This window comes from Pteropus medius, unplaced genomic scaffold (assembly GCF_902729225.1).
Source record: "Pteropus medius unplaced genomic scaffold, Ma_sr-lr_union100, whole genome shotgun sequence".
In the NCBI taxonomy this organism is placed as follows: domain Eukaryota; kingdom Metazoa; phylum Chordata; class Mammalia; order Chiroptera; family Pteropodidae; genus Pteropus; species Pteropus medius.
The window spans coordinates 349,857-421,945 of record NW_024351732.1 but is presented as its reverse complement, the minus strand read 5'-3'; the positions used below and the strand labels follow the sequence as shown (position 1 = coordinate 421,945).

Genomic DNA, 72,089 nt, shown 5'->3' with positions numbered 1-72,089 from the left:
CTATCCCCACCATGAAGAGGAATGACATAATATGACCTGTGTAACAGGATCGCTTTGGCTGCTCTGTTGAGAATAGGCTAGAAGACAGTAAGGATGGAAGTAGGGAGACAAGTTAGGAGACTATAGCAATGATCCAGTTGAGAGATGATGATTCAGACCAGAACGGAAGCAGTGCTTTTGTATTACAAAGTGGTCAGTTTCTGGATATCTTCTGAACGTTGAACAAACAACTTCCTCATGGAAAAACTTTAGCTTGAGCACCTGAGATAAGGAAGTATGTAAGAGTTTCCTAATTGGTTTCCCTATTTCTATCCTTGTCCCATTAGATTTATTCTCAGTAGCAGCCAGAGTGATCCTATTAAATGAGAATCAGATCATGTGACTCTTATGCCCCCAAACTTCCAATGGCTCATTTCATTCAGTTTGAGATGTCTGAGTTTGAGTATCTATTATACAATCAAATGAAGATGTTGAGTAGGCAGTTGGATACATAAGTCTGGATTATAAGAGAGAGGTCTGGGCTGTATACAGTTTGATAGTTATTGGCATATTAATGGTATTTAAAGCTATGAGATGAGATCACCAAAGGAGTGACTGTAGACAGAGCACAGAAGAGGACTAAGACCTCTTAGTTGCTTAATAAAAGACCTCTTAGTTGCTTAGGTGCTTAATAAAAATTGGTCAAATGAATGAATGAATTTGGGGCAGCGACTAGAATAAAGAAGTTGGTCTGCATCTGGGAAAACGGCATTCCAGGCAGAGAAAACAGCAAGTGTAAGTCCATGAGTTAAGAATGTATTCAACTCACTATGAGGAAGTTAGTGTGGCTGGCACTGAGTAAGTTGGGAGGCAGGGTGAGAAAATTAGATGAGGTGAGAGAGACAGTCAAGGACTTGAGGCCAAAGCAAGGACTTCAGTATTTATCCTGAATGGGTGGGAATCCATTGGAGAGTTCTAAAAAGTGACATAATTGGTTACCCAGAAAAGTTTCAGCAGAAAGAAAATGAATGCCTGCTTGTTTTAAAAAGCAGGAAAATATTTCAGGAAAGAGAAAACACCAACTCACCTGGTACATGGCTTTAAGAAGTCCAACAGCCATTCTTTCCTCCTCTTGGCTCTTCTCCTGGGATATGGCAGTGTCCTTATGACTGAGATGAGAAGAGAACATGAGAAAGTAGGCTTTCCTTGCAGCATCCAGAATCACCAGTCTAGAAGTCTGCAGCTTCTCTTTCCTCTCGTTAAGAGAGGAGCATCCTCTCTAATAGAGACAAAGCACAAATGGAGACTTGGGAATTTGTTCGCATACAATTTAATCCATGCCTAAACCACTTCCTGATTTATTAGTTTAACAACAGATTTTTCTAGATTTTACAAATGAAAACACGTAAGAAATCATTTCTATAAAGATATACAACTATAAATAACAGCAGCAAGATCAAATAAAGTTCTTCCTGACTACACAGTCCTTCTCATCTCCAATAGATTGGCGGTAGCACAGTCTCAATTCCTTCATATACTCACAGGTTCTTAAAAATAACAGTGTCAACCGTCGTTTTTCACATATCACACTCAGTGGCCGTGTATGAACACTGTCTAACACGGTCACCCTCTCCCACATACCCAAGCCTGAAATACTAGTGTATTACAACCGAGGGCCTCGCGCACGCGTCACAAAGAGGCTGAGGGTATGGAAACAAGGGGATAGAGAATACCTTCCCAGTCCTACTCACAGTCTCATGCTCTCTGGCACTAACCACTGATTTATTCGCACTCACAGTCACACAGACACGCTGTGTACAGGCGTTTCGGGTGACAGTTTTAACACGGTACCTAATCAACCTCCAATTCACACGTCAAGTCACACAGAGAGCGCGGAGACCCGCGTCTGGGTGACTCACAGGCCAACCCTCAGCCCACTCCCTACCTGTGGAACTGAACTGCGGTAAGATCCTGTCCCCGCCCGGAACGCTCCGGCTATCTCTACACGGGCCCACCTCCTGCCCTTAGAATCTGATGGAACCCAGCCCTCGCGGGCCCGGAAAGAAGATACGCAGCCTCCGGAGGACACAAAGGGGCCGCCCGCCCAGTGCTCGCGGGGTCTACTGGGAAATGTAGTCCAGAAGAGAAAACAACCGCGGTGCTGCAGGTCCAACTGCGCAAGGGCTAGAGGGTTAGTAACGTCACTCCTCGCCTTTTGCCGGGTCCTCCGGCCACGTTGGCCTCTCCCTGACCTTCCAGAAGGAGACCAGAAGTCTCGTTTTCTCCCAACTCCGAGCCTGGGTCCGCCACAGAGACTGAACCAAGCGTAACACTAGATGGTCTGGGATGGGAGCGCGCAGGCACAAGCGCTCAAGTCCACATCCTTTAACAATTGGGCTGAAGAATTTAGAGCGGCAGTTTAGCCGCAGGAGCAGGGGTCTGTGTGTGTGGGCTGACGCTAGTGCGCGCGTCCACACAAAGTGGGTGAAAGGCTAGTTCCTAGAATTGCTTAAGAGTACCCGAAAAAAAAGGTGGACCGGGAGAGCAGGGATTAGCGTGCGCAAACGCGTTATACTTCTTCCCAATCCCGACTCCAGGGCGTTCTTTCTCCCCAAATGGCTTACCTTTCAGGTGGGAGGGACGGGGTCATGGTAGAGAGCGTCCCGTTTGCATATGGTTCTTGTATTTGTCATTTGGTGGTGGTGGTGAGTGTGAATGTGTCCCCTCTCCCGGAAATGGCTCTTCTGTCAGATAATCTTCAAAGTTCCCTTACTCCCTCCCTACGTTCACATACAAATGCCACATCTCCAGAGGCTGTACCTGATCACACCTCCACCCTGGCACTCCATGGCTCCTTAATGTGACTCTATACCCCCTTAGAACAACTGTGTTTATATTTTAAGTTTTTTTAAAAAATCTTCTCCCTATAAGTTTCTCTGTCACCAGACTGTGATTTTGTGAGTTCTTACATAACTCTTTGATTCTGTCATCGTGGGTTTTAATGAGATTAACTATGTAAAACTGTGTTGGGGTGGGCACGTTACATTTCTGTGACCACGTATGAGTGTGTGTGCAACATTTGTAATGTTAACTCTGAGAATGTGCTATAATAGAAAAGGACAGACAGAGAGAGTAGAGTATGAGTGTGATATGATAGCAGTTTGTGTGACAGCTCATGAGGATTAGAATACATGAGGATTAGAATAATACCTATGAGTTTGTGTGGAATTCTTCCCTATGATGTCCGATTAAAAAGCACCTACTGTGTGCCAGATGCTCTTCGAGGTGCTGGGATAGACTCAGATAAATTTTTAAAATTTACAAACAATATTAGCGAGTGAAAGTGCAGCCTCAAGAGGCGTAATTTATGTCTAATTGAATAACAAATAGAAATCTGGATCCATGCAAGGAAAAGAAGAGCACCAAGGATGGTAACTACAGGGTAAACACATAAGACTTTTATTTAAATCTCACCAAAATATAAATTACAAAAATAAAAACAAAAAACAATGTAGTTCAGGGATATAGGCAGGTAAGTAGATAAACAAATTGTATGACAACAATGGCACAAGGGCCAGAAGAAGAGGAGTAGATGGAAAGAAACGTGTAAGCTTACTATATTCTACATGAAGTAATACAGCAATGAACACTGTGATAACCAAGCACTAAAGCAACCCTAAAGCAACCACTAAACTAACAGTTATAGTTAATAATCCAACAAGGGAGATAAAATGGAATCATAAAAATACTCAGTTAATCCAAAAGAAATCAGAGAAGGAAAAAAAATAACAGATGAGAAAGAAATTGCAGGATGGAAAGTTTATATCAATAATCAGATTAAATATAAGTGGTCTAAACATCCCAATTAAGAGGCACTGAGTATGAGAGTAGATTTTTTAAAAAGCACAACTAAACTATAGGCCACGTAGGAGAAATTCACCTTAAATATACCTATACCAATAGACTAAAAGTACAAGGATGAAAAAAGACACACCATGCTAAAGCTGTGTAAAGAAAGCTGGAATGACCTTGGATTTGGCAATGTATTATTAAATATGACACCAAAAGCATAAGCAACCACAGAAAAAATAAATTGGACTTCATCTAAATTAAAAAATGTGTGCATCAAATAACATTATCAAAAAAGTGAAAAAACCTACAGGATGGGTGAAAATAGTTTAAATCATATACCTAATAAGGGTTTAATAACCCGAATATATAAAGAACTAAAGCTCAACAACAAAGAAAAACAACCCATTGAAAATAAGCAAAGGAAGTGAATATATATTTCTCCAAAGATATGGAAATGGCTAATAAACACATAAAAAAGATGCTCAACATCATTAATAATTAGGGAAATGTAAGTAAAACTATAACAAACCATTTTAAGCCTACTAGGATGGGTATTTAAAAAATTGAAAATAAGTGTTGGCATAGATGTGCAGAACTTAGAATCCTGGTACAATGACAATGAGAATATGAAATGGTGCAGCTGCTATGGAAAACAGTTTGGCAATTCCTCAAAAACCGTAGCACAGAAATACCATATGACCCAGCAATTACACTCCTAGGTATATAGCCTAAGGAACTGAAAGCAGGAACTTGAATAGATACTTGTATTCTAATGTTTGCTGCAGTATTATTCAAAACAGCCAACAAGTGGAAACAACCCAAGAATCCATCAACAGATGAATGGACTTAAAAAAAAAAAAAAAAAGCGGTATATACATACGATTGAATATTATCCAGCCAGGAAAAGGAATAAAGTTTTGATACATGTTACAATTTGGATGAAACTTGAAAAAATTATACAAAGTGAAGTCATAAACCAAAGGACAAATATTATATTATTCTGCTTGTAATAAACATTTGGATTAGGCAAATTCATAGAGAAAGAAAATAGAGGCAACCAGGGGCTGGGGAAGGGAGGAACTGGGATTTATGGCTTAGTAGTTACAAAGTTCTGTTTGGGATGATGAAAATTTTTGGAATTAGGTAGTGGGAGTGATTGCACAACACTGTGAATGTAATTAATGACACTAAATTTACACTTAAATATTTTTAAAATGACTCCACCATCTTTCCATGCTGCCGTAATGGTATGCATGAACAGCCTGGCCAATGCACTCAAGAACATCAACAATGCTGAAAAGAGAGGCAAATGCCAGATTCTTGTTAGGCCGTGCTCCAAAGTCATCATCCAGTTTCTGACTGTAATGATGAAGCATGGTTACATTGGCGAATTTGAAATCATTGATGATCGCAGAGCTGGGAAAATTGTTATGAACTTCACAGGCAGGTTAAACAAGTGTGAAGTAATCAGCCACAGATTTGATATACAACTCAAAGATCTAGAAAAAAATGACAGAACAACCTGCTCCCATCCTGTCAGTTTGGTTTCAAATTGAAAGATAAAAACCATATGATCATATTGATAGATGCAGAAAAAGCGTTTGACAAAATCCAGCATCTATTTATGATAAAAACTCTCAGAAAAGTGGGAATAGAGGGAACATACCTCAACATAATAAAGACCATATATGACAAACCTACAGATAACATCATACTCAATGGAAAAGGCTAAAAGTATTTTCCTTAAGATCAGGAACAAGACAAGGATGCCCACTTTCACCAATCCTCTTCAACATTGTATTGGAAGTCATAGCCAGAGCAATAAGATAAGAAAGATATAAAAGGTATCCGAATTGGAAAGGAAGAAGTAAAACTCTTGTTATCTGCAGATGACATGATACCATATCATATAGAGAACCCTAAAGATTCTACCAAAAAAGTATTAGAACCGGTCAATGAATTCAGTAAAGTAGCAGGATACAAAATTAATATTCAGAAGTCAGTGGCATTTTTATACACCAATGATGAACTTTCAGAAGGAAAAATTAAGAAAACAATCCCATCTACAATTGCATCAAAAACAATAAAATACTTAGGAATCAACTTAACCAAGGAGGTAAAAGACATGTTCTCAGAAAATTATAAGTCATTGAAAAAAGAAATTGTAGATACAAATAAATGGAAGCATATGCCATGCTCATGGGCAGGAAGAATCAACATCATTAAAATGACCATACCACCCAAAGCAATCTATAGATTCAGTGCAATCCCTATCAAAACACCAATGGCATTTTTCAGAGAGCTAGAACGAATAATCCTAAAAATTTAAATGGAACCATAAAAGACCCCGAATAGCCATGGCAATCTTGAGAAAGAAGAACAAAGTTGGAGGTATCACACTACCTGACATCAAACTATACTATAAGTCTACAGTAACCAAAACAGCATGGTACTGGCAGAAAAACAGATACACTTATCAATGGAACAGAAGAGAGAACCTAGAAAATAATTCACACCTATACGTTCACTTAATACATGACAATGCAGGCAAGAATATACCTTGGAGTAAAGACAGTCCCTTCAATTAATGGTGCTAGGAAAATTGGACACAAACATGCAAAAAAAAAAAAAGAAAGAAAAGAAGGAAGAAAGAAAGACAGAAAGAAAGACAGAAAGAAAGACAGAAAGAAAGACAGAAAGAAAGAAAGAAAGAAAGAAAGAAAGAAAGAAAGAAAGAAAGAAAGAAAGAAAGAAAGAAAGAAAGAGGAAGAAAGAGAGGAGAGAGAAAGAAAGAAAGAAAGAAAGAAAGCAAAGGAAGGAAGGAAGGAAGGAAGGAAGGAAGGAAGGAAGGAAGGAAGGAAGGAAGGAAGGAAGGAAGGAAGAAAGAAAGAAAGAAAGAAAGAGACTGGACCACCTTCTTATACAAGAATAGACTCAAAATAGATTAAAGACTTAAATTTAAGACCTGAAACCATAAACCTTCCAAAAGAAAACATAGGCAGTAATCTCTCTGATATTGCTAACCGTTATTTCTTTTCGGGTATATCTCCTTGGGCAAGGGAAACAAATTAAAAAATAAACAAATGAGACTATATCAAACTAAAAAGTTTTTGTACAGCAAAGGAAACCATCAAGAAAATGAAAGATGCTACCCTGAACAAGCCCGATACCATCTGATCTTGGAAGCTAAGCAGGGTCGGGCCTGGTTAGTACTTGGATGGGAGACCATCTAGAAAGACCAGGTGCTGTAGGCATAAAAAATAAAAAAATAAGGGATTGTAAGCTGAAAAGGTCCTTGCAGTCTGTGAGGTTGACCGAGGGTTACCTCGCCTAAAAAAATAAAAATTTAAAAAAAAAAGAAAAGAAAGAAAAGAAAAGAAAGAAAATAGAGGCTATTTGAAAAGACTCTTGAAAAGACTATTTGAAAAGACTATTTGAAAAGAAAAGAAAGAAAAGACTATTTGAAAAGACTATTTGAAAAGAAAATAATTTTTAAAAAAATAAAAATTTTAAAAAAAAAGAAAAGAAAAGAGCAGTAATAGAGGGTTATTTAAAAGATTCCTTGAAAAGACTATTTGAAAATTTTTAAAATAAAATTAAAAAAAAAGAAAAGAAAGAGGCTGAAAAGAGAAAATAGGAGGCTATTTGAAAAGACTCTGAAAAGACTTTGAAAAGACTATTTGAAAAGAAAAGAAAGAAAAGACTATTTGAAAAGACTATTTGAAAAGAAAAGAAAGAAAAGAAAAGAAAGAAAATAGAGGCTATTTGAAAAGACTATTTGAAAAGAAAAGAAAGAAAATAGAGGCTATTTGAATAGAGGCTATATGAAAAGACAACTGACTAACAGAAGATATTTGCTTATGATACATCTGATAAGAGGTCAATATCCAAAATATAGAAAAAACTCATACAACTCAACAACAACAACAACAACAAATCTGATTTAAAAATGGGCAGAAGACAGACATTTCTCCAAAGAGGAAATACGGATGGCTAATCAACATATGAAAAGATGCTCAAGGTCTCTAATTATCAGAGAAATGCAAATTAAAACTACAATGAGATATCACCCCACACCTGTTAGAATGGCTATCATCAACAAGACAAATAATAACAAGTGTTGGAGAGGATATGGGGGAAAAGGAACCCTCATACACTGCTGGTGGGATTTCGAATTGGTACAGCCACTATGGAAAACAGTCTGGAGGTTTCTCAAAAAATTAAAAATTGATATACCTTTTGATCCAGCAATTGCACTTCTGGGTATTTATCCAAAGAAAATTAAAACAATAATTCATAAAGATCTGTGCACCCCTATGTTCATTGCAGCACAATTTACAATAGCCAAGATATATAAGCAACCTAAATGCCCATTAATAGATGGCTGGATAAAGAAGTTATGGTTCATATATACAATGGAATATTACTCAGCCATTAAAAATGAAATTCTACCATTTGCAGTGACATGCATGGACCTAGAAGTTATGCTGAGTGAAATAAGTCAGAGAAAGATAAATACCATATGATTTCACTTACTTGCGGAATCTAAGGAACAAAAAGAACAAACAAATTAAAAACAGTCTCACAAATATAGAAGACAATCTGGTGACAGCCAGAAGGGGAGGGAGTCAGGGGACTGGGAGAATGGAGTAAAGGGTTAAAGAAGTACAAATTAGTAGGTGATAGATGGTCATGGGAATGGGGAGCATGGCATAGGGAATGCAGTTAGCATTAATGTAATGGCTAGGTGGAGAGCCAGAGGAGAGAAAGAGCAATTAGGGGGATTATTTCATAAACTATATAAATGTCTAACCAATGTACTTGAAACAAATTAATAAAATTTTTAAAAAAATTATAGGATACCACTGAAGCAATATTCAGGGGGAAATTTATAGAACTAAATATCTACATTAGCAAAGAAGGTAGCTGTCAAACCAATGATTGCATCTTCTACTTTAAGAAACTAAACAAAGATCAAATTGAAGACTACACAAATGAAACAAAGATAACTTAAAGATCAGAGCAAAAATCAAGTGAAATAGAAAACAGGAAAATAAAGAAAAATAAATGGAATCAAAAGCTAGTTCTTTGAGATTAATAAAAATGATAAAACTAGCCAGACTAACTGATTAGGAAAGAAAGGGAGATATACTACCCATATCAAGAATTAGGTGACATCACTACTGATTCTACAAATATTAAAAGGATAACAAAATATATCATAGCAACTTAATCCAATGCATTAAACAACTAGATGAACTAGAAAGACTTCTTGACACAAACTGTCAAACTTTACTAAAAAAATGGTTAACCTGAGTAGTCCTATGTCTATAAAATAAATTGAATTTGCAATTAAAAATCTTCCTACCAAAAAAAAACCCACAAACAAACAAACAAAAAACCCAACCAGGCCCAGGTGACTTCACTGGCAAATTTTATTTAACATTTCTATTTAATTTTATTTTCTATTAAACATTTAAAATTATTTTAAGTTTAAGAAATAACAATTCTATACAAACTCTCCTAGAACATTGAAAAGAGAGAAATTCTTCCCAACTGATTTTGAGTTATCTAGACAAAAACAGTACCCTGAAAAAACTACAGAACAATATCTCTCATGAACATATGTGCAAAAAGTTCCTAATAAAAATATAGCAAATTGAATCCAATAGTAATAAAACTGATAATGCCAAGTGTGTTTATCCCAAGAATGTAAGATTTGAAGCCCAGTATAATTCACCATATTAACAAACTAAAAGAGAAAGACAATGTTATCATCTCAATAGATGAAGAAAAAGTATTTGACAAAATCCAACATCCATACCTAATATACTGATCAAAAACAGAAAAAAATCTTCCTCAATACAGTGAAGCCCATGTACCAAAAACTTTCAGCTAGCACTTCACTTGATAGTACAAAATTGAATGGTTTCACTCTAAGGTCAGGAACATAGAAAAAATATCCAGTGTCCCATCTTCTATTCAATCCTGTTCTGAAGGTTTAACCAGTGAAATCAGGAAAGAAAAGGAAATAACAGTATACAGATGTGATAGTGTAATGAAGAGTCTAATTCCATTTTTTGATGTTTGACTGCTTGTAGCATTTTTACAGTCAAATAAGAAGTTTATTTAAACAAGTTTCTTAACTTGAAGGGAAAACTATCTAGGATTCATTTACTTTACAGTAATTTATCTCTACTTAAAGACAGATTGCCTCTGTCTTTCATTTGTCTTTCATGTTTTTCATTTATCATTATTAAACCATGGGAATTTTATAACTTTTCTATATGTAGCTGTTATAGAAAAGTTTACTTTTCTATAACAGCTACATATAGAAACAGCTACATATAGAAAAGTTATAAAATAACAGCTACATATAGAAAAGTTATAAAATTCCCATGGTTTAATAATGATAAATGAAAAACATTAAAATTCTCCAATCAAACAAGGTATGCAAGAATTTTTGTTCTTTTTTTGTTAAACAAGGAGAGCAAAATAACTTATTGCAATATAAAGATAAGAGCTGAATGAGCATGCCACTGATGTAGAAAGTGGGTATTTTCACAGAACTATTATTTTTCCTTATCCTCTATTTGATGTTGATCAAAACATACCATTGGCTATTTAGTTCTTTTTAGAAATTCAATATGCTTGTGTATATACACCAGTTACTTTATGTACAATAAAGGAATGGGGAAGGGGGAAATGAAAGAATAGAGAAACTATATTGTTGCAGTCAGGATATGGTGAAAACAAATTGTGGTTTTCTAAGTGAGAATGTCTTCTTGGTCTAGAAGAACATAGTTCTGGGGTAAAGTAGCAGGTTTCTATTTTTAGTAGACTCCTCCCACCTGTTGCTGGAACACACCAATTGTATCTTCATCCTCCATTTCCAACTTTGCAGATGTGTATTTTTCATTGATTGACTGTCTATCAAATCTGAATCTAATCTGTCTCACTGACAAACCTTGCCATTCCCAGTATGCTTTCATTAGTTTATTAAGTGCTGTATGCCTCCTAATTTTAAACTGCACTCATCACAAAACCATCCTGCCCTGCCACTTCAAATTGATATCATTGTTCTCACTCTTGACTCTTTCTTTCGTCTTTTTGTCTGTCACTGTGGGCACCGGAGTTGCCTCAGCAGCCATTTCACAAAAGAGGTACCAGGTCCTCATACCGAATGAGCACACAATCAGCACCAGGGGTGGCAGATGCAGCTGCTCATAGCTTTTGAACCTCATTCCTTCTTCCCCTTGTATCTCGCATCTGGGCAAGTGCAGGTGCTCTATCATTTGGCATTAGCAGAAAATTTAAAACACATAAGCCTCTGCCATAAAAACTCCATGCCAATTTCTTGTCCTTGCTCTTGCAAGCCATTTGCAGACTTTCTTGGGAAATCTACCCTGCTATCCCTAGAAAAATTCATTGTGTGAGTAATTAAATTTTTCATACTCTTAGTGTGTGTGGTGTTATCAGTTTGAACATTCCAACCAAATTCTGGGTTGGAGGCCCAACACATACCTGCAGATTGGCAACAATAGATAGAAATTGCTACCACAGTCTTTTTTCACAGATGACATAATCATCTATGAAGAAAATCTGAGAGAATCTCCAAAACTCTATTAGAAACATCAATGATCATTTAGCAAGATAACACACTACAATATCAAAATACAAAAAGCAATTTTATTTCTATACACTGGCAATGAAAAATTGGAAACTGAAATTAAAAGACAACATTTACAAGAAGCATGACAAAGTAAGAGATGTCCTCAGCTCTCTCTCCTTGAAACAACAATAAGCTGAACATCTAAAACTCAACAAAAAACACCCAACCTGCACACAAGCACGTCTGAGCAAGAGCTCTACAAATAATAGCTAACACAGGTAAGAACAACAGAGAGTAGGGCTGTAGACTGGGAGAAGCAAAGAGCTGCCTGCCCAGACAGAGAGCCCTTGAAGGACGAGTACGGGAGAAGGTGCTGCAGGTTCCCTGAACAAATCTGCCTGGGAAAGAGCTATGAGCTCCAGGCTGCAGCAGTGCCCAAAGATTAGGGAAGAACACAGAGAAGTGGAGGTTGATTATAAGAAGACACAGAAGCAACAGTTGATTATTACCAGCCACAGATGCAAAACGGGAGGCTGAGCCCAAGCCCCCATCCCCCAAGCAAAAGAGACCGTCTCCCATTACCTACAAAACTGAACATCATAGAACTCCAGGGGAATTTGAGCTAATGCTACCAAAACTGTCGCTAACATTGATAGGGACTGAGACTGGTGGTAACAAGCATGATTGAATATTTATAAGGGAAAAAAAGGCATTATTAAGGCTTTATATAAAATAGGGATCCAAGAGGCTTATATGCCACCTACTAGAAATCAAAAGAAAAACACCTTTTGGCAACAGGATAAAGAGAGATCTTTATATAATAAATCATCTTTCTTGGAAAAAAGCAGAATACACTTCCATTAATGCCCAAGTGGAGAAATAGTCCCTAAACACCATGAACAACCAAGGTGACAAGTCGGTTCAGGAAGAAAGATAAAAATCTCCAGAAAATAAGCTCAAAAACATAGAAATATACATATAAAATGAAAGAAAATTCAGAATAGTAATTCTGAAAAAACTCATGAGATCCAAAATAATTCATACCAACAATTCCAAGAATTGAAAAAACAATTAGGTCAGCGGAATGAGTTTTATAGCAAGGAGATTGAAACCCTCAAAAGAACCAAACAGAACGTCTGGGGATGAAGAACACAATGAAAGTGATGAAGAATGAAATAGCAAGCTTGGGAAATAGACTCAACCAAATGAAGGAAAGGATCAGTGATATCGAAGACAGAAATCTAGAAATAAATCAGAAAGAAGAAGAGAGAAACCAAAGAATGAAAAATAATGAAAGAGAAATACAAAAACTAGTTGATACCATCAGGAGAGGAAACATAAGAATAATGGGCATTATCGAAGGCGAGGAAAAGAAGCAGGGACTAGAAAGCATTTTCAGACAAATAGTGGACGAGAATTTCCCAAATCTAAGGAATGAGCTGGAGCTAGGAATTCAAGAAGTCAACAGAACACCCAATTATCTCAACACAAAAAGGCCTTCTCCAAGACACGTTGTATTAAAACTATCAAATATTAATGACAAAGAAAGAATTCTCAGGGTAGCCAGAGAAAAGAAGATGGTATCCTACAAAGGAAAACCCATTAGATTATCGTTGGACTTCTCAGCACAAATCTTACAAGCCAGAAAGAAGTACAATCAAATATTCAAACTATTAAATGAAAGGAACTACCAGCCAAGAATAATGTATACGGTAAAGCATTCCTTTAGATATGATGGAGAAATAAAGACCTTACCAGACATACAAAAATTGAAGGAATTCTCCACTATGAGGCCTGCACTACAAGAAATATTGAAAAGGATCAGGTTACCTAAAACAAAATGGCAAAAAATACATAACTAAGGGTAAGGCAACTAGCAGGCAGATAGAAACAGAGGAGTGCAACCCTTGCTAAGAAAAGGGCATTTTAAGCTTAAACAATAAGAAGAGATTTGCTATTGCAAGGTAGTAATGAATGTTCAGCATACATAGGGACAAACTGAGACAACAATAACAGAAAAAGGGATGATTAGAAGATCCAAATTCGCAAAGGGAAACAGAATTAAGGCACATGCAGAAAAAAATGGACTACTACTCTCTATATAACTATCCTTTACATATTCATAATGGTAACCACACACAGAAGATTCAGAACTGAAGTATATAACATAAAAGAAGGACTAGAAGGAAAACCCACAAAACCCAACCAAAAGAAAAAAAAAGAAGGAAGCAATGGAAACACTGAGCGACAGGAAAGCAAAAAATAAAAAGGCTATGAGAAGACCTCATATTTTCAAAAAATCACTCTAAATGTAAATGGACTGAACTCACCAATAAAAAGGCACAGAGTTACAGAATGGATCAAAAAACAAAACCAACCCTATGCTGTTTCCAGGAGACACATCTCAGTTCCAAAGACAAATATAGACTCAAAGAGAAAGGGTGGAAAATGATATTTCAAGCAAATGGCATTCAGACAAAAGCGGCAGTAGCAGGACTTATATTAGATGAAAAAGACTTCAAAATATAAAACTTAAAGATATTGAGGGACATTTCATAATGATAAAGGGAATCATGCATCAAGAAGACATAGCACTTATTAATATCTATGTTTCCAATCAGAAATGTCCAAAATATATAAAACAACGGCAGAACTAAAGGGAGAATGAGACCAAAACAGTGTCTTAGTAGGACACCTAAATACCTCACTGTCAGATATGGACAGACCATCCATACAGAAAATCAATAAGGAAATAACATCCTTAAATGACACATTAGACCAATTGGACATAATTGACATTTACAGAGCCTTCCATCCCCCAAAAGTTTCTTCTCTAGTACACATGGAACATACTCAAAAATTGACCACATACTGGGACACAGAGATAGCCTCAACAAATATAAGAGGGTTGAAATCATACCAACCATATTCTCTGATCATAATGCTTTGAAACTAAAGATCAACTGTAAAAAAATGTGAGAAGAACCACAAATATATGGAGATTAAACAGCATGCTACTGAAGAATGATTAGGTCAGAGAAGAAATAAAAAGAGAGGTCAAGAGATAAATAGAAACAAATGATAATGGTAGTACAACATATCAAAAATTTAGGACATGGCAAAAGAAGTAATAAGAGGAAAGTTTATATCATTACAGGCCTATCTCCAAAAAACAAGAACGAGCCCAAATAAACAACCTAATGATTCATCTTAAAAAACTAGAAAAGGAAGCCTAAAATCATCAAAAGGTAAGAAAGAATCAAAATTAGAGAATTAAATGAAATTGAAAACAAAAAAATAAAAAATAATAGATGCAACGAAAACCTGGTTCTTTGAGAAGGTTAATAAAATTGACAAACCCCTGGCTAGACTCACTAAAGAAAAAAGAGAAAGGACACAAATGAACAAAATCAGGGATGAAAGAAGAGAAACTACAACAGACACTGCAGAAATACAAAGGATCATACAAGAATACTATGAAAAAGTATGTAACGCCAAATTTAGTAACCTAGAAGAGAGGACCAGTACTCAAAAAGATACAACCTTCCTAGAGTGAATCATGAAGAAATGGAAAATCTAAATAGACTGATCAGCAGTATGGGAATGCAAGAAATCATCAAAAACCTACCAAAAAGTTAAAGTCCATGACCAGATGGCTTCAACAGTGAATTCTACCTAACATTCAAAGAAGATTTAATACCTACTCTCCTCAAACTCTTCCAAAAAATCGAAGAGGAGGCAATACTTCCCTACTCATTTTATGAGGCCAGTATCACCCTGATACCAAAACCTGGTAAAGATAACACAAAAAAGAAAACTACAGACCAATATCTCTCATGAATACAGATGCAAAAATCCTAAATAAGATACAAGCAAACCGAATCCAGCAACATATTAAAAAGATTATACACCATGATCAAGTGGGCTTCATCCCAGGGGCACAGAAAAGGTTCAACATACACAAATTGCTTAATGTAATACACCACATAAACATATTAAAAATAAAAATCATATAATCATATCAATAGATGCAAAAAAAGCCTTTGACAGGATACAGCACCCATGTATGATAAAAACACTTAACAAAATTGGTATAGAAAGAAGGTATCTTAAAGGCCATATATGACAAACCCTCAGCCAACATTATACTTAATGGTGAAAAACTAAAAACCTTCCCTCTAAGATCAGGAAAAGGACAAAACTGTCCACTATCGCCACTGTTATTCAATACAACATTGGCGGTCCTAGTGAGTGCAATCAGGCAAGATATAAAAGGCATCCAAAAAGGAAACGAAGAAGTCAAACTGTCATTTGCTGATGACATAATTCTTTATATAGAAAACCCTAAATACTCCACAAGAACAATACTAGAAACAATAAGCAAATACAGTAAAGTCTCTGGATATAAAATAAATGCTCAAAAATCCATAGCGTTCCCATACTGTAATAACGAAGTGTCAGAAAAAGAAGTGGAAAAAATAATTCCTTTTGCAATTACAACAAAAAGAATAAAATACCTAGGAATAAATCTAATGAAATGTGACGTACCTATGTGATGAAAATTATAAGACCCTGTTAAAAGAAATTGAAATAGATATAAAGAAATGGAAGATATTCCGTGTTCTTGGATTGGAAGAATCAACATAGATAAAATGACCTTATTACCTAAAGCATTATACAGATTTAATACAATCCCCATCAAAATCCCATTGGCATTTTTTAAATAAATAGAACAAAAAATCATCAAATTTGTATGGAAGCACAAAAGACCTCGAATCACCAAAGATGTCCTGAGGAAAAAGAACAAGGCTGGAGGCATCACTCTGCCTGACTTCAAATTATACTACAATAATCAAAATGGCATGGTATTGGCAGAATAACAGGCATATGGACCACTGGAACAGAATTGAGAGTCCAGAAGTAAACCTGTGTTTATATGGGCAAATAATTTTCAATAATAATACTAAAAATATACAGTGGAGAGCAAAAGCCTCTTCAATAAATGATGCTTGGAAAACTGGAAAGCACCTGCAAAAGAATGAAACTAGACTGTTGTCTATCACCACACACCAAAACTAACTCAAAATCAATTAAGTACCTAAATATCAGACCTGAAACAATAAAATGCATAGAAGAAAATATGGGAACTAAACTCAAGGACCTTGGACTTAAAGAGGATTTTATGAATTTGACCTCAAAGGCAAGGGAAGTAAAAGCAACAGTAAATGAATGGGACTACATCAAACTAAAAAGCTTCTGTTCAGTAAAAGAAATCGTCAACAAGGTAAAGAGACAACCATTAGAATGAAAAAGTATATTTGCATGCAATGCCTCTGATGAGGGCCTGATATGCACAAAATACAAAGAAGTCATACAACTCTATAACAACAGAAAATACAAAGAATCCAATTAAAAAATGGACAGAGGACTGAACACACTTCCCCCAAGAAGACATTCAAATGGCCAATAAACATATGAAAAGATACTCGACATCGCTAGCTATTAGGAAAATGCAAATCAAAACCACAATGAGATACTATCTCACACCTCTTAGAATAGCTGCTATCAACAGGACAAGTAATATCAAATGTTGGAGAGGATGTGGAGAAATAGGAACCCTCATACACTGCTGATGGGACTGCAAATTGGTACAGCCACTATGGAAAATAGTTTGGAGGTTCCTCAAAAAACTAAGAATTGACCTACCATATGATCCAGCAATCCCTCTACTGGGTATTTACCCTAAAGACTTGAAAACTCATATCTGAAAAGACATTTGCACACTGATGTTCATAGCAGCATTATTCACAGTAGCCAGGACATGGAAGCGACCGAGGTGTCCTATGATAGATGATTGGATAAAGAAGCTGTGGTACATATATACAATGGAATATTACTTAGCCATAAGAAGAGATGAAATACTGCCATTTGCAACAACATGGATGGACCATGAGATAATCATGCTAAGCGAAATAAGCCAGGCAGAAAATGTTGAAAACTACGTATTACTTATGTGAGATATAAACCTAAAAGCGACAAACAAAGAGGACAAACAAACAGAGTTTCATGGACATAGATAATAGACTAGTGGTTACTATAGGGTGGGGGGAAGGCGTGGTGGGAGGTAGATGGAGTAAAAGGGATCAAATGTGGTGACAGGAAGAAATCTAACTATGGGCAATGAACGCACATGCAATATATATATATATGCCTTACTGTTGAATTGTACACCTGAAACTTTCTGGATTTCGTTAAGCAATGATACCATAAAAAAAAATTACAACAGCATCAAAAACTCTGAAATACTCTGGAGAAAATCTGGCAAAAGAATTAATCACTTGTACATTAAAAACTATGAAATATTGCTGAGAGAAATTGAAGATCTAAATAAATGGAGCTACATCGTGTTCATTGATCATAAGATTCGTCATTTTGAAGATGTCAGTTCTTGGATTTCTGGTCAAGATGGCATAGTAGGTAGAGGCTATACTTGCCTCCTCTGATGACCACATCAAAATTACAACTAAACTACAAAACAAACATCATTGGGAGTCACCTATAATCTGGCTGAACAGAGGTGCTACAACTAGGACATAATAAGAGGCCACCTCAAAACAGGAGGGGTGGAGAAGCAGAACAGGCTGGTTCCACACCTGTGTGGCATTTGAAATCTGGAGGAATATTTCTATTTCGTGGGTCCTCCCTGAGGAGTAAGGGGTCTCAGCACCACACTGGGCTTCCCAGTCCAGGATTTCAGTGCCAGAAAGAAAAGTCTCCACAACCTCCGGCTGTGAAAAGCACCAGAGATTTTGGCTGAAACAGAGGGCTGCAGAAGTCACAGACATTCCTCTTAAAGGGCCCACACATAGATTCACTTGCTGCTGGATTCACATGCTCTGAGCTCCAGTGTTGAGGCAGCAGCTCAAAAAGCAGCAGGGACATACACAGAGGAACTGAATTGTCTTCCTTCAGGGCAAGGGCCAAAGGGGCAGCTTTCTCCCAGACTGAAGTGCTGGCAGAATCCATCAGTCCTTTATTGAGCCCTCTCCACTCCTGGCATCAGATACAGGTGGTTGTCACATCTGAGTCTCCAACAACTTGGCTAACACTGCTCACCCTGCCCTGGTGATTCTCTGAAACCCCATCTCTCACAACTTGCAAGTACAGCCAAGCTGCCTCAAGTTGCTTTTCCATACAAACAGCCTGTCTTGGCTCATGCTGTGGACTTTCCTAAAATCTCTGAAAGGTTCGTGAAACTCGAACAAGAAGCATCTGTCCTCGGTGTGCCCCGTAACCCATCCTGAGCAGCCCCTAGCCCAGCACTAATGGCAGCCAGCCTTGCTTTTCAGTGTGGCTTCTCCAGGCACGTCTAAGCCCAGCATGGGTGATGGCCACTTGTGGATTGCTTTGTGACTCTTGCCAGGTGGTCTCGAAAAGGGCACAGGCTGCAACTGAACTTGGCCTGTAGTGGAGCTCCTCCAAGAAAGCTCAGGGGCCAGCAAACCAGTGGCTGGCTTCCACCAAGCTAGAGCAGCATCCAGGATGATATACCTAAAGGGTAGACTGAACAGGCACCAGAGCCCTGCTAAAGTGAATCCTGCTTTGTTTCATCATCCCCTCATCAGCCAGTCCTCACAACCAATCAGTCTGAGGATCAATCCCCCGCATCGATGTGCAAACAGCAACCAAGGCTCAACTACAACAGGAAGGCACACATAACCCATACGAGGGACACACCTGCAGCACCCGGCTCAGGTGATCAGAGAAGACTGCACCACTGGGCCCCACAGGACACCTACTAAATAAGGCCACTGTACTAAGACTGAGAGACATAGCAGCCTCACCTAATACATGGAAACAAACACAGGGAGGCAGCCAAAATGGTGAGACAAAGAAACATGTCCCACATGAAAAAACAGACTAAAGCTCCATTTGAAAGAGAACTCAACAAAAGGGAGACAAACACTCTACCAGATGCAGAATTCAAAACATTGGTTATAAGGATACTCAAAGAACTTAGGGGAAGAGTAGAGGAACTCAGTGAGAACTTTAATAAAAAGATAGAAAGCATAAAAATGGAGATCGAAAACATAAAAAAGAACCAGTCAGAAATGAGGAATACAATAACTGAAATGAAATGAAGAATACATTAGAGGGAATTGACAGTAGATTAGATGAAGTAGAGAATCGAATCAGCGATTTGGAAGATAAGGTAGCATAAACGCCTAATCGGAATAGCAACAACAAAAAGAAATTTTTAAAAATGAGGATAGTTTAAGGGGCTTCCGGGATAATAGCAAGCATACTAACAATCACATCACAGGGATACCAAGAGAAAAGACAGCAAGGAATTGAAAACCTATTTGAAGAAATAATGATGGAAAACTTCCCTAATCTGACAAAGAAAATAGACATACAAACACAGAAACACAGAGAGTCCAAAACAAGATGAAACCAAAGAGGTCTACATCAAGACACATCATAATTAGAATGCCAATGTTTAAAGACAAAGAGAGAATCTTAAAAGTAGCAAAACAAACAAACAAAAAACACAGTTACTTACCTACAAGGGATCTCCCATAAGACTGTCAGCTGATTTCTCAACAGAAACTTTGCAGGCCAGAAGAGAGTGGTATGAAATACTCAAAGTGATGAAAAGTAAAAACCCACAACCAAGATTATTCTACCCAGCAAAGCTATCATTTAAAATTGAATGACAGATACAGAGCTTCCCAGACAAGAAAAGATTAAAGGAGTTCATCAACACCAAACCAGTATTACAAGAAATGTTAAAGGGATTTCTTTAAGAAGAAAAAAAAAAGATAAAAAATAGGAATAATAAAATGGCAATAACTATGTATCTATCAACAATTACTTTAAATACAAATGGATTAAATGCTCCAATCATTTGTGGCTGAATGGATAAGAAAACAAAACCCTTACATATGCTGCCTGCAAGAGACTCACCTCAGGTTTACAGACACACACAGACTGAAAGGATGGTAAAAGATATTTCACGAAAATGAAAATGAAAAAAAAAAATCTGGGGTAGCAATACTTATACCAGACAAAATAAACTTTAAAACAAGCACTATAACAAGAGACAAAGAAGGACCCAGAAATTCCACCTCTGGGTATTTAGCCAAAGAAATCCAAAATACTACTTTGAAGGGATGTGTGTATCCATATGTTCATTGCAGCATTATTTAAATAGTCAAGATATGGAGGCAACCTGAGTGTCCATCAGTGGATGAATGGATAAAGAAGAGATGGTACATATATACAATGAAATATTACTCAGCCATAAAAAAAAAGTTTAAAAAAGAATGAAATCTTGCCATCTGCAACAACATGTGTGGTCCTATAGGGTACTGTGCCAATGGAGTAAATCAGACAAAGATAAATGCTGTATGATATCCCTTAAATGTGGAATCTAATGAACAAAATAAACAAAACAGAAACAAACTCATAGATATGGAGAACATTTTGAGGATTGCCAGATGGGCGGGGCATTGAGGGGATGGTTGAAAAAATGGAAGAGATTAAGAAGCACAAACTGGTAGTCACAAAGTAATCATAGGTTTGTAAAGTATAGCATAAAGAATATAGTGAATAATATTGTAACAAAATTTATGTTCACACACACACAAAAAAACTACATGAATGTATATAGCTGTTTTAGCTGTAACAGCTAAAAGTTAGAAACCACCTATGTGTTCTTCAATGAGTGACTGACTAAACATACTGTGGCATGGAATAAAAAGGAATGAATTATTTATACATATAACAACATGGAATAAAAAGGAATGAATTATTTATACATATAACAACATGTATGAACCGTCAGGGAATTTGGCTGAGTGAAAAAGCCAATACCAAAATTATAAACTGCATGATTCCATTTGCATAATATTCTTGAAAAGTAAAATTACAGAAATGGAGAACAGATTAGGGTTTCCAGGCCTTATAGAGTGTTGGGGAGTGGGGTGAGGAGGGAAGTGTGTGTGGCTATAAAAGAACAACATAAAGAATCCTTGTGATGATGGAAATATTCTAAATTGTGACTGTATCAATGTTAATATCCAGGTTGTGATATTATCTGTAGTTTTGCAAGATGTTACCATTGGGGGAAAATGGATAAGGGGTACATGAGATTTCTTAAAATTGTACACAAATCTAGAATTACTTCAAAATAAATAGTTAAATGTTTTAAAAAGCTATTCCAAAAAGAAAAGAAATTCTAAGGTGGTACACCAAAATCCAAATATATTAAATGTAAATTTACAAAATATATCAGATTAAAGAGTAAGATTGTCATTTTTAAAGTGATGCTGTTTGATAAGAGACACTTAAAAAAAATAAAACAGAAAGATTAAAAGTAAAAGGGTAGAAAGAGGTAAACCATACACTAGCCAAAAGGATGATGAAGCTATAATATCAAAATAGACCAAGAAAAAGAGCAATATTATAAAGGGTAAATTTCAAAATTTCTTGTCAAGTACAGGAAACTATCAGAACACTAAATGTGTGTCATCTAATAAGAGAGTTTCAAAATATATAAAGCAAAGCTTAACAGAAATAAAAGGAGAAATAAACAAATCCACCGGTAAAAAAAATCGAGATCAGGAAGCTGGAAGGACATAAAACAGCCAACTCTGTTCTTTTCTCTTTTTTTAACCAAACAATTAGCAAAAAGCAATTCTTATAGTAGACAGAAAAAAAATTACTGTTGGTAAAGACACATGAGACAAATAAGCAAAACTTATTTAGAGGACATGTGTCTCTCTACATAGTGTTTGACGGGGGTCCCCTGTCCCTTCCCAGACATAGATTCATACTGAAACAGTGCCCGTTATCATCTAGTGAAAAGAAGACTATTTGCTACTGCATCCTAGAGATGATATTGTCCTTTGGGTTTCGAATAGTTGCATGGTAAGCTTATGAGCCAGAAGCCTCTCTGATACTTTCAAGGACTACATGGTTCCAATATTTAGCATGCTGTAGTCTCCAGCATTTTGTCCTCTTTGCCAACATATCATGGCATAAAAGTATGGCTTACTGTTTTCATAGATATTTTCTCCATTTTAGTGTCTAATGAAAAATTATTTCATTGAGTCTTCAACTTTCATTGTCAATTGTTTTTTGATTATTCTGAAGTCAGAGTGCAACCCATATGAAATGCTGAAAACAGAATCAGGTCTTTAAGGCAGGAGTGACATATAGTCAGGTTTGCTAGATTCTTAGATTTTTGTTCTTGATTACTTCTCTAGTATCCCACTTATGCCCCTCATTCCTCTGGCTGAGGCTATGGATTCTTGACACGAATTTTCATTTGATGGCTCAATGTTTTTGCCGTCCTCAACAATGTCTTTCCAAATTTCCTGTATCGCCTTTGTCCATATAACAGTGTAAAAAAGCATGGGTGTTTTATTAATACAGACTCACAAATCTCTATAATTTCTCCCATTTAATATTTTAGTGACTGGTTTATTGACTTAACTTCAGAAGTTTCCATATTGTAACAGAAGCAGTCAGAAAATCAGAAACAAGAATTGACACAAGCACACATACTGTCTCTGACAAAAGTGCAGGATCAAAATCAAACGGTCACAAGGACATACGACGCGACCATGGTCGCACAAATGGTCGTAAATTCGCACGACCTCAAAAGTCATTGGACTTCATAGACTCCCTACCCCAAAATCTCCCACATACGGTCACACAAAGTAACTCCTCCCTTTCCTGACTGCCGCCACCAGCTCGAAGCTCAGGCTGGCTGGTCTCGTCCCGTCAACGGGCTTGATTCCCCGCCCCTACCCCGCCTCAGTTTCATCCCGCTGTAGTCCAGCCCCGGGTGGAGCCCTAACCCGACGGAACCAAACCGACTGAGCGGTGTTTCCTTCATGGACCAGGCACTATAACCCCAGGATTCCGAAGTTCCAGCCAACTGTATCGAGAAAGTGACTTTTGCAGAAATAGACTCAGGCTGCGAAGGCCTCTGGGAAATGTAGTCCGGTGCAGGAAAGCTGCAGACCTTTTCGGATTCTTCTCATCCCCAAGCTCCATTCCCAGACTCCGAGTGCCGGGCTCAAGGGAAGCCGCTTCCGTAAAACCTTCACCTGAGCCTCCCTCGCAGATCTGAGCGCCCTGGGACGCCGCGGCTGGCTAGTCCCGCTACTCGCAAACAGGAAGGCCAGTCCCGCCGGGGTGAGCCGCGGGGGCCTCTGGGAAGTGTTGTCCTGCGCCTAACGGCCCAGGGTTCGTGCGGAGCTCAGCCACAGGCGGCGGACCCCCGCCTCAGCTCGCACCCGCTGTGCCACTTAGGGGCGTCGATGTGTGGGGCCTGTGTCCGCGGGCTCGGTGGTGAGTCCTCGGGAAGCCGCGAGGTCCGAGTCCGGGACTCTTTGTGATGGGTGTGAGTAGGGGCCTGCGGACGCCAGCCGGCGTTGTTGGAGGAGGATGCTGGGCAAGGCTGAGCCGGTGCGAGTGGTTCCCTGAGGCCGTGGGAGTGGCGTGTGAAAGACTGAGAGTGTGGCGTAATGTTACGGTGTTTGCCAGATAATTGTGACTGAGTGTGGCCGTGGGGTTGTGTATATAAGCAGATTTTATGGCTTTGCTTTTCTTATATTTCAGTATGAACGTGCGTGCGAGCGTGCGTGACTGGTGGGATCGTGACTGAGAAACTCAGCGAATGGAAGGTAGAGTACGATTGTGTGTGTGATTTATGAGACTGAAACAGTGCTTCATTTCTTCGGTTATGATAGAAAATGTTTTTATACGAGACGTCAGTAATCAAACACTTTATTTAGTATTTATTTTAGATTTTATCTTCGTGTATTCGCAATGTTGTTTTGTGTGCATACTAACTTAATTATTCTTGCCCCCTGCTCCCCGCCCCAATCGCAAAACATCTAAAAAAACAAAAACAAGAATTATTCATAATTCTATCAGCCATTGTCAAAATTAACTTACCATTTTTTCATCCTCCCTCTGTGAATACATACGTATACATGAGTTTATATATTATTGTATATGTGCATAATAGCTTTAAAATTGCTGTCACATTATACCGTCTGTAACCTACCAGTGTCATTTAAGAAACAAAATCTTTCCATTTAATTACAAATCTGTGTCATCATTTTAAAATTTTTCATAGTATACAGTTTAATGCATTTATCCCTGTCGATGGGTAATTAACTGGATTTTCAACTTCTTGCCATTACTCGGGACCACAGTAGTAAAAATGGTGTTTAGCAGCAACTTGTCATAGTGCACTTTCCTAATTTTTGGGGTTGTGGGGGTGGGGCAGGCTCCTTTGGATCAAAATGTATGCACTTCTTAATGGCTCCCTAAATCTATCCAATTATTTTCCTGTAAGTTTCCAATAACCTACAGTATTATTCGCATACTATAAGATTGCCTGTATTCATACTCTTGATAGCAATGGATATCATTAACATTAGTAATCTTTATTAACTCCCCTAGATGTAAAATAATTTCTTCAATTTGCAGTTGTTTGATTACTACTGAAGTCAAGCATTTTACACTTGATCTTAGCCAAAAAGCTGAGAAGCGATGAAGTCAAGCATTTTAAAATCGTTTTGTAAATTATGTGTTTTCTAAAGTATTTTTCTAAAGCATCACTCTATTTTCAAATTTCTTTTCCAGAGTTCTTAATATATTAATGATTCATTCATTCACTCACCATTTACTGAATGCAATCTGTGTGTCAGGAACAGTCTAGATGCTTGGGATATAGAGTTGAGCAAAAGAGACAAATTCCCCGCTATCATGGTACTTACATTGTGGTGGGCCAGATAGTAAATGAGGTGAGTTAAATATACATTAAATAGTGTAAAATACTGAGAAAAAATAAAGCAAGAAGATAAATAGAATTAGGAGTAGTAAGAGTAGGAGTTTTAGATGGGATAGCTAAGGAAGGTATCCTGAAAAGGTAATAACAGGGATATGAAGGAAGTAAATGAGCTAGTTACATAATTGAGAGAAGGTTATTCCTGGCAGAGGGAACAACAGTTATAAAGGCCCCGCCAGTCACAATGAAGAGGCTGGCGTGGCTAAAATAGAGCAAACAGAAGAGAGGAGAGAAGGATGGTAACTGGAGGAAAGGAGGGTAGATCAGACTGGGCCTTATGGCCATATTAATGATCTTGGCTTTTACTCTGAATAAGATAGGAAGCTATTGGAGAGTTTGGAGAATGGGAGTGATATCTGCATATAATATAAGATGATTGCTTTGGCAACTTTGATGAGAGGACTACAGGGAGAAGACTGGGGGAAGAGAGTGGGGACAAGGGCAGAAGCAGAGAGACCAATTAGGAAACTATTGCGATAATCTAGGGAAAAGATGTGAATCAGAGTGGTAAAAATGATGAGAAATAGTCATGTACTGGATATACTTTAAAAGTAGAGCTGTCGTAATTTGCTTGTTGACAAAGCTATGTAGAGTGTAATTGTGACAAAATAACATAATATTTTTTCATCTGAGGAACTTGAAGATAGAGTTATCATTAACTGAAAAGGAAAAGAAAGAAGGAAAAACTGACTTTGGACTTAGGGAGATAGTGAGATTTCAGTTTAGAATATATTATGTGAAGTGTGAGATACCCATTAGACATTCAAGTGGAGATAATAACTTGGTAGTAAGATATCTGGAGGCAGACATTTTGGAATTATCTGTATATAGATGATGTATATAAGGCCAAAAGACTGAAGTCACTTAGAGGGTAGGATAGATAGAAAAAGGTAGAAGTAGAGGGCTTATCTCTGGGTCACTCCAACATTACAAAGTCTGGAAAATCAAGAGGAATCAGCACAAGAGACTGAAAGGAGCAAGCTAGAATGGTTCCAGAAGGAAACTAGATGAGTACACATTCCAAGGGAAGAATGTGTTTTAATGAGAACCATGTCAGATGCTGTTGATAGGTCAAGTAAAATGACTGAGAAAGGAATATTGAATTTAGCAACATGGAAGTCTGGTGACTCTGAAGAGCAGTTTCACTGGAGTATGGGGCCAGAGAGAACTGGAGAAGAAAAATAGGAGATACCAGTATGGACAAAACTCTTAAGTTTTTTTGTAAATGGAAAGAGCGAAATGGAGTGGTAGATGGAGTTAAGAGGTATGTAATAACTTTGTTTACATACTGATTGAAATGATTCAGTAGAGAAACGATGACGCAGGAGAGAAAGAGGAGAAATACTGTAGGCATGTCCTTAAGTAGCAAGAGCAAATGTTAAGGATTTGAGGACAGAGGAAAAGAATAAAATAATCACTTAGGAGAATGTAATAGAGACTAGAGTAGAGAAATGTAATTTCCAGGCATCACTGAAGACTCACTTGATGTTGGTATTCATGACTATAAAGTAAGCCTATTCCACATGGTTTTAAAATTTTTCTCTTGTAGTGTTCATCTTCATAGTCATAGCCACAGACAGGATAGGGAGAGAGTTGGATTTAACCAAAGTGTTGGTTTCATGAAGTAAGTAGGAATAATGTGAGAGAGAGACAAGGGAGTCTAAGTTGACAAGAATTAATTATATTAATTGACTGAATTTTAGGCCAGGTAGTAGAAAAGTGAGATTAGGAAGGTGAGGGACAGTAAAAAATTGGTAGAATAAAGGAATGGAAATTCCTGGTGGGGTTGAAAGATCGTTTGGTTGAAATACTAGAGGAAGTAAGGTGAAGAGAGAGAAAGATATTTTTCCCTTTAGTTGTCAAACGTTTTTAAAATAGAACAATTCCTCTTTTTACCATCATCCTGGTTTTAGAAAACATAGGTAACTATTAGCTATATTTCAGTAACAGTTACAAAATGGTGATATTTGAATTCTAGCATTCCTTCTTCATTTACTATCTGGGGGTTTTTCTAAAGAAAAAATTTACTTTATCAACTGTGGTTACCTTGAGGTACAGTTCGTACAGGAAAGGCAGGATAAATTGATTCTTTCCTTTAGGTTTTTAGGCTTTTGAATTGGTTCCCTAGCATCTCCCAATGGGTTGTTATCATTATTATTAATACTCTAATATATGCACAGACTTAACACATTTGATTTTGATGTTTCAAACCATTGCAGTTAGTTTCTTTTTTTTAATCCTAAAATAAATCCTTTTATTTTTATTTATTTATTTTTCCCCTTTAATCCCGCCACCCCTCCCACACACACACACTTCCACCCCTGAACTGTGGATGTTGCCGTTTTCCCCTTACGAACTGGATCTCTGAAGGCAGGGCGTCTCTTCCCACAAGCTTGTGCTGTGCACTCAGGGCCTGGCACACCCCGGGGCCTGGCACCCCTGGCGCACTCGGGGGACCTGGTGTACCCGGGGTATGGTCTGTGGCTCCACCTGGGGTGCGAACCTAGGACCTTCTGCGTGTAAAGCAGATGTACTAACCACTACACTATGGAGCTACCCCACAGTTTCTTTTTGAAGCTCAAATATTCCCATCTTTGGCTCCCTCTCCAAGATAGCTCTGAGTATTTTAACACATCTCTTCTAGATATGTAAATAAGATAGTTTCAGAGTAATATTATCAATATTTACAATATTCCTGGTCAAATAATTTTCCATTTTTTATAGATCTATTTGTCTTTAGGATATATCCTTCTAGGAAATTGCAGTCTAATTATTGTGCTTTAAAGTAACAAGAACTAATTTCTCTGTGTGGTTATGCCACAAACATGATGATGTGTGATTAGGTTCATTTGTTTTATTTTGATTTTGATTTTTAGGTATAGCTTTTGTTTTCACATTATTTTTATTTTGTTTTATAATTATGTAAAACATTTAGATGGTTGCAAAGTCAACTATATAACACAAAGTATATTAAAGTATATATAAAACAAATACATAAAACATAGAGAAGTCTTGTTTTTATTCTATTGTATCTCTATCACCTTGTTCCTTCTCTACTTCTATTAGTAACTTTTTAAATTTTTTTAGTTTTGGGAGGTTATATTCCTTTTTTTATATAAGCAAATATGTTTTTGTGTGTATGTTCACTCCACTCCTCTTAGATAAATTGTAGCTTACTATTCATGTCTTTTTTTCTCCTCTCACTTTTTTCATCTTTCGTTTTAAATAAGTTTGAAGATTGGCTTGACACGTTGAATGAAAAACCTTTGGGGAATTGTGATTGGAATTATATTAATTTTATAGGTATTATTGGGAAAAACTGACATCATTACCATACTGACTTTTCTATTTTTAACCATGATACTTATTTAGGACCACTTTTACGACCTTCAGTAAATTGACTGAAGTTTCTTGATTAGGCTCTTGCATAGCTTTTGTTTGAATTATTCCTGGTACCTTAGAATTTTTGTTGCTTTTGTGAATCGTGAATAGGTTAGTTAAGATGCCACACAGATCTCCTACTGTGTTTAAGTCATCTCTCCTGGTTAAGCATTCACTTTATTATTGTAACCTTTGACTGTTGTCTTCCAGAGTTTCTGTAATGGTGATTTTAACAGGTTTTACCAGATTTTTCAGATTCTGGGAAGAGATGGACCACTGGAGTTCCCTCTTTTTCCATTTTCACTTATGTCACTCCCATCCTTACTTTTAACCTATCTGAGAGTTTATATTTCGTGTGTCGTAAACACATATAGTTGGGTCTTGGTGTTTTTCTCATCTCTGACAATCTCTGTTTCATTGGTGTGTTTAGACCATTTGCAGTTAATGCATACCTCCTTTTGTTGCACATCGCTTTAATGCACTTCACAGATGCTGTGTTTTTAACAAATTGAAGGCAAGACCCAGCAAAAACATTTATGACTCACTTTATTGTAATATGTTATTGCGGTGGTCTGGAACTGAACTCTCAATGTCTTTGAAGTATACCTATAATTAGATTAATATCAACCATCTTCATCATAACTTTTCTATTTGTTCCTTTGCTCTTCATTTCTCATTCTCTCCTTTTTTTGACTTCTCTGGTTTTCATTGAGCATTTTATATAATTTCATTTTGTCTCTTGTTTTACTATATCATTTATACTTAAAAATTTTTTTAGTGTTGCTTGCTTTAGAGTTTACAATATATATTTTTAATTAATCTGAGCTTACATTCAAAAAATGCTATACTGCTTCATATATAGTACAGGAACTTTTTAACAGAATATTCCCAATTCCTCCTTCCCATCCCTTGCAACATAGCTTTCATTTATTTCACTTACCCATGTGCTGTAATCCCCAATACATTGTTACGATTATTGCTTTAAATATTTATCTTTTAGATCAACTAAGAATAAGAACCAGATTTTATTTTACCTTCATTATTCTTCCTTTGATGCTCTACCTTTCTTTATAAAGATTCAAGTTTCCAACCTATATTATTTTTATTCACTTTTAACATTTCTTACAGGTAAGTCTACTGGTGACAAATTCCCTCAGTTTATGTTAATTTGAAAAAGTTGATTTTTCTTTCACTTTTGAAGAATAATTTTCCCTGGGTGGAGAATTTTAGGTTGATGTGTTTTTGGTTTTTTTTTTTTTTTAAACATTTTAAATTTTCCACTCCATTCTTGTCTTGTTTATATGGTTTCTGATGAGAATTTTGCTGTAATTATCCTTTTTGCTCATAGATAAGGTGTTATTTTTCTCTTTTTTTGGTTTCCTTCAGTTTGAGTATGATATCCTACATGTGGTTTTTTTTGATATTTATTCTGCTTGGTGTTCTCTGAGCATCCTGGATGTGTGATCTGATGTCTGTCATTAATTTGGAAGATTCATAGCCATTATTACTTAAAATATTTCTTCTGGTCTCGCTTTGTTCTCCTTTTGGTATTTCAGTTACAGATATGTTATATCTTCTCATATTGTCCCCTACTTTAGATATTCTCTTCTGTTTTGCTTTTTATTCTTTTTTCTTTTTGCATTTCAGTTTGGTTACTGTTTATCTATCTCCAAGTTCACTGATTGTTTCCTCAACCATGTTGACTCTACCAATGAGCCCATCGAGGGCATTCTTCATTTCTGTTAATGCATTTTTTTATTGCTAGCATTTCTCTTGATTTTTTCTTATAGTTTCTATTTCTCTGATTATATTACCCATTTAGTCTCCTAATTTTTCCATTAGTGCCCTCAACATATTAATCATAGTTATTTTAAATTTTTTGACTAAACCTCTGCTGTACCCTTTATATTCAGGTTACCGTTGTAGGCCATGAAGAAGCCACATAAGCAGTCCTTGCCATAAGTGGTTCATAGTCCTAGGGAGACAGACAAATGAACAAATTCTATTGCAGAATGATAAATGTCACAAATTGGGTACGCTCATGGGATATAGGAGTATGGTAGATCCAGATAGAGAGATATCCCAATTAAGGTTAACATATTTCCTAATTAGCCTTCTTTAAGGACAAGAAGGCATTGGTCAAGCGAAATCAGGAGGTGGTTTCCAGGTAGGGGAAAATGATATGTAGTGGCTGATACTGTGTGTTTTTTAAGAAAGGCACGTAGTTATAAATGGTACCACCCTCTCCTACCCCTGTAATTTAAACGTGTTGCCAAATGAGGTGGTAGGTCCTGGAATCCAGGGACACATGGAGATAGTGAAGAAAAGACTAAAGAAGAGTTGGAGTAGTGGTGGGAAGAAAATATTCAGTATCCACCATGAAGCCATATCTACAGTGTGTAAATTAGCTCAGTTTATCTAAAGAATTCCTTTGGGAAATGCAGACAGAGGTAGGGCTCTCAGTGATTTGTGGGGTTTTGGCACAATTTAGATTCAAGTAGGCAGAGATAATGATGATGGCAATGATGATGATGATGATGTAGTACCAAAATTGTTATGTATATTTAACTGTATCAGAGCTCATTTCAGTAGGGTATTATACATAGTAGTTTAGAAACGAACAAATGGATATACTTCAGTAAGTTCTTTGCAAAGGGGGAGAAAAAGAACATTTGGTATGACTAGAACATGTAATCTGAGAATTTATTTCTTAAGTTTTCCCCAATTAGTCTGTTTAACTTTGAATTCCTTCAGTATACTATATTCTTTTTCTCCCCACCCCCAGAAGCGAGGCCTTGCCAGTTGTTACTACTTTGCGTATAAATAATACTTCCCCACCCCACCCCCACTCCAACATAGCTAATTAACTTTAAGATACCATCTTAATCATAATTTCATGTGGGAGGTATTTTCGAGCCCCATACCAAAATAAACAGATGTTTGCTGCATGCTTTCCAAGCATGGCCCTTCTCAAACGTTTATTGTAATGGAGGGACTTTGGGTTTCTGCTCAGGGACATGGAGAGCTAGAAAGAGCTCTGCTTCCATCCTTATAACAAGGAAAAAAAACTAGACGAACTGCAAATTAATAACTTTTTTTGAACATATCAGAGAATTTAGGTCACAGGGCAACCAAGTAACCTGAAATGTTAGGAAATATAGATGCCTTCTGGGAGAAACAGGACTCATCTGGGATAGACACTTCCAGACACCATATAAGCCAAGCCAGCAAGAAGATATAGCGAAACTTTTTAAACAAATTGTTAAATGTTGAAAGTGGGCCAGGAAGAGTGTGGAACCACTGAAGAAGTTGTAAATTTGGGGAGTTTTTAATCTTTTGTAGGATTTTCTTACAATAATCTCATCAGGAGATCATAAATAAGGAAGATGGGAGAATCCTGAGATATCTTTCCTTGTGGTGCTGGCTGGGGAAAGGGAACAGCATCCCAGACCTAATTTCTTACAGAAGGAGACTTTAATTGACATAATAAAGAGCAACAAAAACTGTTGCCTAGGGCACATTTGGAAACCTATACAGTTTAGGAAAGGGAACTGGAAGAAAAAGTACTGCCCCTGGTAGTGGGGAAGGAGTAGCTCAATTATGACTGTTAGTAAATAGGTTCTGCATCAATAATATCAGCAAAGATCAATAAAATTTTTAAGCCTCTAGACAGACTGACCATAAAAGAAAGAGACAAGACACAAATTGCCAGTATTAGAATTGAAAGATAGGGCATCACACTGACCCCACAGATCTTGAAAGGATAATAAAGGGATACTACAAACAACTCCATGTCCATGAATTCTCCAACTTAGGTGGACAAATTTTTTTGAAAGACACAAACTACCAAAGTTTACTCAGTAAAAAATAACCTAAATAGTTGTATATCAGTAAATTTAAATTTTTGGTTAAAAACCTATGATACTAAAAGAAAAAGCAACAAAATAAAATAAGCAAGTGGGATTATATCAAACTAAAAAGCTTCAACATAGCAAAGAAAGCCATCAACAAAATGAACAGGCAACCAACTAAATGGGAGAAAATATTTGCAAATCATAAATCTGATAAGGAGTTAATATTCAAAATATATAAAGGATTCATAGAACCAAATAGCAAAACAAATAATCCAATTTAAAAATGGGCAGAAGATCTGAATAGATATTTTTCCAAAGAAGACACAACACATTGTCAACAGGTACGTGAAAAGGTGCTGATCATCACTAATCGGGGAAATGCAAATCAGAACTACAGTATCACCTCATACCTGTTAGAATGGCCATTATCAAAAAGACAATAATTTACAAGGATTGGTGAGGATGTGGAGGAAAAAGAACCCTTGTGTACTGCTGGCGGGAATGTAAATTCATACAGCCACTATGATAAACAGGGCACAAATTAAAAATAGAACTATTATATGATGCAGCAATTCTATTTCTGTTTATTCAAAAGAAATGAAAACAGTAACCCCAAAAGATATCTGTATCCCCGTGTTCACTGCAGCATTATTTACAATAGCTAAGATATGGAAACAGCTTAGTGTCCATTGATGGATGAGTGGATTAAAAATGTGGTCTATGTACACATGGGATATTATTCAGCTATAAAAAAGAGATGAAATTTTGCCATTTGCTACAACATGGTGGGACCTTGAGGGCATTATACTATGTAAAGTAAGTCAGACAGAAACAGACAAATACTGTATGATCTCACTTACACGTGGAATCAAAAAACCAAGAAAAAACAAGCAAAAATACTTCACAAAAACACCAAGTTCATAGATACAGAGAACAGATTGGTGATTAGGGTGGGGGGTGGGGGGGACCGTGAGAGAAATGGATGAAGAGGGTGAAAAGGTACAAACTGCCCATTTTAAAATGAGTAGGTCATGGAGATGTCATGCACAGCATGATGACTATAGTTAACACTGTAATACATATTTGAAAGTTGCTAAGAGTATATTTTCGAGAAAAAAATTTCATAACTAGGGTATTGGATGTTAACTAGATTACTTCTCAATATATACAAATATTGAATCATTTTGTTGTATATCTGAAACTAATATAATGCTATATGTCAATTACATCTCAATATTAAAAAAATCTTCTCAAAAGGAAACTCCATGCCCAGATAATTTCACAGTTGAAATAGCAAACATCGAATGAAGAAATTATAGAAATTCCACCTAAACTCTTCCTGAAAAGGAGGAACACTTTGAGTCATTTTATGAGGCCAGGCTTACCCTGACACCAAAACCAGACAAAGACATTATAAGAAAAGAAAACTACAGACCAATATTTCTTGTGGACTTAGACACAAAAATCCTCAACACTGAATTGAAAAATTGAATCTAGCAATACACAAAAAGGATAACATAGCATGACCTAAAGGGTTCATCTTGGGAATGTAAGATGAATTTCAAATTCACTGTTTGAAAATCAGTTACTGTAGTATACCATGATAAAAGACAAGAATAATATTGTCTCAATAGATACAGAAAAATCACTTTACAAAATTTAACATTTATTCATAAAAAAATAATTCTCACCAAATGAGGAATAGAAGGGAACATCCTATACTAAAAGGCATCTTAAAAAAAAAAAAAAAGAAAACTTAGAGCTTACATTGTAGTTAATGGTGAGATACTGACTGCTTTATCCCTAAGACTAGGAACAAGGCAAGGTTGTCCTGTCACCACCATTATTCGCCATCATATTGGAAGTATTAGCCAGTGCAATAAAGCAAGAGAGGGTCATAAAAGATATTCAAATTAGGAATAAAATAAGTCTGTTTCTAGACAACATGATTAAGTAGAAAACCCCAAAGAATTTACAAAAAAGCACCTAGAACTATAAATTGTTTTTATATTCCAGCAATGAACAATTGGAATTTGAAGTAAAATTTAAAATGCCATGCCCCCCAAATTAAATACTTAAAAATAAATTTTACAAAATATGTGCAGGCACTGTATGCTGAAAATAGAAGGAAAAAAACTAATGAAATTAAAAATTAAAAATACACTATGTTCATGGATTGGAAGACTTGTTTTTATTTCTCATCAGTTTGACGTATAGATTTGATACAATCCAATCAAATTCCTAGCAATCTTGTAGATATCAGTGAAGATGGAGGTGGAACCAAAATGGAATGCACAGTATGAGAAATGCATTTAACTGTACTACAAATGTAAGACAACCTCACTGAAGGTGATGGAGGAGAAAGAAAGTTAACCTAAATAATTTTGTAAAAGAGTGTCCACCCCCCACCAATAGAGGACTTTTAATGCAAATAGATCTTAGGAATCATCTGAATCTTTCTTCTGTAGTTGGATAGCTCAAACACCTTTTTTAAACTAGAAAACAAAATTTTTCATACTATGTCACATGGTAACTCTTAGTTGTGAAGAGACGCTAGGAAAGTGAGTAATTGGCAAAGGAAAATAGAATACCCTCATAGACCTATATCAATTTTAATTCATCCTTGGAAGAATGTATGTTGCCACGGTGATAAATTTAGGTTTTAGTTTTCAAGGAATAAGGTGGAGTCAATGGCTGTTTTTAGGCAGTAACATCTGCTGCATCTGGCCTTTGGAAATATGCTGGTTCTCCTGCCTTAAGGTATCAGATTTTCTTTACAGAACTTCACAGTGCTGATGCCAGGGGAGCTATTGAGATATCATCATATTCTGCTCTCCTCTTAAAAGTCGGTTATAATAGTTCTAAGAAAGTGGGATTCCGAGGATCACAGTGCTTATTAGTGGCAGAGAGAACTAGAAGGCAAATCTCTTTGTTACAGGTCACTCATTGTTCTTTCCCACTATAATTCATCTGGCCTAAAGTTTCTTTTAAAAGATCCTTTAGGAAAAAAAAAAAACCAAAAAAAACCCAAATGAGTGACAGAAATCATTTAAAACAAGCCAAAAACAATCAAAGAAAAAAGAGAGCGGACGATAAAATAACATAAATTTTCTTCAATCAAATTAAACCTGGGAAAGGGGCTGTGAATGGGTGCAGGGGAGGACATCTATGTTTTTTATACACTGTGATATTGCTTGAATCTATTGGAATGATGTGTGTTTTCTTGATTAAATTTGTATTTGGCGGCAGGGGAGGGGGAATAGTGCTACTAGACTTGTAATAATAAGTAAAACTATACCTTGTTCCTTTTCTCCCCGTCCCTTACTTCTGTTCCCAGAGAGAACCACTTTCAAATCTTAAATATGACTTCTTGTATTTATGCCATTTTTCTAAATCACGTTTATCCTATTATTCGACATTTTTCAGATTTGAATTTTTATTTTTTTACTATGGAAAATAAGGATTTAACTTACCACCACCAATATCTCTGATACATATTACTCTCACACACAAACTTCATACTTCTTCCTCAAAATATAATTATGTCAGCCTTTTGTTTAAATTCCCATTTAGTTGACATTTTGGTTAAATTCCCATTTAGTTGGTACTTAAATATTTCTCTTTAAATGTTTCAATAAACTAAAATGCCTTACTTAGGTTTTTGTCAGTTTTATAATTTTCTTGGTTATGTGCTTTCATGAAGCTAGCTCCATGTGAACTGTGTATTCTGATACAGAGCTATTGATAAATTCATAGGGCATTTCCCACATATGCATTCCCCTTTTCCTATCACCTTATGCCTAAGGTCCACTTGACCATACCAGTTATCTTTGTACTTACTAGCAGCGCTGTGATATGAATATTCTTGGCCTTTCTGATGGATCCAAGTATCTTTTTGCTACAGGGTTACCTTTACCTTCTGGGTGCATGTTTCTGAAACCACAAAGCAAGCCTAGTGTAATGGTTTTATTCTCTTCTCAGCTCTGCCTTCTCAGGCCCTGTTCATCCCCAGAAAGAAGAGGAAATGACTGAGTCCCAGGTAAATTTTAAATAATGTAGTTGTTCCTTGCTTTATTCTACAGCATAGTTTAAAGAGGATTGTAGTAATCCATATAGTAAATTGGAAAATTCTATATAGATAAAACATATGTTCAGAAGAAATATTGTTGGAATATTAAAACCAGGAAAGAGTTAAAATATGGTTATGCAGAAATGTATTCATTCAGAGAGATTAAAGTTGGGCTTCAATTTTGAATTTCATTGTTATAGGTAAAGCAAACCAGAGCAGAAATTCATTACATAATTTTCATTATACATAAGAATAACAATGAACATTTCTTAGCATAAGCAATCTTTTCATTTGTACCTAGATCAGTGAATATGTAATAGTATGACCCCTTGTAGTTGATAACCAAGCTTTTTTGATGGTCTGTTTTGATCAATGATAAAATGAAGAATATATGGCAAAATAGCCCAGCATTAGAACACAATGAAGATTATCAGAAAAAGGGATAAATTATATTATTGCATGTAATAAAATATAGCAGATTACTGCTACCCAAAGCAACATGGATAAATCTCACAAAAATGTGGAGTAAGGGAGCTGGAAATAAAAGAGTACATTCTATATGGTTCCATTTATATAAAGTTTGAAAACTTGTAAAACTTGTGATAGAAACCAGAACAGTGATTACCCTTGAAGACATATTTACCAGGAAGGGACATGAGGGAACCTTATGGAGTACGAAAAATATTCTGTTTTTTGATCTGCATGGTAGGTACACATATATAATTGTATAAAAATGTATCAGGTTGTACTCTTAAAATTAGTGCATTGTACCACATTATCCTATATATGTTTAACCTCATTAAAAAAAGAAAACTAGTATATCTTAATAAATAGATGGGATGTGAGTCTTCAAATGACTCTACATAATTATCTTTTTTCAGTGGGGATTTGTATAGACTGGGCCATAATCTAAAGTAAAAATTTCTGGTAAATTCTTATAATTCTATTTCACTAGAATGTTAACAGAGAGAATGTTTTATTTGGTTTACTGCTGTATCTCCAGCCTCTAGAACAATGCCTGATTTACATGGTTCTTGAGAATATTTGTGGTTTTAGTAAATTGAATCTACAGTTCCTTATTTCTTCTGTATTTTACTCTTAGAATATATGACATCTGCCTCATCTTCAAGGATAATTCCTTTTCCTCAGATTTCATCCTTTTTCTTCACACTTCCTTTGGAATCTTTCTCTTTCAGGTATACTCTGTACTCTTAGGTATTGAACATATCTCACTTTACTGCTTTTTCGCTCTCAGCTGAAAGCTTTGCTGTACTGAGATATACCTTTCTTTGACCACATGTCCCTCCCTATCTAGCAGCTTGTCCGTATCTAGTTTTTTCCGCTCACACTCAGTTAACTTTCAAAATGAACTCACTTGTGTAATGAGCAGAAGTAATAGGTCAAGAAATAGATTATCATAACACCCATTAGACTCCTGTACCTTTCCAAGTCATTACCCTGGGGTAACCGCTGTTTTTTTTTTTTAATTTTTTTTATTTTTTGTTGGTGAAGATGAAACCTTCATTTTATTTTATTTATTTGTTTTATATTTCCTAGAAAGTTACTGTAAAGAGTTTTATACATTTTTTATAATTTTTTCTTTTTTTTTTCTCTTTATTCCTTTTTTTCTCTTTTGCCCTGTTAACCTCCCCCCTACCCTTTGGTAACCACTAGTCCATTGTCCATATTCATGAGTCTCTGTTTGTCCTGTTCATTTGTTGCTTTTAGGAATATATCACACATATAAGTGATATGTGATTTTCAACTTTTTCTGTCTGGCTTACTTCGCTTAGCATGATTATCTCGAGGTCCATCCACGTTGTTGCAAATGGCAATATTGCATCTCTTCTTATGGCTGAGTAACATTCCATTGCATATATGTACCACAGCTTCTTTAGCCAATCATCTATTGTAGGACACTTAGGTTGCTTCCATGTCCTGGCTATTATGAATAATGCTGCTATGACAGTGTGGAAATATCTTTTCAGATATGGGTTTTCAAGTCTTTGGGGTAAATACCCAGCGGAGGGATTGCTGGATCATACAATAGAACAATTCTTAGTTTTTTGAGAAACTCCTATACTGTTTTCCATAGTGGCTATTACCAATTTGCTTGCAGTCCACTAGCAGTGTATGAGGGTTCCTTTTTCTCTTCATCCTCTCCAACATTTGTTATTACTTCTCCTGTTGATAACAGCTATTCTAACAGGTGTAAGATGGTATCTCATTGTGGTTTTGATTTGCATTTCCCTAATAGCTAGCGATTGTGAGCATCCTTTCGTATATTTGTATGTCCTCTAGGGAGAAGTGTCTGTTCAGGTCCTCTGCCCATTTTTTGATTGGATCACTTGGTGTTTTTGTTTGTTTTTAAGGTTTTTTTTTTTTTGGTGTTACTGAGTTGTATGAATTTTTTTTGTATGTTTTGGATATTAGGCCCCTATCAGAGGCATTGCTTGCAAATATATTTTCCCATTTGGATGGTTGTCTCTTTACCTTGTTGACGGTATCTTTTGCTGAGCAGAAGCTTTTTAGTCTGATGTAGTCCCATTCATTTATTTTTGCATTTACTTCCCTTGCCTTTGAGGTCAAATTCATAAAATCCTCTTTAAGTCTAAGGTCTTTCAATTTAATTCTTATGTTCTCTTCTATACAATTTATTGTTTTAGGTCTTATATTCAGGTCCTTATTCCATTTTGAGTTAATTTTGGCATGTGGTAATAGACAACAGTCTAGTTTCATTCTTTTGCAGGTGGCTTTTCAGTTTACTGAAGAGGCTTTCCTTTCTCCACTGTATATTTTTGGCATTTCTGTCAAAAATTATTTGCCCGTAAAGATATGGGTTTACTTTTGGACTCTCGATTCTGTTCCACTTGTCCATGTGTCTGTTGTTCTGCCAATACTATTTTGATTTCTGTCGCTTTGTAGTACAATTTGAAGTCGGGCAGAGTGATGCCTCTAGCCCTGTTTTTTTTTTTTTCCTCATGATGGCTTTGGCAATTCAGGATCTTTTGTGCTTCCATACAAATCTGATGATTTTTTGTTCCATTTCTTTAAAAAAATGCTGATGGGATTTTGTTGAGGATTACATTAAATGTGTATAATGCTTTGGGTAATATGGTCATTGTACTTATGTTGATTCTCACAGTCCCAGAACACGGAATATCTTTCCATTTCTTTGTATCTTCTTCAATTTCTTTTAATAGGGTCTTATAGCTTTCATTATATAGATCCTTCACATGTTTCATTAGATTTATTCCTAGGTATTTTATTCTTTTTGTTGCAATTGCAAAAGGAATTAATTTTTCTACTTCTTTTTCTTATACAGTAACATCATTGTTACTGTATAAGAACGCTATGGATTTTTGAGTATTGATATTGTATCCAGAAACTTTACTGTATTTGCTTATTTTTTCTAGTAGTGTTCTTGTGGAGTCTTTAGAGTTTTCTATATAGAGAATCATGTCATCCACAAATAGTGACAGTTCGACTTCTTCGTTTCCTATTTGGATGCCTTTTATATCTTTCTTTTGCCTGATTGCACTCGCTAGGACCTCCAATGTTATATTGAATAACAGTGGTGATAGTGGATAGCCTTGCCTTGTTCCTGATCTTAGAGGGAAGGTTTTTAGTTTTTCACCATTAAGTATAATGTTGGCTGAGGGCTTGTCATATATGGCCTTTATTCTGTTAAGGTACTTTCCTTCTATACCAATTTTGTTAAGTGTTTTGATCATAAATGGATGCTGTATCTTGTCGAAGGCTTTTTCTGCATGTTCTGATAGGATCATATGATTATTTTTTAATTTGTTTATGTGGTGTATCACATTAATTGATTTGCGTATGTTTAGAACCATCCCTGTGCCCCTGGGATGATGCCCACTTGATCTTGGTGTATAACCTTTTTAATATGTTGCTGTATTCTGTTCACTAGTATCTTATTTAGGATTTTAGCATCTGCGTTCATGAGAGATATTGGTCTGTAATTTTCTTTTTGTGTGTTGTCTTTACCGGGTTTTGGTAATCAGGGTAATATTGGCCTCATAAAATCAGTTAAGAAGTATTGCCTCCTCTGCGATTTTTTGGAAGAGTTTGAGGAGAGTATTAAATCTTCTTTGAATGTTTGGTAGAATTCACGGGTGAGGCCATCTGGTCCTGGTCTTTTACATATTGGTAGGTTTTTGATGATTGTTTCAATTTCCATACTGCTGATCGATCTATTTAGATATTCCAGATCTTCTTGATTCAGTTTATGGAGGCTGTATTTTTCTAAGTACTGTTCCATCTCTTCTAGGTTATTAAATTTGGTGTTACATATTTTTTCATAGTATTCTTGTATGATCCTTTGTATTTCTGTGACGTCTGTCATAATTTCCCCTTTCATCCCTGATTTTGTTTATTTTGTGTCCTTTCTCTTTTTTCTTTAGTGAGTCTAGCCAAGGATTTGTCAATTTTATTAACCTTCTCAAGGAATCAGCTCTTCGTTACATTTATTTTTTCTTTTTTTTTTCAATTTCATTTATTTCTGCTTTAATTTTGCTTATTTCTTTCTTTCTGCTGACTTTAAGCTTCATTTGTTCTTCCTTTTCTAGTTTTTAAAGATGAAGCGTTAGGTTGTTTATTTGGGCTCGTTCTTGTTTTTGGAGATAGGCCTGTAATGATATGAACTTTCCTCTTATGACTGCTTTTGCCGTGTCCTAAAAGATTTGATATGCTGTACTATCATCATTTGTTTCTATGTATCTCTTGATCTCTCTTTTGATTTTTCTCTGACCCAGTTATTCTTCAGTAGCATGTTGTTTAATCTTCTTGTATTTGTGGTTCTTCCTGATTTCTTTTTGCAGTTGATCTCTACTTTCAAAGCATTATGATCAGAGAATATGGTTGGTATGATTTCAACCCTCTTATATTTGTTGAGTCTATCTCTGCATCCCAGTATGTAGTCAATCCTTGAGAATGTTCCATGTGCACTAGAGAAAAATGTATAAGCAGCTATTTTGGAATAGAAGGCTTCGTAAATGTCAGTTATGTCCAGTTGGTCTAATATGTCATTTAAGGATATGATTTCCTGATTTTCCATTTGGATGATCTGTCCATATCAGACAATGGGGTATTTAGGTTCCTCACTAAGATAGTGTTTTGGTCTGTTTCTCCCTTTAGTTCTGTTAGTAATTGCTTTACAAAGTTCAGGGATCCCTGATTGGGAGCATAGATATTAATAAGTGTCATATATTCTTGGTGCATGATTCCCTTTATCATGCCTTAATAATGCCTTTTTTTTTCTTATAGATGTTTAATTGCGCTCACCACTCTCAGTCTCAGTCCCTGTCAGTGTTAGTGACAGTTTTGGTAGCGTTTGCTCAGATTTCCTTGGATGGTTGGTCTCTGAGGACATGGGGGAAGGGCCCTTCTTGGTTGGGGCTGGGGACTGCAGCTCAACCTCAGTTTAGCAACCACAGCAGATAAAAATCAACTGTTGTTTCTCTGCTGTCCGGCTTCTGTGCATTCTGCATTCTGCCCTGTGACTGGCCCCTGCCGCTGGCTGCGTGTAGCTCACAGCACTCGCTGCTCCTTCTCTCCTCCCCCTCCTCCTACAGAGAGCTCTGGCAGCTGCGAGAGGCAGCTTCTTTATTTCTCTCAGTCCACCGCCCAGCACCCAGGGTTCTGATGTGTGGTAGCTCTTATGCACAGATCTCACGCTCAGATATGCTGGTGTGCATCTTGGGTGTTGTTTGTTGAGTCTTAGATGTTCAGCTTATTGTTGTTTCAAGGGGAGAGATCTGGGGATGTCTCTCACTCTGCCATGTTTCTCCAAACTCTACTAAGGAGTTTTTTAGTTTGACAATTTGACTTTGGTTTCTTTGTAAAAAATTTTTTTTTGCTTTCTTGGGATATAACTTATATGTAATACTGTGTAAGTTTAAAGTACAACATGTTGATTTGATATACTTACATATGACAAAATGATTAACACCATGGTATTAGCTAACACTTCCATCCTTTCACATTATTACTATTAAATTTTTTTGTGGTGTAGAAACTTTCAAGTGCATAATATATTATTATTAACTGTACACACCATGCTGTATATTAGATCATCAGAAATTATTTACTTTATATCTGGAAGTTTGTACCCAATCATCAGTATCTCCCCATTTTCCCCAATCCCTAGCCCCTGGCCACTACTCTTCTACTCTCTTTTTATGAGTTTGACTTGTTCACTTTCCACATGTGAGATCACACAGTCTTTGTCTTTCTCTGTCTGACTTATTTCACTTAGCATATCGCCCTCAAGGTCAATTTACATTATCCCAAATGGCAACATTTCCTTCTATATCATGGCTGAATAATACTCTGTTGTGCTGTATACCACTATCTGTTCATCTGCAGACAGACACTTACTTCCAAATCTTGTTTATTATGAATAATGTTGCAATGAACATGGGCGGCAGAGATCTCTTTGGGATCCTGTTTTCATTTCCTTTGGATATATACCTAGAAGTGGGATTGCTAGATCATATGGTGGTTCTGTTTTTAATCTTTTTGAGGATACTTTATACTGTTTTTCTATGCCAGTTTACATTCACCAACAGTGCACAAAGGTTCCCTTTTTTCTACATCCTCATCAACAGTTATGTGTTGTCTTTTTGATGATAGCCATTCTAACAGGTGTGAGATTTCAGTGTGGTTTTGAGATAATCATCATTTATTTTTCTCATGACTAGTGATGTGAAACATGTTTTCATATACCTGTTGGCCATTTGTATGTCTTCTTTAGAAAAATGTCTATTCAGGTCCTCTGCCCATTTTTTAATCAGAATTTTTTTTCTTGCTATTGAGTTGTATGAGTTTTTATATATTTTGAATATTAACTCATCAGATTCATGATTTGCAAATAATTTATTTTATTGGTCACCTTTTCATTTGTTGATTGTTTCTTTTGCTATGAAGAAGCTTTTTAATGTGCTGTGGTGCTACTTATTTATTTTTGCTTTTGTTACTTATGCTTTTTGGTATCATATCCAAAAAGTCATTGCCAAGACCAACGTTAAGGAGCTTTTCTCCTCTGTTTTCTAGGGGTTTTATGGTTTTAAGGCTTATGTTTAAATCTTTAACCCATTTTGAGTTAATTTTAATGAGTAGTGTAAGCTAAGGTCTAATTTTATTCTTCTGCATGTGATTATCCACTTTTCCAGCACCATTTATTAAAGAGACTATCCTTTCCCCATTGAGTGTTCTTGACTCCTTGTCAAATATTAGTTAACTGTGTATGCATGGGTTTATTTTGGGGCTTTTAATTCTATTAATTGGTCCTTGTGTCTGTTTTTTTGCCAGTACCATACTGTTTTGACTACTGTAGCTTTGTGCTATAGTTTGAAATCAGGAAAGGTGATATTTCTAGCTTTGTTTTTGTTTTTTCAGGATTGCTTTGAATATTCAATATTCAGGGTCTTTTTTCATTCCATACAAATTTTAGGATTTTTTTTTTCTGTGAAAAATCCATTGGAATTTTGATAGGGATTATATTGAATCTGTAGATGACTTTGGGGAGTATGAACATTTTAACAATATTATTTTTTGTGATCCATGAACACAGGATATCTTTTCATTTGTGTCTTCTATTTCTTTCATCAGAGTGTTGTAGTTTTCATTGTACAGATCTTTTACTTGTTTAAATTTATTCTTAAATATTTTATTGTTTTTGATGCTATTGGGAATGGGATTGTTTTCTCTATTTCTTTTATAGATATTTTGTTGTTAGTATATATATGCAGTTGATTGCTCTGTGTTGATTTTGTATCCTGCAACCCTGTTGAATTTGTTGATTAGCTTTAACAGTTTTTTTGGTGGCATCTTTAGGATTGTTTCCATATAAGATCATACCATCTGGAAACAAAGACAGTTTTACTTCTTCCTTTCTGATTTGGATGCCTTTTATTTCTTTTTCTTGCTCTGGTTAGGACTTCCGGTTTTCTTGTTTCTGATCTTAGAGGTAAAGCTTTCAACATTGAGCATGATTTTAGTTGTGGGCTTATCATATATGTTGTTTATTATGTTAGGGTATATTACTTCTACAGACTCAATTTATTGAGAGTGTTTATCATGAAATGATGTTTTTTTCACAAACTTTTCCTGAGTCTGTTGAGATGAGCATATGATTTTATACTTCATTCTGATAATGTGGTGTAGCACATTTATTGATTTGCATATGTTGAACCATCTTTGCATCCAGGAATAGATCCCACTTGGTTGTGGTTTATGATCCTTTTAATGTTCTGTTGATTTGGTTTGCTAATCTTTTGTTGAGAATTACATCTATATTTTCATGATTTTTAGTTTTCTCTTCCTGTAGTGTCCTTATTTGGTTTTTGTATAAGGGTAATGCACCTCACTTTTTTGGAAGAGTTTGAGAAAGATTTGTGTCCATTCTTCTTTATATGTTCAGTGGAATTTACTAGAGAAACTTCCTGAGCTTTTCTTTGTTGGGAGATATTTGATTGGTGATTCAGTTTCCTTACTTGTTTATTGGTCTGTTCAAATTTTCTATTTTTTCAAGATTCATTATTGGTTGGTTGTATGTTTCTAGGAGATTATTCATTTCTTCTAGGTTATCCAATTCTTGGGCATATAATTGTTCATAGGAGTTTCTTATGATCCTTTGTATTTCTGTGGTATCAATTATAATGTCTCTTTTATTTCTGATTTTACTTATTTGTCTCTTCTAGCTAAAGGTTTGTCAATATTGTTTATCTTTCAAACACCAGCCTTTGTTTTTATTTATCTTTTCCAATATTTTTTTCTGGTCTGTATTTCATTTATTTCTGCTCTGGTCTTTGTTATTTTCTTCCTTCTGCTACCTTTGGACTCAGTTTGTTCATTTTTCTAGTTCCTTGAAGTGTGAAGTGTTGTTTATTTGAGATCTTTCTTTTTAATTAGTGTAGGCATTTATCACAACTTTCCTCTTAGTACTACTGCCTTTGCTGCATCTTAAAAGTTTGGTATGTTTTATTTCCATTTTTGTTTCTTTCAAGGTATATTTTAATTACCCTTTTGTTGTCTTCTTTGATCCATTAGCTGTTGGAGTATGTCGTTTAATTAAATGTTTAATCCACATCTTTGTGAATTTTCTACCTGTCCTATTTTTGGTTCCTAGTTTCATTCCACTGTGGTCAGAAAAGATACTTGGTATGACTTCAGTCTTCTTCAATTTACTAAAATTTGTTTTGTGATACATCAAGTGAACTTTCCTGGAGAATGTTCTGTGCATATTTGGAAGAATATGTATACTAGTGCTTTTAGGTGGAATATTCTTTATATATCTCTTAGGTTCATATGGTCTAAAGTATAGTTTAAAACTATATTTCAGTGTTTCTTTATTTGATTATCTATTTGTATGATCCGTTCATGGTTAAAAGAAAGATTGAAGTCCCCTACTATTATTGTGTCATTGTCTATTTACCCCTTCGGATCTATTTGTACTTGCTTATTTTTTAAGTACTCCAGTGTTGGGTGCATATATATTTATGATTGTTACATCTTCTTGATGAATTGACTACTTTATCATTTTATAATGACCTTCTTTGTCTCATGTTATAGTTTTTGCCTTAAAGTCTGTGTTGTCTGATATAAATGCCGTTACCCCTGCTCTTTTATTTTCCACTTGCATAGAATATCTTTTACCATCCCTTTGCTTTGAGACTATCTATATCCTTAGAGTTAAAGTGATTCTCTTGTAGAGAACATATAGTTGGGTCTTGTTTATTATCCATTGAGCCACTTTTTGACTTTTGATGGGAGAATTCAATCCAATTACATTTAGAGTAATTATTGATGAGTAAGGATTTAGACATGTCATTGTTTTCATTGTTTTCTGTTTTGTAGTTCCCTTGCTGCTTTCTTTATCGCTGCCTTTTTTTTTTTTTTTGTGAATGATTTTATGTAGTAGAATGCTCTGATTCCCTTTTCTTTGTATTTTGTGTTTCTGCTGTCGGTTTTGTTCTGTGGTTACCATAAAGCTTACCTAAAATATTTTATAGATGTGACATTCTATTTTACACCAGTAACAACTTAACTTTGATTACATATGAAAATTCTACCCTCTTACGCCCCTCTTTGATGTCTTTGATGTCACCAATTACCTCTTTTTATATTGATTCATTAAATTATTGTAGCCATAATTACTTTTAATACTCTTATCCTTTAACCTTTAAACTAGAGGTAAGTGCTTAATACACCACCATATTACAGTATTAGAGTCTTCTGAATTTGACTGTATAGTTACTTTTACCAGTGTGTGTATGTTTTTATGTATTTCATGTTACTAGTTAGCATCCTTTCATTTCAGCTTGAAGAACTCCTGTCAGCATTTCTTACAAGGTAGGTCTAGAGGTGATGAACTCCCTCATCTTTTGTTTGTTGGGAAAGTCTCTCTCTTTCATTTCTGAAGGACAGCTCTGGTGGATAGTGTATTTTTAGTTTGCCGTTTTTTGTTGTTGTTTTTTTATTTCAGTACTTTGAATATATATCTCACTCTCTCCTGGTCTGTAAGGTTTCTGCTAAAAAATCTACTGTTAGCCTAATAGGGATTCTCAATAAGTTACAAGCTTCTTTCTTCTGGCTGCTTTTAAGATTCTCTATTTGTCTTTGATTTTTGACAGTTATATTTTAATGTGTTTGGAGATTTCTTTTTAAAAATATTTATTTATTTATTTTTAATTTTTTCATGTCGCCACATATTTGACCTCTTTTACTGCATCTACCCCGTCCCCCCTACCCTCTGGTAACCACATATCTATGAATCTGTTTGTTTGTCCTGTTCATTTGTTGCTTTTAGGTTTATATCCCACATACAAGTGATATGTGGTTTTTAACTTTTTCTGTCTGCCTTATTTCGCTTAGCATGATTATCTCAAGGTCAGTCACCTTGAAGTTGTGACAAATGGCAGTGTTTTATCTCTTCTTATGGCTGAGTAATATTCCATTATATATATGTACCACAGCTTCTTTATCCAGACATCTATTGGAATCAACTTCAGTTGATTCCAAGTCCTGGCCACCGTGAATAATACTGCTATGAACATCAGCATGCAAATATCTTTTCAGATAATGAATTTTCAATTCTTTGGGGTAAATACCCAGCAGAAGGATTGCTGGATCATATGGTAGATCAATTCTTAGATTTTTGAGAAACCTCCATACTGTTTTTCATAGTGGCTGTACCAATTTGCAGTCCCACCAGCAGTGTATGTTGGAGAGGATTTCTTTAAATTGAATTTGTTTGGTAATCTCTGAGCTTCATGAACATAGTTATCAAAAAGTCTCCCCATTTGGGGGAAGTTATCAGGCAATGTTTATTTAAATAATCTTTGTGCCCCATTTCTCTCTCTTCTTACTCTGAGATTCTCTTAATATGAATATAGTTTCATTTGATGATGATATCCTATAATTCACATAGGCTTGTTCATTCTCTTCATTCTTTTTTCTCCTCTGACTGGATAATTCACAGTTCCTGTTTTCTAACTCAAGATTCTATCTTCTGCTTAATCCATTTTGCTGTTGATGGTCATTTTTCATTTCATTCATTGTATTCTTCAGCTCCATAATTTGTTCAGTTCTTTTTTTCCCCCTCTTTGTTGAACTTCTCATTTTGTTCGTGTATTTCTTTCCTGATATTGTTGAATTGTGTTTCTGTGTTTTCTTGTAGCTCTTTGAGTTTCTTTAAAACAATGACTTTGAATTCTTTATTTGGAAAATCACAGATATCCATGTTTTGGGGATCTTTCTTGAAGATTATTGTGATTATTTTGTGGTATCATTTCCTTGATTTTTCATGTTCCTTGAAGTTTTGCATTGAAACAGTCACCTTCTCCAGTTTTTACTAACTACTTTCAGAAAACAACTTTCGTCAGCCCTGCTAGAGATTCTGAGACTTTACAGAACTTCTCTGGATATACCCACTTCCCTCTTCTTGCTCCCTCTTGTGGCAGAATTCTTAAACTCATATTCTCTCTCTTGAGCCTACAACACACCAGGCAGAGTGCTCGCTGAGAGACTCACTTTTGTTTTCCCAAAGGCAGTGCTAAACTCACGTTTGTGGTCTTTCCCTGACCTGCAGATTCAGCCTGACTCTCTGTACATGCTCATTAGTCATCTGCCAAAGCTTGCCCTGACCACCACCATTGGGAGCATGCACAGGGATCCAAGTACAATGTGAGAGTGTGTGGCAGTGAGGCCTGCAGAGCTCTAGGTGTGCCCTTGTGGCAGTTGGGACTCTGGAGGCAAAGCATACCCAGAAGCTTATGGGCAGGCTTTTTGGGGAGTTTACAATGCAGTTAGTAGGATCATGTCCCTTAATGCCCTATGAGAGTCCTATGTTCCATTCTCCCAGACTTTTCCTTCCCCCTGTCATGCAGCTTAGAATTCAGTACTCTGGATGGGGCAAGATAGAAATGAGCTTCTCTGTCACTATCCTGTACAGTTAGAAAGCCAGGTGCTCATTCACACACTCTCACTTTTCTCTGTGGATGAGATCATGGACCAAGAGGGTCTCTCATGGCCTTAAGCTGTACTACCTTGAGGGAGAGGTACTACCTTTGATGATGCGAGTAAAGTCAATTTGTTCTTACCATCTCTGATGAATCCAAATAAATTTTTCGCTCCAGTGATGTGCTGGAACTTCTCTGCTGGAGACCTGGACTTTCACAAAGGCTCTGTCATCCATGTGTGATTGTCTAAGACAGTTTTTTCAGGGGTTCCTGGAACATGGCCAAGAGGGACTAAAATTGGTTCATGGGCCACTGCTGAGTCCACATCTGGGACTGAGGTCTGTATGTCTATTATCCATCCAATGCATGTGTTGACAATACTCTTCCTAAGTCCCTTGACATATAGTGCTGGATCCCACAGCTCCCACAAAGGTACTTTTGGACATGGATGGATGCCAAATTGTTGTTGTGGGGAAGGAGGAAGCAAATGAGGGATGTCTTTCAGTCATAATTGCCTTTGGTTTCTTAAATCTATTTAATTCAAAGGCCTTGATCTTCAGCAGAAAAGGGTTCCAAAAGAGGATTTCCCATGTCCCATAGCCTACTCTGAACCTTTTGTGTTAGTGGATGTTTATGTTCATGGAGTCCTTTTAGGATCTAGAAATAAATTCTTAGAAACAGTGATTGTGAATTAGATCCTGGTTATTTCTTATCTCACCTATCTCCCATAGAAATTTCTCAAAGGGCAAGAAATATGGACAGAGCTCCCTTTGTTATAGTGCTGTTGAAGATTTTTTTTTGTATAGTTACATTCTTTTGGACACCAGTTTTTAACTAGGAAAAATGTGTTATATTTCTAATATTCAAATCACATCGTTTTTGCTTATACGTCAGAAGAATGGTGTCGTAAGGGGTCCCCTTGATCCCTCCCCTTGAGAGTACAAGTTGAACAGCTATAATCCAACAGAAGATTTCCAGCCTAACACAAAAACACTTCTGAGAGATCTGCACATCAAAGCATCCGAAGGTGGGCAAATTGGGGCAAACAGGGAGGACAGAGACAGGTGCCATGGACACAGCCTAGAACTTGCTGTGAAACTTGGGGAGAGGGGAGGAATAAGGTTGGTGTGTGCACTTTTTGTAGCCCTGAGCATTTCTGTCTGAGTGATCAGCATATACTACAGTGGAACCAGTGATAAGGGCAGAGATGCTACAGCTATGTACAAACAGAAGGAGAATGGGGTCGTGGAGCCAGGCTGCCTCCCCTGACCTTCCCTGAGCTCTCCTCCCCTCAGCCTCCCAGAGCTAGCAGTGGGCCCCCAGGGAATCTGCAGCACCGAGTGTCAAGATACAGAGCAGGGAGTCTGCAGCCCCAGGAACTGAGGAGACAGCTTCTCAGTGGCAGACACACACTGTAGCTGGTCCTAGTGATGGGTGGAGATACAGAGGTGAGGCAGCTGAAGCCTGGCAGTCACCATTACTGGGAGGAAAACAGCCACAACCACACCAGCAGCTTCTCCCAGCCCACCCCACCCCTACCTGGCAGAGGCATCTGAGATACTTCAGGCACCACAACACTGCATCTGGCTCTGGGTCAGCACCATGAGTTCAGGAGCTCTTCAGGGGCTTGGACCCAAAACCCCGCTGCCCACACATTTTCCCACGGGAATAAAGCAGTCTTTTTTTTTTTTTTTTTACACAGCAGAGATCTGGGAGGCCTGGGCAGTGCAGGAGACTTGTGTACTACCTACTGGAAAACAAAAGAAAAACCTCTTCTTATCAACCTACTGAAGAGGGATTACTCTTAAAAATATTTTTTTGAAAAGCAGAGTTCATTCCCGTAAATGCCTATGTGGAGAAATAATCCATCAAATACCATGAACAACCCAGGTAACAAGCCAGCTCAGAAAGAAAATGAAAAACCTCCAGAAAGTAAACGTAAAGATATAGAAATATGTGATTTAAATGACAAAGAATTCAAGATTACTGTTCTGAAAAAACTCAATAAGGTACAAGAAAACTCAAATTGGCAGTTTAATGAACTAAGAAATAAAATCAGTGAATGAAAAGAATACTTTACCAAAGAGATTGAAAATTAAAAAATAACCAAATAGAAATTCCGGAGCTGAAGAACTCAAAGACATGAAGAATGAAATAGCGACTTAGGAAACAAAGTGGACCAGATGAAGGAAAGAATTAGTGATATCAAAGATGGAAATCTGGAAATGATTAGGCTGGAAGAAGAGAGAGACTTGAGAGTTAAAAAAAAATGAGTCTGTGGCCATGCTGCACTGAACAAGCCCGATCCCATCTGATCTCGGAAGCTAAGCAGGATCGGTCCTGGTTGGTACTTGGATGGGAGACCACCTAGGAAGACCAGGTGCTATAGGCGTAAAAAATAAAAGAATAAGGGATTGTAAACTGACAAGATCCTTGCAATCTGAGAGGTCAACCAAGAGTTGCCTCGCCTAAAAAATAAAAATAAATAAATGAATAAATAAATGAACAAATATATAAAATGAAAGAATTCTACAAGAACTATCTGATTCCATCAGAAAGAGCAATATAAGAACAATAAAGGATACCAGAAGAAGAAGATGGGGAGAAGGAAACAGAGAGCCTGTTCAAGCAAATAATGAGAACTGAACTAATGGAAAGAACTAATGGAAAGAACTAGATCCTCGAATTCAAGAAGCAAACAAAAAATTTAATTATCTCAATCCAAAAAGGCCTTCTCCAAGGCACATTATATTAAAACTGTAAAAAATTAATGGCAAACAAATCATACTGCTTTGAAGCAATTTGTCACCATCTCATTTGCGAAACACATTCTAAAGCATTATTGATGTTTTCTCATAGTTCTGCTTGTAACTGTAGTTCAAAGCACTAGAAAACTTAATAAATCTTTTTTCTTCCGTTGATATTTATATGATTCTGTCTATAGCCCTCTTTTTTAAATATATGTGAACTCTGAGCAGCCATATCCCATTTTCATGGCTGCTGACACCTAGTATAGGCTTAGGAACAATAATAAAATCCTCATTTCATTGTAGACTTCTTGTGCAATGAATATGTCCATCTGCTAAATCAATGTATATCTCTAGTTGAATGTTCTACCATACTACAAATTTTCTATATCCTTCTCTCCCTGCTTTGCTTCCATCCAAATCTTGGTTTCATTTTTTTCCTGCCTCATTGAATCACAGGCATCTAGTGAGTTCCCAAATGAGTAACTTGAGTAAAGTTGTATATTCCCCCCATTTTCCACACTCAGTATAAATTGGTGCCTAAAATCTCTTTAACCTTTGGTGGTTATTAAAGATATGCACTTGCTAATTTAGTAAATGAACATAAACCGACAAGATGTTGGTAATGTTTTTTTCTTTTAGACGATTACAAAACTAGGTAAGTTTTTTTTTTTAAAACCTTTTACCTGTGCATACCGTGAGAACACAGTTCAATATGTTTTGCCCACAGCATCTAAGGTGGATGACTTCAGATTGAGTAGGAGTGTGTTGTTACAGGGAACAGTGACATTCAAAGATGTGGCTATTGACTTCACCCAGGAAGAATGGCAGCAGTTGGATCCTGCTCAAAGGAACCTGTACCGGAATGTGATGCTAGAAAATTATAACAACTTAATCACAGTGGGTAAGGGTAGTTTCCTGTATAACCCAAATTCTGGGAGTAAAGTCGCTTTTTTCCCCAATTTTCTGAAGTGTGTGGAACCTTTAAGTATTAGAGTGAATATGGCCTTTGCTTACATGAATGTGCATGCTGTGGCTTTCAAAACAAAAAGTCCTCCTTGGTTATGATTCACAGGGCAACATCCCCAGAAACCACATTTTTCTTGTCCTTCAGAAAGCCTGGTTTCCTTGTGCCGGCCTAAATTCTTGAGTGATTCTTTGTTCTAGTATTTATGCCTAAGCCTTATGTCATTTCCCTTTGGCAGGCTATCCATTCACCAAACCTGATGTGATTTTCAAGCTGGAACAAGAAGAAGAACCCTGGGTGGTAGAGGAAGAAGTGTTAAGGAGACACTGTCCAGGTTAGTGGGAGGGAACCAGGCAAGAGAGGAGGGGCTGGAAACTTTTAATGGTTAATCTGTGAATAGTCGATTCCTCTGAAATGATCTTCAAAGATATTTTCTTAAAGACTGTAGACTTTGATAGTGACAATCAGTGCGATTTCTTTATAAATTTAAGATGTTATTTCTAAATAAGATGCTTCTTTCCTCAGAACTTCTTTCCAAGGAACTTAAAAGATCAGTTGACCTGTTTACCTGCGTGTTACATATCAATATTTCCTAACACATTTCCAGCTTTACTTTGATAATCATTGTGTTTTGGTCATCTTTCATGTGTCTGCCCACCCTTTTACATAAGATCCTTTCTTTTTTGCTTTCACATATTCATGGAATTATAGTTGTTCAAATAAACCTGTTAACAGTTATAGTTCTTTACTTTCTGCTTTCTTTTGTTCCTTTCATCGTGAATACCTTAGCATCATATTTTGTGCCCATAATCATACTTCCCACTATATTTTTAGCTTTTGTGCCCATACTACAGAAATAGCTACAACCCTTTCACTTCAAGAAAAGTTTTAAATACCATGCTATTTTTATCTTAACTCCCATTTTCTGCTACATTTGTCATGTATGTATACTCATATTTGTGTGTATGCATGTGATATGTGTATACACACATACATATATGTACATGCATATATATACATGCATACACATACATATATAAAATATACGTATTTCTAATTTGATAGATATTTCCAAGTACAAAATAACTTATGGTAGTTTGAATTTGCATTTCCTTCATTACAAGGGATGGCAAACAAACCTTTTCATATGTTTAAAATCTATATTTCTTTGTGAACAATTTGTGTCTTTTGCCCTTTTTTCTGTTGAGTTCTTAATTTTTATGAACTCAACATATTAATGTGATTACCCCATTATCTATATGTTTTTCTAGTATTTTTTCACAATTGGTCATTTGAAGTACAATTCCTCTTTGAAGTACTTTTACCCACCTTGAGTTTTTTAATGTTCATGTAGTTACAGTCTTTTCTTATTTACCATGATTTTTTTCCTTTTATATAAATGGGTAAATTATGTTTATTTCATAATGATTCATTCTCACTCTTTTACTATGAATTTAAATAATTGTTCTTTTTCAGGCTTTGAAGTCAATCTTACATTGGTTTCATAAATAGAATTTGGAAGCTTTTCTTCATGTTCTGGAACACTTATAATAGCATTAGCATATAAGTCCCTTAAAATCTTGGATTATTTTACCTGTTGAACTATTTGGACCATGCGGACTATTGAATGAAGGCTCTTTGACAGCTTTTTTTTTTTTTTTACTATTCCTTTTATAACTTCAGTGTAGGTTTTTTTCTCTTTTGGTATTACTTTTTGATAATAAGTTATATTTTTCCAGAAAATTACATTTAATCCTGATTTTCAAGTTAATTTTAACAAATTTGAATAACATAACTTTCATAAATATTTGTTTTCTCTGTATCTGTAAAAGTTTACTATATATTGATGTTCCAGGGTCATCTGTTATATTTAACAATTTATTTCATCTGTATTTTCAAATCTGTTATTATAAAATTACCCATAGTGTTCTTTTCTTATTTGTTTTCTATTCTGCAAATTTCTCAGCCAGTCTTATCAAATATTGGCTCTCCTTCATTCTCTGTATTCTACTTCTGGGACTCCTATTAAGTAGATTCTAGACCTTTTTATTTTTCCTACATATATATTGTTTTTCATTTCCTTTGCTATTTTCTACTTTCCTACCTCTCTGTATTGCCTTCTCAGTAATTACTTCAGATATATCTTCTCGTTTACGAATTCTCTCTTCAACTGTTTTTATTTGTCTTTTTAATTCATTCATTTAAAAATTTTGTTCTCAATAGTAGTGTTTTATATTTTTAGACATTCCTTTTTTTTGCCATGTTTTTTCACATCTTTCTTGTCCTTTCTAATTATTTCTGTGTTTTGTTCAGCTTTGTTTCTATCCTTTGCTTCTTTAAAAATACATCACTCTTCTGTATTTTGTATCTAACAGTTCTAATATTTTAAGTCCTTAGGTTTAAATATCTCGTTTTCAGTGACTCACTTATTGTACTTGCTTCTTCACATGCTTGATGATTGCCGATGGTGAATTCAAATTTTAAAATCTTAATTTCTGATGTTATTGTCCTAAATTGGGTTGCTTTCTTCTAAAGATGATTTGCATGTATGTTTGGTGGATGCCAGCAGCCATTACCAAGAGAGGACCAGCTAAATATTCTTTGAGGGTCCTTACTTTTTGTAGGAACCTCAGTTGAGTTTCTCTTCCTTATTGCTGGTCCAAGGCTTATGCTTCAGTTAAACAGGACTTCTGTTTGCATAGATACACAAGTCAGATCCATTCTCTAGCTTGCTTTCTAATTTTCTCTCTCAGTCCTGGTTTTGGATACTAGTTATTTATTTTTGTTTTGTTCACTTTTGAATGTATGTGTTGCTCAGATGTGGTTGATGGACAGTATTGAGGTATTCTGAGATGATTTATGCTACTTCCTATAAGCCCAGTTATTCATCGTTTTTTCATTATCTTGTTGTTTTGCAATGTGTGGTTACACCACCATAATTTCAATACTAAAAGTCCTAACTAGTCTCTCTCTGTCTTTTTTCCCCCCAATTGCATGGTGTTCTTTGTTCCAGGTGGCTTTATTATTTTCATTTCTTTCCTCAGTCTGCCAGTAAATTTTTTTTTAATCCTCTTATGTTTTCTTATTGTTTCTTCCTCATGTATTTATATTGTGAACTCCTGATTCATAGGTGCTATTTTCATTAAGTTTTTTCATTCATGACAATATATTTAGTCAGGATTTTCATTTAGTATGTGTCGTAATGGTTTTCACTTATATTTTTGTCTGCTTTCTTTATATCATATTTCTATTCTTTTTTTTCTCTTGTAATACTTTTTATAGATCTGATTCCAGCACCTTGTCATTTTTGAGTGAGGATAGTTCTATCTTGACCTGCTTTAAAGAAAGGTGATGTCGAGGAAGGAAAATGAGTGCTGTATGATCTAAAGTAGAGATTAGCAAACTGTGACTTGTAGGGCAGCCACTTGTTTTTATAAATAAACTTTCATTGGAACACAGCCACACCCATTTACATCTTGTCTGACTGCTTTAACATTACAACAGCAAAGTCGAATAGTTGTGTCAAAAACTATATGATCTATGAACACACAATGTAAATATATATATGCCTTACTGTTAAAGTGTATGGCTGAAACTTGTTGGATTTCGTTAACTAATGTCACCATAAATTAGAAAAAATTATTTAATTTAAAAAAAACCTATATGATCTACAAAGCCTAAATTATTTACTATCTGACCCTTTAAGAAAAAATTTGTCAACTCGATGTATATGAATGCACCTGTGCTTCATAATTGAAGCCCTTTATTTTATATGGTTATATGTGTAGAAGTATGGTTAGGCTTTTTCTTCTCATCCAAAAGGGAACTGCAGCTGCAAGTCTTCTCATAATTGAATCTTACACTCTCACCCCAGTAGACTTGTTCCTGAAAAGATAGCACTTCAGAATGTTTCCTTGTTCAGTCCTGGCTTCTCTGACATATCTTGGAATATCAAGTCTCCTGTAACCAGTCTACACTCCCAAATTTCAATGTTATATTCAAAGGATAATTAATTCTGCCATTCAAGATGTGTTATACATTTCAACACTGTCAGCTGCTTGTTCTGCCCATGATCAGCATGAACAGCTTTTTTTTTTTTAGAGTCTTTCTTCCTCTGTTCTAGCCTTCACTGTATTTGTCAACACTAACCCATTTAATATCATTTGTGCTACAGCCACCGCAAAGGAATCAATAACTTCACTCTTGTAAAGAGGAAAATAGATCAGATACTTTTTCATTCTATCATTTAAAACATGGAGTCTTTTCTGTAACATTAGATATTTTCATCTTGCCTTTGGAGTTCTTTTTCACTTCTGTTTGTATAGTACCGAATCCTACCTTCTTCCTCAACATCTTTTGCTTAACTGAGCTTTTCTTTTTCTCCTAATCGAAGTGACTCAAAAGCTTAATATTCCACTGCCTTTTTTACATTTATAGTCTGCAACCAGGTCTCTAACTTTACCTGCTTTACCACTTCATGAGAATTTTTCCCTTACATAATTCTCAGTGTGGCAGAGAGGGAGTATCATCTCCATTTTCCTATCTAGGAGCTAAGCAGCAACAGGGGACTGTATGTCTCACCCTTCGGTATGTAGAATTTCACTTATTCTCTCTATGCTTAGCCAGTTCCTTTTCTCCATATTCCTCTGCTTGGTGTCCCTGACTCTAGAGCCTTTCAGCTTCCATTTTGTTTTTAGAGTAATCTTTCATCTTCTCTGGGGTAGAGGAATGGTCTTTGTCTTTGTCAGTTTATACCTTTTTTCTTTATCTCATATTAGTGTAATTTTAGATGTGATCATAGATAAATTCATGTATTTATTATACCATATTTAAGCTCAATTTCTCACTCTTTGTTTCTCTTCCTGCTCACTATACTTACTCCCTATCCAATTATGGTAGATAGGCTCTTTCAGTTTTATGTTCCAACTCTTTCATGTTTATCTTCTAGTTGTTTGTTCTTGTTTATTAATTACTGCTTTGTTATAACAATTTTATTTATTTATTAAAATACATAATACATGCTTATAGTACAGTTTTTTAGGTGCAAGGTTATATATCGAAAAGTAATTATTCTTCTCTTACTCATTTTCCCTCTATGGTGACAACCCCTAGCATCATTCTCCTTTGAGCTATTACTTGTAATTTCAAACATTCTTATTGAAACCACTTTAGGTTAATAGGTTAGCTTGAGAGTAATTGTCATCTTTGCAGTTGAATGTTCTTTTCCAAGAATAGAATATTCCTTTGTCTTAGTTTCCTAGGGTTGCCATTACAAAGTACCACAAATTAGGTGCTTAGAATAACAGAAATTTATTCTCACAATTCTGGAGGCTAAAAATACTAAACCAAAGTGTCAGCAGGGCAATGCTCCCTCTGAAACCTGTAGGAGAAGGACCCTTCCCTGCCTCTTTCAGCTTCTGGTAACCCCAGACATTCCTTGACTTATAGCATCATAGCTCCAGTGTTTTGTCCTCACATGGTGTTCTCCCTGTCTATCTCTTTGTGTGACATTCTTTTTATAAGAACACCAGTCATATTGGAGTAGGGTATCCCCTATGATCTCATTTTAACTAATTACATCTGCAATGACCCAATTTCCAAATAACTTCACATTTCCAAGGTACTGGGGATTAGGACTTCAGCATGTCTTTTTTAGGGGGGTGGTGGGGGCACACAGTTCAACTCATAACACTTTCTAATTGTTCAAATCTGTGTGTGTATTTTAAAGTTTTCTTATAATTTTGGGATATTTCTTATTAAATTTTTCCCCAGATTTTTCATATTTTTGTAGCATTTGTACCTGTAGTCTTCTTTTATGTTTTTGTAAATAGTTGTTTGTATAGGTGAGAGTTATTGAAACTGAATACTTACTGTATGTAGTGAATTTAATTAGTTTCTTACTTATAATAATTTTACAATTGACTCGATATTGCAGGTAAATCATTTTACTGTTAACAAGTAACATTAATTTTACCTTTCCTTTTCAACTTCTTATACCTCTGATTTTTCCATATTTAATGTACTATCCAATACTGTAATAATAGTGGTATAATATTCATCTTCCTCACTTTAACGTGATTGCTTTGAGATTTTTTCCATTAAGTATGGTGCTGGTGTATAAGTTGTACTGTACTTAAGTCAAATAAGTGTCTGTCTAGTCCCAGTTTATAAAGAGTTTTTTAATGGAAAATAGATACTGAATTTTATCATTAAATATCTTTGTAAATTGTTACTTGAATTCTCACTTTTGACCTATTGATATATTTACTTATAGTAATGGATTTTTTTTATATTGCAACATAGTTATATTCCTGCGGGGGCGGGGGGGGGAATCTCAGGTATGATATAGCTTATATTTAATGTGCTTCTGGATCACTTATTTTTCTTCTGAGTCATTTTGACATTTTATGTAAAATTTTTACATTGATATTCATAAGTGAAATTTGCATATAGTTTGCTTTTTTGGTTGTCATCTTTGTCAGGTTTGGTATTACTATTATTTGTTTCATCACATGAAATTAAGAATTCTTCTCTTTTCGTCTTTGGTAACATTTTACATAGCATGAGAGCTGTCCATTAAATGTTTGTTAAAATTTCAGGTTAATCTCTCTGGGCCTTTCCTATTTGTTTTGTTTTTTAATTTTTCTATTTATTTTGTGGAAATTGGCCTATGTAGGTTTTCTATATCTTACAGAGTCAATTTGGTCATTTATATTTTCCAGAAAGTTATCATGTCATTTTGTGAAAGTGTATTTCAATAGTGTCTTGCAAAATAGTTTTATTATGTATTTTTAACTACTTGTCTGTTTTTTTCTTTATCATTATTCCTTCTTACTTTATTTGTAAATTCTACATTCTCTTTTATGTATCCAACAATTTTTCTGTTTTCTTTCAAATCTCACTTAAAAGCAATCAAAGCTATACTTATAAATGTCTGCCTCTACTCTTATTTGCTTTCCTGAAATTTTCTAAAGTTTAGGAATAAAAGTTTTATGTACCTGGAATTTGCTTAATAGTGGTAAACTAGGCCTTAAGCCAGTCCTATAATAGCAAGTTTTTCGAAATCTTGATGTTATAATAATGGAAAAAATTAAAAGTAATACTTATTTGCAATCTATTCTAGGAGAAATATGGGGACTTGATGAGCATCATAATATCCAGCACAGACTTTTGACACAACTTGAAGATAAAGTCACAAAAACACTGACTGAAGGAAAAGTCAATGAATGGCATAAGAAATTTGCAAATGCATTTTCTCCAAACTCAGACTTTTTTCCTTCCAGTCACAATCTCTATGATTATAACTTATTTGGAAAGTGTTTAGAACATAATAATTTTGACTGTCATAATAATGAAAGAATCCTTATAAGAAAGGGATACTGTGAATATAGTGAACCTATAAAGTCATTTGGCAATAGCTCATCTCATTTTGTAATAACCCCCTTTAAGTGTAATCATTGTGGAAAAGGATTCAGTCAAACCTTGGATCTTATCAGACACCTGAGAATTCATACTGGAGAAAAACCTTATGAATGTAAAAAATGTAGAAAAGCCTTCAACCACAAGGAAAAACTTCTTAAACATCATAAAATTCACAGTAGGGAGCGGTCTTATGAGTGTAACGAATGTGGGAAATCTTTCATTAAAATGTCAAATCTCATTAGACATCAAAGAATTCATACTGGAGAGAAACCCTATGCATGTAAAGAGTGTGGGAAATCCTTCAGCCAAAAATCAAATCTCATTGATCATGAAAAAATTCATACTGGAGAGAAACCTTATGAATGTAATGTGTGTGGAAAAGCATTCAGCCAGAAGCAAAGCCTCATTGCACATCAGAAAGTTCATACTGGAGAAAAACCTTATGCATGTAATGAATGTGGTAAAGCGTTCCCTCGAATTGCATCCCTTGCCCTTCATATGAGAAGTCATACAGGAGAAAAACCTTATAAATGTGATAAATGTGGAAAAGCCTTCTCTCAGTTTTCCATGCTTATTATACATGTGAGAATTCATACAGGTGAGAAACCCTATGAATGTAAAGAATGTGGAAAATCCTTTTCTCAAAGCTCAGCCCTTACTGTACATATGAGAAGTCATACTGGTGAGAAACCCTATGAATGTAAGGAATGTAGAAAAGCCTTCAGCCACAAGAAAAACTTCATTACACACCAAAAGATTCATACTAGAGAGAAACCTTATGAATGTAATGAATGTGGAAAAGCATTCATTCAGATGTCAAATCTCATTAGACACCAGAGAATTCACACTGGAGAAAAACCCTATATATGTAAGGAATGTGGCAAAGCCTTTAGCCAGAAATCAAATCTCATTGCTCATGAAAAAATTCATTCTGGAGAGAAACCCTATGAATGTAATGAATGTGGTAAAGCCTTCAGCCAAAAGCAAAATTTTATTACACATCAGAAAGTTCACACTGGAGAGAAACCTTACGATTGTAATAAATGTGGTAAAGCCTTCTCTCAGATTGCATCCCTTACGCTTCATCTGAGAAGTCACACAGGGGAAAAGCCTTACGAATGTGATAAATGTGGGAAAGCCTTCTCTCAGTGCTCATTGCTTAATTTGCATATGAGAAGTCATACAGGTGAGAAGCCCTATGTGTGTAATGAATGTGGAAAAGCTTTCTCTCAAAGAACCTCCCTTATTGTACACATGAGAGGTCATACAGGTGAAAAACCCTATGAATGTAATAAATGCGGAAAAGCCTTCTCCCAAAGTTCATCCCTTACTATACATATACGAGGTCATACAGGTGAGAAACCCTTTGACTGTAGTAAATGTGGAAAAGCCTTCTCTCAGATCTCATCACTTACGCTTCATATGAGAAAACATACAGGTGAAAAGCCTTATCATTGTAATGAGTGTGGTAAAGCTTTCAGCCAAAAGTCACACCTTGTTAGACATCAGAGAATTCATACTCATTAGAAATAGAAACACTATGAATATTTGAATATGGAAAAGACTTCAGTAGGTATTAACACCTCCTTGCACATTACATAATTGGTTCTAGAGTGGAAATAATGCGAGAAAGCCTATTGAAGAAGTCACACATTTACGAAACAATTCTTACCAAGGTTACAAATTGTATAATGAAAAAGCTTATCATCAAAAACCTTTAGACATCTATTGATGATATTCTCCCTAAAACTAGAAATAAGATATCTGCTTATCAACATATTTGAGCTCCTAGCCAATGGATTAGCAAGAAAAGGAAGATTGGGAAAAAAGAGAAACTATAAAAATAGCCTTTTTATGAGAAATAATTAGAAAGTGTGTTGATATGAAATATCTCAGAATAAACAAGGCATTATATATAGTTATAAAACATTTCAAAGGACACAAAAAAACACCTTAAAATTTAGAAAAATAACACTCTGAAAAGACTTAACATTATAAAATATATAAATTGTTTCTCAAATCTCTAAGTTTATAAAGTACTTCAACTCAGCATTCACCAGTTAGTTATACTTTAAGAATTTCAAACTGATTCAAAATTTTATATTTTAATGTAAATGACTACACATGGCTGAAGAAAATGTGAAAAGTAAAACAAAGACAGTCACTAGATATCACATACTTAAAGCTGGTGTAATTTAAACAGTGTTCTTCATGAGTAAACAAATCAGTGGAAACAAATCGAGGATTGTAGGAAAGAGAAGTGGGAATTTTGTATATGATAGTGCTATGGAAATAATTGAAGAAAAGATAGCCTATTCAATAAATGGAAGACATATTAATGAAAAATTATATACATATATACATATATAAATTAAAATCCAAGTAGATTGAAGAACAGAATATAAAAAGCAAATTCTTAAACTATAATGAAATATTTTAGAGTAACAGGATTTCTTTAAAAACAAATATGGAATAATCAATTCTATTTTGGTTTATTGGTTTCAGAGGCACCCACACATGTCCACAAAGATATGTCTGTCTACTATGTCTAGGATGTTCACTGCATCATGGTTTGTATTACTCTAAATTAGATATAAATTTCTCTTAGTAGAAGGGTAAATCCATATGATGTGATTATTTCTGTGATAGAGTACAGTATTTAGCAAATACAAATTTGACATAGAGATACAGGGATAGAGCACAGTATATAATAAGTAAAAAGTACAATAAAATATATTTGTGTAAATATTATAAAATAATGCAAAGAACAGTACTGCGTTTACCATGGATCCATATATGACCATGGGTCCCACTTTCAGGAAGTGAAAAAGGTTTGGAGGGAGTAGTTATATTTATCTGTAATATTTCTTAAAGAATGAAACAAATATGACAGGTACCATCTGGTTGTAAAAATTATGTTGCTTTTTGGGGGATATTCTTTTTTGCCTTTCTTTATTACCCATTTCTCTAATAAAGAATCAAATGGGTTCAAGAAACCTAGACCTATAGAAACCATTTTTAAATGGATTCTTATTTTTTATTAGATACTAACACTTACAGAAAATTTTCTTTGCTATTACACAAACCAAACCTGAATTAAAATGCTTTGCTTACCATGTCCTCATAATGTTAGGGTAATAAAAATCAGTATCTAACATTTGTTTGAGGCCATTTTTTTTTAATTTAAATTTTTATTACAAACAAGTATTTTTCTAGTTGAAAGTAGTAAAGAAACAAAAATAATTCAGTTGTTGGGATAACTGATTCTACATTTGGGTGAAAAAAATCTACATTTGAGTTGGTTTCGGATTGAGAGGAAGAGATCATTTGTGCATACTATAAAAAGTGATTCTAACATGTCAAGCCAAGGATAGTTACCAACATAAGAGAAGAAGCGATTTTAATGTACCTCAACAAAGGTTTCTTTGGATTCCGGATCTTTAAGTGAGGATGCAGGTGCTGGCAATTTAAATGTGTCATGTAAGGACTCAGTGGATGTGAAAGGTCACTTCCTGTACCACAGCTGTTCTACAATGAGGCCTTTCAAGTATTTTTGGTACTCAAATTTCCTTGTCTATGAATAGTCCATTTATATGTTTTGTCTATTTTTTTCTACTGGGACTTCCAAAAGATGTTTTTATTTAGAAATAGATTTATAGAAAGCTGTAGAAGTAACACCATATAGTACTATTTAGTTTGTGTACCTTACAACCAGTTTTCCCTAATGGTAATATCTTGCATTACTATAGTACAGTATCGAATTTGACACTGGTACAATCCACAGAACTTACTATATTTCACTGGTTTTACATGCACTTGTGTATGTGTGGCTATACAATTTTATCTCGTGTAAATTTGTGTAACTACCACCACATCAAGCTAAAGAACTTGCAGTGTCACAGAGATCCCTTATTCTATCCCTTTGTAGTTGTCTCCATTCTTTCACTGCCTGCTCCCCACTCTTAAACCCTGGCAAAGAGTGTTTTATAAATGGAATCATATGCTATAGAACCTTTTGAGATTGGCTTTTTTTCACTCAACATAATTCCCTTGAGATCAATCCCAGTTTTTCAGGTACAATAATTTATTCCTTTGGGGTGGGGGGTGTTTTCCAAGTAAAGATATACCACGATTTCTTTAATCATTCAGCCATTGAATGACATCTGTGTTGTTTCCAACTTTTGGTTATTACAAATAAAACTGCTATGAACATTTGCCATCTTATTGGTTGTTTTATTTGTTTTCTACTTTTTTTTCTTCCTGTTTCACTTCATTTTTTACTATGGGTTACTTAAGCATTTTTTTTAAAGAATTTTACTTTATAGAGTTCTTAAGTATATTTCTTTGTACAGATGTTTAGTGTTCGCTCTAGGTATTACATTATACATACGTAACTTACCATGGTCTACTTCTGTCACCATTTAACCAGTTTAAAACCTTTTATCTCAACTGAGGTCCTTTAATTTCCCTACTTTATTGTATAATTGTTTTAAATATTTCCTGTATACCTTAAGAACTACATAAGATATCATTTTTGCTTGAAAGATCTAATATTAGAAATCAGTAGGAGATAGTCTATTAAATGTGCCCATATTTTTACTGTTATTTTTTCCTCATTCCTGATAGTCCATGTTTCCTTTATCATTTCTCTTGTTAAAGAACTTCCTCTAGCTATTCTTTATTTATTTAGGCTTAAACAACAAGCATTCATTTCTCACAGTTCTGAAGGCTGGAAATTCAAGATCAGGATGCCAGCATGATAAATTTCTGTGAAAGCCTTTACCCTGGTTACAGATGACCATCTTTTAGTTGTATCTTCACAAGGTTGAGTATTATTGGCAGTAATGGATCAGATTATCAGAAAATCAGAATAATGCTAGTTAAAATCCATTGCTGGGACCCACCATCAATATCTGATTCAGTAAATAGGTTTGAGGTGGAGCCCAGGAATTTGCATTTCTAACAAGTTCCCAAGTAGTGCCAATGAAGCCGGTCCAGGATAACACTTTGAGAACCATTGCTCCAGGGGATAATATCTGTGGCTTTTTTTGTGGATTGTTTGTACTCCCAACCCCCCAAATTCATATGCTTAACCCACAATGTGATAGTATTAGGAACTAGGGCTTTTGGAAGGTAATTAGTTCATGAGGGTGAAACTCTCATTAATGGGATAATGCCCTTATAAGAACACAAAACTTGCTTTCTCTCTCTACCTTGTTCCTCTATAACAGTGCTATTATTTCTTTCAAGAATTTTTTGTCTTTAAGTTTTCTGAAGTTTGATTATAATATTTCTTGGCATACATTTCATTGGATTTATCTTGTTTGGGGTTTGCTCAGCTTTAATCTACAGGGGCCCCCTTGAAATTCCGTATGAATTTGAGGAATTACTTTTCCAATCTGAAAAAAAGACTATTAGAATATTGATAGGGATTACGTTGAATCTGAACTCTGTCCCCAAAATTCATATGTTGAATCCCTAACCCACAATGTGACTGTATTTTGAGATTTAAGTAGTAAATTAAGTTTAAACGAGGTCATAAGGGTGAAGCTCTAATTCAATAGGTATGATGTTCTTATAAGAAGAAGAAACACCAGAAATTTGCACACACAGAGAGAAGGCCATGTAAGAAAATTGCCATCTGTAAGCCAAGGAGAGGAATTTCAGAAGAAATCAAACCTTGATGTTGGATATCCAGCCTCCAGAACTGTGAGAAATAAATTTCTGTTGTTTAAGCTATCCAGTCTGTGGTATTTTGTTATGGCAGCTGTAATAGACTAACAAAAAATGTCTTCTAATCCATGAAAATGGGGATGTCTTTCCATTTAATTATGTCTTTAAAATTTTATTCAGCAATGTTTTATAGTTTTCAGTCTACATGTCTTTTGCTTCCTCAGTTAAATTTATTCCTAAATGTTTTATTTTTTTGAATGCTATTACAAATAGAATTGTTTTCTTAATTTCCTTTTGGGATTAATTGCTGGTGTATAGAAACAACTTATTTTTATTAGCTGTGGTATTATTTTTGAGGGAATACTTTGAGATTTTATATAAATAGAAGCATGACATCTGCAAATAGAGATAGTTCAACTCCATTTTTCCAATTTGGATGCCCTTTATTAATTTTTCTTGACTAATTTTTTTCTGGCTAGGACTTCCAGTACAATGTTGAATACAAGTGGTGAAAGCAGACATTCTTGTTGCTCCTGATGTTAGAAAGATTTCAGACTTTTACCATTGGGAATGATGTTAGCCATGGGTTTTTCATTAATTTCCTTTATTATGTTAAAAAATTCTTTTCTATTCCTAGTTTGCTGAGCATTTTTATCCTGAAATGGTGTTGCATTTTTTTCAAATACTTTTTTCTGCAATTAAGATGATCATGTGGGGTTCCCCCTGCTTTGTTCTATTAATGTAGTATATTACATTGATTTTTTTTCTTATGCTGAACAATACTTGTATTCTTGGGATAAATCTCACTTTGTCATGCTGTATGATCCTTTCAATGTACTGCTGGATTTGGTTTACTAACATTTTATTGAGGAGTTTTATATCTATATCCATGAGACACAATCATCTGTAGTTTTCATTTCTAGTGGTATTTTTGTTTGGCCTTAGCACCAGAATTATGCAGACCTCATATAATGTGTTAGGAAGTATTCCTTCCTCTTCTATTTTTTGGAAGAGTGAATAGAATTGGTGTTAATTTTTCTTTAAATGTTTGAATTTACTGGTGAATTTGGGGTGGCGGACTGTCTTGAACTACTGACTCAATTCTTTACTGGTTATAGGTTCATTGAGATTTTCTATTTCGGAAGTCAATTTTGGTAATTTGTGTGTATGTGAAGATTTGTACATTTAATCTGGATTATTTAATTTGTTGGTGTGCAATTGTTTGTAGTTTTTTCTTAAAAACTACAGTAATGTCCCCACTTTCATTTCTGATTTTAGTTATTTGTATCTTGTTTTCTTAAACAGTTTATCTAAAGGTTTTCAATTTTGTTTATCTTTTCAAAGAACCAACTTTTGGATTCATTGATTCTTTATTGTTTTTTAAAATTCTATATATTTTTTATCTCTTTTCATCTGTATTGTGTTTCTTCTGCTGGCTTTGGGTTTAGTTTGCTCCTCTTTTTCTAGTTCCATAAGATGTAATGTTAGGTTGAGATTTTCTTTTTTAATGTACACATTTACACCTATAGATGTCTCTTTAAGCACTTGCTTTCATTGCCTCTCATAAATTTTGGTATGTTGTGTTTTAATTTTCCTTTGTCTTAAAGTATTTTCTAATTTCCTCAGTGATTTCTTCTTAGACAAATTGGTTGTATAAGAGTGTGTCATTTAATTCCAATATGTTTGCAAAGTTTTCAGTTTTCTTTCTATTATTTTCTAGATTCATTCCACTTTGGTCAGAGAAGATACCTTGTATGCTTTCAATTGTTTTTAATGAAAATTGCTTTATGGCCTAACACAGGGTCTATCCTGGAGAATGTTCCATAAGCACTTAAGAAGAATGTGTATGTGCTGTTGTTGGGTAGAGTGTTCCAAGTATGTCTGTTAGGGCTAGTTGGTTTTTTTGTTTTGTTCATGTCCTCCAGTTACTTATTGATCGTCTGTCTAGATATTCTATCCATTGATAAAAATGAGGTACTGGTAACATAAACAGTTGGTGATGTGAGAGGACCTCCAGGTTTCTCCCCTTGAAGTTACAAGTTGGACATCTATAATTCAACAAAGGATTCCCTGCTCAATACAAAAACACAACTGAGGGATCCACACATTGAGTCACCTGCAGGTGGGCATATCAAAGCAAGCAGGGAGGTAGTGGGAAGGGAGGAAGAACAAAGACAGGAGATGCCTGACTGCTCAGGCACTTGCCACAGTTCCAGTGGATGCAATAGCAGTGAAGGGTCAAGGTGCAACCCCCCATTTGGAAGAACAGAGGTGAAGCAGCAGTAATCAGGCCTGGGTGACCAGTACACATTGAGACTGAGTGCGAGGTCAGGGACAGAGAAGTGAGGCAAGGATGGCAATGTTCAACAAGCTGCAATCACCAGACATAGAAAGCCTCAGACATAGAAACACTCCTTTCTACCCTCCTGTCGCATGCCCAGAATTAAAACCTTCACTTGAAGGATCACAAAAAGGTAGAGGCAATTTTACAGGCCAAGTTGTCTGTTCTCATTGTGGCTAAAGCCACTGGAAAGAGCAGAGCCAAAGATGCATGAACCAACTTCCTGAGGTAGGTGATACACATTTAGAGTTGGGGGCTGGTGGCTTCTGGCTGCAAGAAAGCAAAGCTGGGAACACACAGACCAGGAGTCCATTGATTACCACAACATAAAACAAGTGGTGCCCTGAGCCAGAAAAACAACCGAGTAATAAAAAGGATACCCACCTCCTCAGGAAATACAGGCCATTTTCCATGGCCAAGATGACATCACTCCACAGAGATCGAACCCCAGTTATGCAGGTAAGAAAAAGCAAAAACTTGTAATACAGCAACACCTACTGGAAAACAAAAGAAATACCTCTACTAGTCAACATGCTAAACATTTAAGAATGAGATACTTAAAAAACAAACAAACAAACAAAACATTTTATTCCTACAAATGCCCAGAGAAATAACCCATCAAACACAATGAATAACAAGGTAATGAGGTAGATCAGAAAGAATATGAAAAATCTCCAGAAAATAAACTTAAGACATAAAAGAGTGATTTAAATGACAGAGAATTCAAGAATGAAGTGCTGAATAAACCCAACGAGATAAAACTCAGAAAAGTAATTCAATGAGTTCAGGAATAAAATCAATGAATAAAATGAGCACTTTACAATAAAAATTGAAACTAAACAAACAAACAAAAAAAAACAAGGATGTCAGAAGCATGGCAGAGTGAGAGATGTCCCCAGAGCTCTCCCCTTGAAATAACAATAAACTGAACATCTAACACTCAACAAATAACACCCAACCTGCACACAAGCACGTGTTAGGGAGTAATCTATGAATAAGAGTTACCACAGGTCAGAACCTCAGGAGTCAGGCAGTAGACCAGAAGAAAGAAAGAAGGTGCTTCTCCCAATTGAAGATCCTTGCAGGAGGAGGGGGAAGAAAGTGTGGCGCATTCCCTGAACAGCCAGGTCTGAAAGACCTGGAGCTCCAGGGATCAGGGCACAAAGCAAAACAAAGTAGAGACAGCACAGAAGCAATAGCTGATCATTACCAGCCCTTGTTGCAAAATGCAACACTGAGCTACACTCTCATACTCCAAACCTGAATTATTCATTTTTTGAATATCCATATCCTCCAAGACTGAACACCACAAGGCCCCAGGGGAATCTGAAAAAATGCTACCAAAACTATCGCTAACACTGACTGAGGGTAGCGACAGTGACTGAGACTGAGGGTAGTGAGCTGACTGAATATTTATAAGAAAAAAAAAGGCCTTATTTGCAACAGGCTAAAGAGAGACCTTTATATCATAAATCTTTCTGGGAAAAAATAAATTAAAAAAAATATATATATACTTCCATTAATGCCCAGGTGAAGAAATAGTCCACTAAACATCATGAACAACCAAGGTAACAACGCAGCTTGGAAAGAGAAAAATTTCCAGAAAGTAAGCTTAAAGACATAGAAATATGTCTGTAACTTAATGACAGAAAGTTCAGGATGGTACTTCTGAAAAAGCTCAATGAGATCCAAAATGATTCAAGCAACAATTCCAGGAATTGAAAAAAACAAATAGATCTGCAAAATGAGTTTTTTAGCAAGGAGAATGAAACCCTAAAAAAGAACCAAGTAAAACTTCTGGAGATGAAGAACACACTAAAAGAGATGAAGAATGAAACAGCAAGCTTGGGAAATAGAATCAACCAAATGGAGGAAAGAATCAGTGTTATCAAAAACAGAAATCTAGCAATAAATCAAAATGAATTAGAGAGAGACCAAAGAATGAAAACATGAAAGATAAATACAACTAGCTGATAGCATCAGGAGAAAAACAAGAATAATGGCTCTTCTTGAAAGGAGGAAAAGTAGGGATTAGAAAGCATTTCCAGACAAATAGTTGATGAGAATTTCCCAAATCTAAGGAATGAGCTGGAGCTTAGAATTCAAGAAGCCAGCAAAACACCCAATGATCTCAATCCAAAGAGCTTTCTCCAAGATACATTATATTAAAATTATCAAAAACCAATGACAAAAAGAATTCTCAGGGAGCCAGAGAAAAGAAGATAGTGACCTATAAAGGAAAACCCACTGGATTATCATCGGACTTCTCAGCACAAACCCTACAATCCGGGGGAATCAAATAGTCAAACTACTAAATGAAAGGAACTACCAGCCAAGAGTAATGTATCCAGCAAGCTCTTCTTTAGTTATGAAGAAGAAATAAAAACCTTTACAGACACACAAAAATTGAGGGAATTTTCCACTATGAAGCCTGCATTCCAGGAAATACTGAAAGGGGTCAGCTCACCTAAAACAAAATGACAACCAAAAAACACATAATTAGGAGTATGGTGACAAGCAAGCAGATAGAATCAGAGTAGTGCAACCATTATTGAGAACAGGGCATTATAAGCTTAAGCAATAAGAAGAGATTTGCAATTGCCAGATAGTAATGAATGTTCAGCATACATAGAAAAAAAAAAAAAAGACTAAAAAAACAGAAAAGGGAGAATACAAAGATCCAAATTTGCAAAGGGAAACGAAGATAAGGTACAAGTAAAGAAAATGGACTACTGTATGTATGTATGTATGTATATGTGTGTGCATGTGTGTATATTACCTTTACATATTAATAATGGTAACCACACACCAAAGATTCAGAACTGAAGTACATTAAACAAGAAAAACGAGGGAAAATCCACAAATCCAACTAAAAGAAAAAACAGATAACACAAGGATAAAGAAGCAATGAAAACACTGAGCTACCAGAAAGCAAAAGATAAAATAGCTATAGGAATACCTCACATTTCAAGAAACACCCTAAATGTAAATGAACTGAACTCACCAATACAAAGGCACAGAGTTGCAGAATGGATCAAAAAACAAAGCCCAACCATATGCTGCCTTCAGGAGACACATCTCAGTTCCAAAGACAAATACAGACTCAAAGTGAAAATGTGGAAAATGATATTTCAAACAAATGGTATTTAGAGAAAAGTGGTATTAATATCAGATGAAATAGACTTCAATGTCAAAAAGGTAAAGAAAGATAATGGGAGACACTTCATAATGATAAAGAGAATCATGCACCAAGAAGACATAACACTTATTAATAACTATGTTTCCAATCGGAGCCCTGAAATTTGTAAAGCAATTACTAACAGAACTAAAGAGAGAAACAGACCAAAACACTATCGTAGTAGAGGACCTAAATACACCACTGTCATATATGGACAGATCATCCAAACAGAAAATCAATAAGGAAATAACATCCTTAAATGACACATTAGATCAACTGGACATAATTGACATTTACGGAGCCTTCCATTTCAAAACAGCTACTTATACATTCTTCTCTAGTTCACATGGAACATTCTCAAGGAACTACCACATACACAGAGATAGTCTCAACAAATATAAGAGGGTTGAAATCATACCAACCATATTCTCTGATCATAATGCTTTGAATCTAGAGATCAACTACAAAAAGAAATCAAAAAGAACCACAAATACATGGAGATTAAACAGCATGCTACTGAAGAATAACTGGGTCAGAGAAGAAATAAAAAGAGAGATCAAGAGATACATAGAAACAAATGGTAATGATAGTACAACATATCAAAACTTTTGGGACATGGCAAAAGCAGTCATAACAGGAGATTTCATATCATTACAGGC

The 72,089-nt window shown here is 35.6% G+C and overlaps 3 protein-coding genes and 1 pseudogene across 24 annotated transcripts in view; 2 read left to right on the top strand and 2 right to left on the bottom strand.

Moving 5' to 3' along the window:
* ZNF570 (zinc finger protein 570) overlaps positions 1–2,805 on the bottom strand; it is a 19,232-nt gene extending 16,427 nt beyond the window's left edge. The window contains exons 1-2 of one of the 9 annotated variants that reach the window (XM_039846268.1): positions 2,604–2,805; positions 1,067–1,148 (exon numbers count right to left, since the gene is read on the bottom strand). In XM_039846268.1, coding sequence (XP_039702202.1) covers positions 1,067–1,148; positions 2,604–2,629 — 108 coding nt within the window. In that variant the 5' untranslated portion in view covers positions 2,630–2,805. Of the gene's footprint in view, positions 1–1,066; positions 1,259–1,521; positions 1,700–1,730; positions 1,754–1,850; positions 2,068–2,603 lie in introns of those variants that run through there. The other 8 variants (XM_039846267.1, XM_039846260.1, XM_039846261.1 and 5 more) reach the window with 8 other exon arrangements.
* Positions 2,806–10,496: 7,691 nt separating this feature from the next.
* LOC120588982 (small ubiquitin-related modifier 2-like) lies at positions 10,497–11,009 on the bottom strand. Its single transcript, XM_039846403.1, is given in 2 exon segments — positions 10,497–10,727; positions 10,791–11,009. Coding segments are annotated over 2 exon segments (282 nt in total). The 3' UTR covers positions 10,497–10,664.
* A 12,186-nt stretch (positions 11,010–23,195) lies between these two features.
* On the top strand, positions 23,196–64,462 carry ZNF569 (zinc finger protein 569). 14 transcript variants are annotated; one of them, XM_039846254.1, is made up of 7 exons: positions 23,657–23,806; positions 24,077–24,141; positions 36,533–36,590; positions 46,963–46,994; positions 52,627–52,753; positions 53,055–53,150; positions 59,940–64,462. In XM_039846254.1, the coding sequence occupies exons 5-7, from the start codon at positions 52,720–52,722 to the stop codon at positions 61,763–61,765; spliced, it is 1,956 nt and encodes a 651-aa protein (XP_039702188.1). In that variant the 5' UTR covers positions 23,657–23,806; positions 24,077–24,141; positions 36,533–36,590; positions 46,963–46,994; positions 52,627–52,719; the 3' UTR covers positions 61,766–64,462. The 14 variants fall into 14 exon arrangements, with proteins under 14 accessions (XP_039702186.1, XP_039702183.1, XP_039702188.1 ...); XM_039846257.1 differs by having other exon boundaries at positions 52,580–52,753; XM_039846248.1 differs by lacking the exon at positions 46,963–46,994.
* LOC120588993 (uncharacterized) lies at positions 51,376–51,494 on the top strand (annotated as a pseudogene).
* Positions 64,463–72,089: the final 7,627 nt, after the last annotated feature.

What these genes read in the sequence shown, in the direction of transcription:
- ZNF569 (XM_039846244.1), top strand. Translation starts at nt 23,853, where the DNA reads ATGGGTGTGAGTAGGGGCCTGCGGACGCCAGCCGGCGTTGTTGGAGGA. An exon ending in TAACAACTTAATCACAGTGG is followed by an intron (nt 52,754 to 53,054) that starts GTAAGGGTAGTT and finishes TCCCTTTGGCAG; the next exon opens with GCTATCCATTCACCAAACCT. An exon ending in GTTAAGGAGACACTGTCCAG is followed by an intron (nt 53,151 to 59,939) that starts GTTAGTGGGAGG and finishes AATCTATTCTAG; the next exon opens with GAGAAATATGGGGACTTGAT.